This window comes from Phoca vitulina, unplaced genomic scaffold, assembly GCF_004348235.1.
Source record: "Phoca vitulina isolate PV1807 unplaced genomic scaffold, GSC_HSeal_1.0 scaffold32, whole genome shotgun sequence".
Lineage (NCBI taxonomy): Eukaryota > Metazoa > Chordata > Mammalia > Carnivora > Phocidae > Phoca > Phoca vitulina.
Window position 1 is genome coordinate 10,691,788 of NW_022589735.1, and position 72,089 is coordinate 10,763,876.

The following is a 72,089-nucleotide window of genomic DNA, read 5'->3' on the forward strand; positions in this document are numbered from 1 at the left end:
ACTCCATTACCCCTGATGAACTCACTTTTCTGCATCACTTTCTCCTTTAAGAATTCATGAATCAAAAAAAATAACTGTATGAATTATCTCATACAGCAAAAGCCCAAGTAAATATATTTTAGTACTTCGATTTCCTGGCTTCAGAAATTTATCTTCTCATATTCTTGCTTTTTTCATACTATAGAATAAAACCAGTATGCTGTGTACCGATTTTTAGTGTGGTATATCTGGTATACCTGGGTAAGACGCATAATAAGTAAGCAAACAGCATGGATATGTAAGAATTATGTATAATCAACTTCATTCCATTTTAAGTGGATGGAGACAACCTATCTTAAGCTACTGAAACTGATTTTTATGAGAGTGGAAAAAAATGTTTAGGAAGTATATTCCAGCATAAAATATAGAGAATGGAGAAAAAGCAGTAAAAAGGAAAGAATGTGTTTTGAAGCTAACTACATCCAAGGAACTACAAAAACAAATTTGCAAAATGAAAAGGAATACACCAGATCTTTTTCAGTCTTCACAAAATCTTTACTGACTTCTACCCTTTCTTTTAGGTCAGGCTTAATTTCTTTCAAGCCTTGAGTTTATGAGTTCAAACCAATTTTCTGAGTTGTATCTGAGTCCTGTCTATCTATTTTGTCTGCCTATTTGTTTGGTGCATTTATACTTGGAAACCAGGAATTGAATCCACTGAAAATTTCCTAGGATGTGAAAAATATTCCCAAAGACACAGGTAAATATACTGACTCAAAGTCAGATACAAAACCATAGAGCTAAATGATGAGATTTTAAATTTATAAATTTAGGTGCCCTAAAGTATCTTAAATATTTCCAATTTTATTTACTATAAATAAGCAAAAGGATAAATCTATAGTTTAATGACTATGCACATAGGTTATGACATGCAGAAGGTCATAATTCCTCAATAAACTTTAACCAGGCCTTCTATTTTTTTTTTAAAGAAAATATTTTCTTTTGTATTTTGGGGAAGGGGAACCCAATGAATTAAAATCAGCACTCAGGGATCTCTTATTAACTCTGGACCATTTGTTCAAGCTCCTGCCCTCTGTTAGCCTCTATGAGAGCTTTAGGGGCTCTCAGGGAAGTTTATTCAACTGCTTCTCATCACATCCACCCACACAGATTTACATGCAAAGAGCTCAGGATGTCCAGAACGTGGTCTTTGAAAGCAAAAAGGAAGAGAGAAAGACGGGGGTGGGGGGGGGTGGGGAGGAGGAGTGGAAAAAACCATTCTGAAATGTGTGCCTTCCAAGCCATGTGTAATAACTGCAGCCTATTACACAGGCCATTTTACAGAATTATTAGCTGTTAGAAAGAGGCTGTGTCGTCATCATCAGAGTATGCTGAGCTCACCAGGACACCTCACGCTTTTCAAAGCAAAAGAGAGAGAGGCAGGAAATAACTGTATTCTTTTTTTTTTTCTAAATTTCCTGAAATTTGATGATAAATTAAGGTGATTATAGGTAAAAAGGGGTCCCCAGTGAGACGGGTCTCTTGGACTATTCCCCACCGTGGCACTTCTGTGTCACCCACCTCAGAGGGATTCTTGGCACCGTTTGTTCACATCCCCACTCACATCTCAGCCTCATCTTAAATCAACTGTTATTTCCTACTGCAGCCTTTTGAAGTCGGGGGGGGACTTTAATAAAATTTAAGAGAAAATGTATAAAATGAAAAGATGCCAGAGCAGAATTTTTTTATCTTCATGGTGTCCACTTTGCTTGTAGATTTCTTTTGATAGAAACTGTCACCTCCCAGTCCCTTCCTTTATAGAGGAAGCACTTGATAAAATGTCTTCTTTAAAAGTGGTAGTGTTCGGACTATGCACACAGACACTCTGGTGGGAATCACTGGGCCAGGGACAGTACAGGACAGAGAGGAAACCCATCTGTAGACAGACAAGCACAGGGAAGGTAGCCTCGCATCAGAACTTCACTCAGTAGCTGCCACCGTGAGCCCCTCTCAGGAATCAGAGTGGGGAACTCAGAGAAAGAGTCCTTGAGTATGGGAACTCAAGAGTTACACAGGGAACTGAAGAGAAAAGATATACAGAAAGGAGAGACAGAAAGAATAGCCAAATTGTTATTAACTGCTAAAAGAAGGTAATAATAATAATATTGAGAAAGCAGCATGAGGCCTCTGAAGAATCTTTCATTTATTAAAATGTTTTCTGGATGCCAGTCCTCCTCTGAGCAGGAGCAGGCTTGCTTACCATGGCTGAGAAATCTATTTTTCTCTATAAATCTTTATAATAAAGCTCCCTGACTGGAATTACTTTGAGTGGTTGCTGTTATTTGCAACCAAACAATCTAACTAACACCAGGGGTCAGTAAAGATTTTGTAGTTTGAGTGAGTGAGACTTTGTGAATTTATGTACCGTGAAATAGATGATTAGGAATCTTGTCCACTAAACTATGGGACAACAAACAATTTAACAATATACTCATGTATCTACAATTTCAGGTTTCTCCCTTACTTTTGAGGATTAAGGGACTAGTAACTGCCCTTACTAGAAATATAAATGTCATCCTTGATCCTCCTTTCCTCTCATTTTCCAGTCACCAAAACCTGATGATTCTCCTTTCAAATGACAACTTAAGACCTTCTACCATTTCTGCAGTCCTTCAGCCTGACCCTAGTGATGCTGACTTCACATATTAAAACTGCCTTCTAACTGATTACCATGATGTTTCCGACCTGAATTGTTTTCACTCTGCAACATGTTCATTCAAATCAGTCATGTGTTTAGAAGTTTGCTATGTCATTTCACTTCTTTTAGGATAAGGGCAAAATACCCTGGCATAGTCATCCAGACTCAAATAGCTGGCTTTCAGGGCTATCACTCCAGCCTTTGACACCAAACTGCCCTATTTCTATTCCCCAGTTACTAAATTGTTCTCTTTCCAACCTGAAGGTCTTTGGTCCCATCCTCTCCCTTTAGCTGAAACCTTGCCTCCCATCCAACTACCTCTACTCCCACCCCATTTGCCTGGCCTAATTCTTAATTGCAATGGCAGTTTTAGAGTCCTTTGTTCAAAATTCACTTCTTCAGGCAAACATTTCCTGACCCTGCCTTATAGATCAGGTTCTTCTGTTGTGTGATTTGAAAACATCCCGTATTATTCATCCATAGCATTCGCTACATTTGTGATTATGCGGTATTGAGGACCTCAGTCAGTCTTGTAGGCTCACCCTTCCTTTAATATGCATAGATAGAATTAGTTTCTGACTTTTAACATTACATGAAAATTGTTATTAGACATCTTCTCCTCCAAATCTCAAGTAGGTTTGAGGCAGTTGAGTGTAAAATATAGGCTATATAATATCAAAATTGACTTTGTTTGAAATTTGTAAATGTTGTAAAATTTATACTCTTTGAATTTTGTCATAATATCATGCAAGTAAGATCTGGTCAAGAAAGAGACAAGGAGTTGGCAGGTTGGCAGGTTGGCAGGGGGCGGGGGGGAGATTTAAAATGTTCATAAATTTTGGAAGTGTCTGTTATTAATTTTACTTTTCCTGTAAATACATATATATAATATGCCACTGTGATGACTGATAAATCTCACTTCCCCATTAATAAGATCTTAAATAAGAATTTTGAGACAGACTAAAAGGTCACTGGAGAGGGACAACCATTTGATGGTAAGGAAGGAAAGAGGCTCACTCAGAGGCAAACAAACAAAAGCATCACCTAATTAAAAGCATACAGGCATATACTTCTGAAAGGCAAAGTTAAGTCCCCAAAGAGAGGGTACCATTCTCCAGCATAATCAAGTACAAATGAAAGTTGGGTCCATGAGTACCAACTTGGAGAGACATGCCTTTTTATTTTTTTTAAAGATTTCATTTATGTATTTGAGAGAGAGAGCATGAGTGGTGGGGGGCGGGGAGGGTCAGAGGGAGAGGAAGAAGCAGACCCCCCATTAAGCAAGGAGCCCAATGTGGGGCTCTATCCTAGGACCTGGAGATCAAGACCTGAGCCGAAGGCAGACGCTTAACCAAATGAGCCACCCAGCACCCCAAGACATGCCTTTTTAAATGCAGCTGACCAGGGGCGCCTGGGTGGCTCAGTCATTAAGCGTCTGCCTTTGGCTCAGGTCATGATCCCAGGGTCCTGGGATCGAGCCCTGCATCGGGCTCCCTGCTCCGCGGGAAGCCTGCTTCTCCCTCTCCCATTCCCCCTGCTTGTATTCCCTCTCTTGCTGTGTCTCTCTCTGTCAAATAAATAAATAAAATCTTTAAAAATAAATAAATAAATAAAAAATAAATGCAGCTGACCCAAGTGTAGCACAATGATAGGTGACTACCAATTTGGGGACAAATGTCATATGCTATAAAGCAGAAAAATAGTTCAAGTATGTAACCAAAATTGATCATACAAAGATAATCAACATCAGTAGGCGTCTGAAGATTGTGACTATAATTGAGCCCTTATTTGGAAAAGTAAGCCTCATGTTTCTTTTTTTTTTTATTAATTTTATTTTGTTCTGTTAGTCACCATACATTACATCATTAGTTTTTGATGTAGTGTTCCATGATTCACTGTTTGCATATAACACCCAGTGCCCCATTCAATACATGGCCTCCTTAATACCCATCACCGGGCTAACCCATCCCCCCACCCCCTTGCCTCATGTTTCATTAGTAAGATCCTTTTCAATTATTCTGTATACTGTGCTCTAGAATTTCTGACTAGCCAATTTTCCTCTTGAGTATTTCCCAGGCTCTCACCATGTTGTTGGATATCTCTCTCGCTCTGTCTCTTTTTCTCTCTTGGGTTCCTAAGTTGCTGTTTTCCAGTCAGCCTCAGAAAATTCGACTTTTCCAACTTTAATAAATTAAGCAATTTATTTCTAACTTTGGGTATACCTAGTTTATCCCAGCCAACCTCCTATTGACACTCTCTTTGACACCTAGAAAAGCAATCAAGACAATTTCCTAACTAAGAACAGTTATCTCCTACAGAGTAAGAAGCTTTCCATCAACATTTATTTTTTCTTGTTGCTATATCTGTATGATTTTTTGTTGTTGTTGTTTTTAGATGTCTCTTTTCTCCACTAGCTATAAGCTCTGTGAGGGTAGGAGCCATACCTGTTTTCTTCTTTTCTGAATCTCCAGAGCTTAGCAGGGCAAGAATAAAATAAGAGCTCCATATATATTTCTTGGATGGATAAATTAATATGTGTTGATACATATGTCTTCTTAGCACAGTTCGAAGAGGTACTGCTGACAACTTCCTGGAGAATTGCCCCTCCCCTAAGCATATTTTGGGATATGAATACTAGCATGCACTGATAATGCTCCTTTTGAGTGCAGGGTATATGGGGATGATGTTTAGAAGTAGTCACCCACTGCCTAGACTCTGGGGCAGAGTCAGAAGTAGCCAAATGATCATAGCAAAGCTAGATAAGCTGAAAAGCTCACACTAAAGTAGACAAGGCCCACAGTGGTGTAAAGAACACTCCCAAATAATGATACATACAGTCAGGATTGACTGATCTCACTGCACTCCCTCAATGGCCAGCTTGTCCACTGACAAATCCAACCACCCAAATTGTGAAAATTCAGTGCTGTCATCTCCATTTTACATATGAAGATATATGGCTTGGAAGTTAAGAAACTCAGCACAGACCTAGCTGCCAACAGGGGGAACTGGAATCTGAATCCCAGTGGGTTTGACCCTTTTCCTTTCACTTCATGCTCTAGACCATGTTTCCACCATGCTCAGAAATATGGGAAGGGACAAATCAATGCATATAAATGAAGATGCTGATTTTTTTCTAACAACATCTGTTGATCAAGGAAATATCACTAAATATTTCCCTTAAATTAGTCTGGGCAGTTTTACTGTGAAGAGGTTTCTAATCCAAAAGTTTGCTCACAATCAAATGAATGGACAAAATGGTTTGCTAAACAGTCCTGTATGCTTCTGCTTTATTGTGATGTTTTGTAAATTAGAACTTCAGCTCCCCCAAGAAGGTTTCTCATCAAGGATCTTCTGTACACTGAAGATACCATGAGTTTAAAATAAAACATGCATTGTTTCTTAAATTAGAAGACCAAAAATTCGAAAAGAATTTATTTAAGTTTTGGCCTAGACATTTGAAACAGCCAGTTGAAAACATTCCAAAAATCATTTAAATATAACCTTATATATAACTTCTCCTCAATTATATGAATATTTAGGTACAAGGGTTCTTTTTATTACTTGGTGTTTGTTTGTTTTTTACTATATCTAGAAATTTTCCCAGACCCCCATTTTATTCTTTGGAACTGAGATGCTTCTAAAAAGTAAACCTTAATAAACACGCTTTCAAAACAGAACAAGTGATTAAAGTTTAAAAAGCTTTGTGGCCAGGGTATTATTGTATCTGCTCATATCCAGGCTGTCACACGGGTTTCCCCCCCATTAGAAATGATCTCTCAGGTGTGTTGTTGTGGTTTGTTTTCAATTCTGTCCAAGTTTTCTAAGCATGTTATTTACCTTGTTTCAAATGTCACTGGTATAATGACAGAAAATGTTCAATATTGGCAATTACAGGTTAGGTTCAAATATGAATAACACATGACTTCCAACAAGCCAAAGCCTTGTATTTCATTTCACGTGGGCAGCATTTCCTCTCTTCTGTTTTCACTGGACACTTGCCTGTTTTTACAGTACCATACACCACACATCCTGTTTATTAGTTTAAAGGAGTTTAACAAGGGGATTTATTTGATGTTTTTCTCTGTCCACCAAAGTGCAATTTACTACTCTAATAAAAAGTGGTTTTCCCAGTGTGTCCACATCGGACCTCATTATGACTTCTCTGTAACATTGCATTTGATGTTCAAACAGTCACCTTTCTTACCATCATCCATGCTAACTTTCCTTTCATGAATATTACCCAGTAGCAATTTACTTGTCAATTTGATTTAGAGCTTAGAAAATTGTTCTCTCCACTTCTTGAGAATTCACAGTATTTTTTCAATTGCACATTTTGTTTATCATGCTCTTCAAAAGAACCCACTTGTACCCAATCCTATTGCAATGTATTACTTTGCATCCACTGTAAGAACTCTTACTTTAGATTGACGACTCTTAGCAAAATGGAGGGAACACATCTTGCTTTAATGTAATTTCAAACAGTCCCTCACAGGACTGTTTGAACAAACTAAATACCATTACACTGATGTTCTATTTACAGAAAAGGTCTTATTATTTAGCATTTATGTAAACTACTTGCCTAGTTCCCTTAGAGACCCACCAATCCAAACTAAAAATATGCCCTATCATTTCCCCTGATGTTACCACTACCAAGCCTCTCACTAATGGGCCTGACATGCCTTGGTGCACAGGGCACAGAAGTCAAAGTACCAGCTCTGGTGACCGCACACATGGCTAATGCACCTCCCTGAAGCTTGGGGATTTTATTTTTTTTCTCCCAGAGCCAACCACACTCTCTGACATAGTGGCAATGCTGTTAAATTTTTCATCCAAGTGTCTTCATCCTTTCGAACGTTTCACAACTATGATTCCTGGCCCAAGACCATGTCCCCAAGAAGCAAATAATCTCTCTTAATCAAAATTAAAAAGTCCTGTCTTCAAACTCTTCAACTTCCCCACTTCATACTAGAAGAATAGCTTCATTTGGCTTGCCACATGGAATGTTGTTTTCCTGGCTCCAAATACCATGAACACTAAATTCAATTACATAATGAACCATATGATGTGGATAGTGCTGGAACACTATGTGGGTCAGTGGGACTAAGCACAAATAGAATAATGAAAACCACAGTTAGTGTGCAATGCTCATTTGGGCTTGTTAGGAAGGCAGTCATGGGAGCTGTGGATACTATTAGAATAAATCATGCTGATCTATTCTGATCCTATAAACGGGCTCTTGTAGAGTGCAAAGAATGATACACTCACTTTATCTTAGATGCAAAGAATATATAAGGATGGAAGGGAACAGGAAACCTTTAGCAGAGATCTCCCATACCAAGCCTCCTTCTAGATCTCTGGCCTCTCTGGCTCAGGTCCTCATGCCTCCTTGAACCAGCTTTTACCAGGAAGGCAGGGTTAAGAGTAACACTTTATGGTGACTATAGATAGGAGCTTCCTGCAACTGCTTTCTCAAAAGAGGGCATTGTAACACAGAAGCAGCATGTTGTAGTAGCTGAATAATGGAATCAGTTTGCCTGGGTTCAAATCATGCATACCTGTGCGATTTTGGGCAAAATACCTCCCCTGTCTAAACGTGAGGTTCCTCACCTAAAAGACAAACAATCCAGTCAAGAAATGGGCAAAAGATATGGACAGACATTTCTCCAAAGAAGACGTGCAAATGGCCAACAGACACAAGAAAAAATGCTCCATATCACTTGGCATCAGGGAAATACAAATCAAAACCACAATGAGATACCACCTCACACCAGCCAGAATGTCTAAAATTGACCATACAGGAAACAACAAATGTTGGCAAGGATGCCGGGAAAGGGGAACCCTCTTACACTGCTGGTGGGAATGCAAGCTGGTACAGCCACTCTGGAAAACAGTATGGAGGTTCCTCAAGACGTTAAAAATAGAGCTACCCTGTGATCCAGCAATTGCACTACTAGGTATTTACCCCAAATATACAATGTAGTGATCCGAAGGGGCACGTGCACCCCAACATTTATAGCAGCAATGTCCACAATAGCCGAACTGTGGGAAGAGCTGAAATGTCCATCAACAGATGAATAAATAAAGATGTGGTCCATATATACAATGGAATACTACATCAGAAAGGATGAATACTTAGCATTTACATCGATGTGGATGGAACTGGAGGGTACGATGCTGAGTGAAATAAGTCAATCAGAGAAAGACAATTATCATATGGTTTCACTCATATGTGGAATGTAAGAAACAGGGCAGAGGATCATAGGGGAAGGGAGGGAAAACTGAATGGGAAGTTATCAGAGAGGGAGAAAAACCATGAGAGACTCTTAACTATAGGAAACAAACTGAGGGTTGCTGGAGGGGTGGTGGGTGGGGGGATGAGGTAATTGGTGATGGGCATTAAGGAGGGCACATGATCTGATGAGCACTGGGTGTTATATGCAACTGATGAATTACTGAACTCTAACTCTGAAACTAAGGATGTACTATATGTTGGCCAATTGAATTTAAATAAAAAAATAAACACGAGGTTCCTTTTCTGTATAATGGAAGTAAAATTAATAATACTTCCCTCAGTGTTCTTACAGAGACACTGATATAAGGCACTTCAATTGCTGGTTTTTAGTAAGCACTCAGATTTAAACTGTTGTTGTTATTCAAGTTTTCATGAATAGCCTATTTCTACATAGCTAGAGAAACCACCTCAGTTAGGGGGACCAATCATACTGGTTTATCAAGACTGAAAGGTTTCCAGGGCATTGGACTTGGAGACTGAATCTGGGGATGTCCTGGGCAAACTCAAAAGTAATCATGCTACCATGAAATTCACTTTTTTCCAATTAAAGTACTATCTCTATGACTTGTGTTCTTTGCACTTCCTAGCAAAAAAAGGGGTTGGGAATGCAACTGTAATGAATACCACCAGCTGGGAAGTAATAAAAACAAAAGTATTCAAAAAGTAGGTTTAAAAATTCCATGAAGGCAGAGTCCTTTTTCAGTGAAGAAAACTCTTAAAAAAGAGATAGAGACTGATTTTTTGTCTCTACGTCCTAAATTTTTTACAATTGTCCTTTTGTTTCACTGTTAACAGAATGGTTGCTAACATAATCCCTCTGATGGAAGCAGAAATAAGATGCTGATGGGACTGCTATTATTCTCTGCTATTCAACCATATCTGCAGGGAAAACTACTCATGATTATCCTTCTCCTATGGGTGGCCACATGAGTTAAAAAAAAAATATTAACTGCTCTGGAATGGAAGGTGGGAGTGAGAGAAGGAAGTGCTGTGAAAGACATTTGTCTAAGGCTGATCTTTGGGGAAACTGGGGGAATTTGTTCTTTGTTTTGTTTTGTTTTTGTTTCCTACCACTGTATTTTATACATTATTAAAGTGTTTGTTAGGATTGTGACACCTTCAAAAGGCAATTTCATGAAAAGATTTGGGCATACACTATAAAGAATATCCTTTTTCTATGTTTGTCAGAATGAAGGATTTCCTGGTTTCTGTCTCTCTTGTCAGCCCTCCACCGCTGGAAAGGCTCCTGAATCCCCCACATTCATCTCTGATTTAGCTTAAGATATAAACCACAACAGTTACCTCTTAATGGTGTGTGAACAGAACTCGCTTACAAAGCTGGAAAGACATTGAGTTCTTTCTTGCAGATGGCCAAATGCCATTTTACATACCTTAATAATTCTATTTGTCATATCATTATGTCAGACACCGATGTGCTAATGAAATTGAAAATAACTCTTAAACAAAGAATTCTCTTTCTTAATCGGCATGTGACATTTTTCACTTTAAAAATATTTAGCAAGTAACATACAGTAATAATTATAACTATATAGTGATCATGTTGCAGAAAATAGAATTGCTTTTCTTTTTTTAAAAAAGATTTTATTTATTCATTTGACACAGACAGAGAGGAAGCAAGCAAGCAAGAGTGGGGGGCAGAGGGAGAGGGAGAAGCAGGCTCCCTGCTGAGCAGGCGCAATCCCAGGACCCTGGGATCATGACCTGAGCCAAAGGCAGCTGCTTAACCGACTGAGCCACCCAGGCGCCCCTTGCTTTTCATATAGTATCTCATATTATCTCATTTATTCCTCACAGCTATGCAGGAGGTATTCAAAACTTTTCCAGACAGATGAGAAAACAGGGGCCACAAAGAAAAAAGTATTTTGCCCAAGTATCACTGATAGAAATTAGCAGAATCTGGCTTTGAACTCAAATTTGACTGCTTCTAACACCACAGTCTCACCCACACATTACACTTCCTGCTACTTAAAAGCATCTGCGCTAGATACAGTCATAGACAAATAACACAAATAACACAGTGTCCTCTGTAAGAGTAAAGCCTTTTAGTAAGGCAAACACTATCATTGGAAATAGGTGACTTTGGACAAAGAACTTAATATTACTGAGCCTTAGTATACTTGCTTAGATCTTGAGAATAGTAATATCCAATGCACAAGTTTGTTGTTTGAATACAAAGAGGATGTATGCAAATTAAAAGAGAGGGTCAGTGCCTAGAACAATGCTATTTGGGCCCCACTGTCCCATCCTGGGCACTTCTACATGATCAGTTCATGCAGGTATAGAGCTCCTTCCCCTCATCTCAGTAGATAGGAGGGCTCTTCCTCAGGTTTCTGGCTGTGCTGAGGAACATCCAATGGAAACTAACCTTATGGAAAAGCTGGCCTGTGGCAAAGCAAAGACTCTAGGCAATGAGTGAATGTCTATTCCCAGAAAAAGAGAGTAGATAGAGGAGTGGTGGATTGGTGAGGATGTTGATCCAGAAGGATCTCACTCACATGAAGACAAGGCAGGCACTTGACTCCTGAACACTCTGATCCCAAACTCTCTGATAGTGCCCCGTCCCCCACTTTGACCCACTCCCTTCATTCCCTGAGCAAGGACCCTGACTCTAAGCCTCCATTCTCAGTGTGTGGCCCTATGCACATAGGTTACCTTCTCTCTGGTTTCTGTCACCGGTCCCAATCCTATTTACTCTCTGTGCTCCTTTCTCTTTTCCTCTCATCTAACTGCCCTCAGTGCCCATCAGAATGGCCTCCAAAACCCCATAAGACAAGGGTTCAAATTGTGACTATCAGACAATTAGTTCCCTTTTCCTTATATCCTACCATACATTTCAATGCCCTTTCCTTTTATCCAACTCTATTCCATTTATCCAACAGGTATAATCTAAATTATATAAATATAATTTATAAATTATATAATCTAAATTATATAAATCATCTGTCTGAGAATTTCCCAAGTCTACCAAAGCTGAAAAAAATCTCTTGATCCACTGGGATCTACTAGTCTTTTGGGTAAAATTTCTTCACAGCATGTAATACTTTTTATTATAATTATTTGCTTATATGTCTTGGTCCTTAAGAGAATATAAATGCCTTAAGGAATAAACCAGGCCACAGTTAACTCTACCTCAGCAGTGCCTGCCAAGGGAAAAGCTAGGGGATTTCCTTTCTTTTTTATTTTTTTAAGATGTTATTTATGGGATGCCTGGGTGGCTCAGTCAGTTAAGCATCTGCCTCTGGCTCAGGTCATGATCCCAGGGTCCTGGGATCAAGTCCCACATCGGGCTCCTTGCTCAGCAGGAGCCTGCTTCTCCCTCTGCCTGCCGCTCCCCCTGCTTGTGCTCTCTCTCTGACAAATAAATAAAATCTTTAAAAAATATTTTATTTATTTGAGAGAAAGAGTGAGCAAGAGAGAGCACAAGCAGAGGAGGAAAATAACTATAGGATATACGCAAAAGGAAATGAGAAAGGAATTTAAGTGTTTCACTATAAAAAAATCAACTAAACACAAATGAAGATACTAATGTAGGAAATGAAGAACAAAACAGCTATAAGACATGGCAAACAACAGTAAAATGACAGAAATAAAGCCTTATGAGTACTTTTTTTTTTTTCTAAAGATTTATTTATTTATTTTTGAGAGAGAGAAAAAAATAGGTGAAACGGAGAGAGAGATACAGGCTTCCGGTTATGGAATGAGTAAGTCTTGGGAATAAATGGCCCAGCATAAGGCATACGGTCAATGATACTGTAATAGCAATGTAACAGGATGGACGGTAGCCACACTGGTGGTGAACACAGCATAATGTACAAACTTGTCAGATCACTAAGTTGTACACCTGAAACTAATGTAACATCATGGGCCAACTATACTCAAATAAAAAGATAGAGATTGACAGAATAGGTCAAAATTAAAATTAAAAAAAAGACATAATTCAACTGTGTACATCTATCAAAAACTCACCTTAGATCCAAAGACACAGATAAGCTGAAAGCAAAAGGATGGAAAAAGATATTGCATGCAAATAAAAACCAAAAAAAGGGGGTGGATGGTTAAACTACTATCAGACAAAATAAACTTTAAATCAAAAATGCACACAAGAAACATAGAAGGACATCATATATTTTTTAACTTTCAATTCAGCAAGAAGGTATTACAAATGTAAACATTTCCTATAACAGACCATCAAAATACACAAACAAAAATTAACAACACTGAAGGGAGTAACAGTTCTACTATAATATATAGAGATTTCAGTACCCCATTCTCAATAATAGCTAGAACAGCCAAAAAGAAGGTAAGTAATAAAAAAGAGGACTTGACAACACAATAAACCACCTAGATCTAACAGACACATAAAGAACACTCTATCCAGTAACAACAGAATACACATGAGATATTTTCCAGGATAGACCATGTTAGGCTACAAGTTAAATCTGCATAGATTTTAAAAGACAGATATGGTACAAAGAATCTTCTCTGACCATGATGCAGTTAGAAATCAACAACAGCAACAATAACAAAGAAACCGAAAAATTCACAAAATTGTGGAAATTAAACAACATGCTTTCAAACAGCCAATAGATCAAAGAAGAAATCACAAGGGAAATTAGAAAATTCTTAGAGCTGAATGAAAACAAAAACACAACATACCGAAACTATGGAATACAGTGAAAGGGGTGTTAAGGGAAATTTACAGCTATAAATGCTTACATTAAAAAGCAAAAAAAGATCTCAAATCAGTAACTTAATTTTATAACTTAAGGAACTAGAAAAAGGAGAAAAAGTAAACTAAAGCTAATGGAAGGAAGGAAGTAAAAGATTAGAGCAGAAATAAATGAAGTGGAGAGAGAAAACAATAGAGAAAATCCATAAAACCAAAAGCTGGTTCTTTGAAAAGATCAACAAAATTGATGAAACTTTATAGTTAGATGGATAAAGAAAAAAAGAAAAGATTCCGAATATTAAAATCAGAAATGAAAGTGAGGACATTACTACTAATTTTGTGGAAATAAAAAGGATTCTACAAGAGTGTTAGGAGTAACTGCACACCAACTGGATAACTTAGATGAAATGGACAAATTCTTAGAAACACAAAACCTATCAAGACTAAATCACAAATCGAAAACATAAATATCTCTATAACTGATGAGGAGATTTAATCAGTAATTTAAAAAAAGCTCTCTCTCTCTCAAAAATAAATAAATAAGTCTTTAGAAAAAATAAATTAATTACTGGTAAGGAGAGACTCATTCCTGTCATTTTGCTAAAAAAAAAAATCTCACAACAATGAAAAGACTTGGACTTGATGGCTTCAGTGTGAATTCTATAAGACATCTAAAGAACTAATACAGGTTCTCAAGCTTTTCCCAAAAAATGAAGAGGGGGGGACATTCCTAACTCATTCTTTGAGGTTGGTATTTCTCTGATACCAAAGCCAATGATACTACCAGAAAACTAGACTATTATTCCTAATGAACACTGATGCAAAAACTCTGAACAAAATACTAGCAAACCAAATTTAGCAGCATGTTAAAAGGATTATTCACCATGACAAAGTGGAATTTATACCTAGAATACAAGAATGGTTCAATATACAAAATTCAATCAACACCACATTAACAGAATGAAGGAAATAAGTCACACCATCATCTCAACTGATGTAGAAAAACCACTTAGCAAAATTCAACACCATTATATGACAAATACACCCAACTAAGGAGGAATAAAAGGAACCCACCTCAACATAACAAAAGCATTCATAAAATACGTGAAAAACCTACAGGAAATAATTATATTCAATAGCGAAGGACTAAGCTTTTCTTCTGAGATCAGGAACAAGGCAAGGATGCCCGTTTTTGTCACCCCTTTTCCACATAGTCCTGGAAGTTCTAGCCAGGGAAATCAGAGAATAAAAAGAAGTAAAAGGCATCCAATTTGGAAACAAAGAAGTAAAATTATCTGTTTGGAGATGATATAATCTCATATGTAGAAAATCCTAAAGATTCCTTTAAAAAAATGTTGGAACGATAAATGAATTCAGCTAAGTGGCAGGATCCAAAGTCAACACACAAAATCAGGCATTTCTGTACACTAAAGATGAAAAATCTGAAAAGGAAATGAACAAATCAATTCTATTTACAACAGCATCATAAAGAATAAAACACTTAAGAATTAACTAAGGGCAGGGGGACGCCTGGGTGGCTAGTTGGTTAAGTGGCTGCCTTCTGCTCAGGTCATGATCCCAGGACATGTCAGGCTCCCTGCTCAGTGGGGAGCCTGCTTCTCCCTCTCCCTCTGCCTGCTGCTCTGCCTACTTGTGCTATCTCTCTGTCAAATAAATAAATAAAATCTTAAAAAAAAAGAATTAACTAAGGGGTGAAAGCCTTGTACAATGAAAACTACAAAACACTTCTGAAAGAAATTAAACATAATAAATGGAATCATCTCATGTTCATAAACTGGAAAACAGTATGGCAGTTCCTCACAAAGTTAAATGATGCAAAATTAAATATAATACAGCAATTCCCTCCTGAGTACTGACCCCCCAAAATTGAAAGCAGTGTCTTGAAGAGATATTTGTATGCACGTGTTCACAGCAGCATTGTTCACAAGAGCTAAAATGTGGAAGCAAGCCAAATGTCCATCAGTGAATGAATGGGTAAGCAAAATGAGTATATATATTTAAATGGAATGTTATTATTCAGCCTTTAAAAAGAAGGAAATTCTACACATGCTACAACAGGGATGAACTCTGAGGATATTATACAAAGTGAAATAAAGTAGTCACAAAAAGACAAACACTGTATGATTCTATTTATATGAAATACTTGGAGTAGTCAAAATCATAGAGATAGAAAGGAAAACGGTGGTTTCCAGGGGCTAGCAGAAGAGGGGAAGAGGGGGTTTAATGGGATTGAGTTGCAGTCTTGCAAAATGAAGAGTCCTGGAGACAGCTGGGTGGTGATTGTAGCACATCACTAATGTATTTAACACCACTGAACTGCATACTTAAAAATGATTAAAATGGTACATTTTATGTTTTCGTATTTTACCAAAATAGAATATAAGAATTGGAAAACTTAGGACCCACCTTTCTCAAACTATCACAAAAGCTTCCCATTTCATAAGTGAAGGGACTATGCAAATGAAATGAACACATCACATTCTCAACAGTTATCTCTGTACATTGGTAATCACCTGTGTATCATCAGAAACTGGAATTTAAAACTGTGAACGTCATGCTCCTATCAGCCTTGGCCTCAGGAATTTCATGCATTTATCCATTTATTCATCAAATATTTTTGAATGTCTAGTTCACACCAAGCACATACAGGAAGAATAGCAGTGAATGATACACAGCACTGCTTTCATAGACCACTTCTGAGGGGGGCAAGAGAGGTATGAAGTCTTTAAAAATAAACAGATATATAAAATCAGGTGGTAAGTCTTCTTGAGAAAACATATTGCAAGGTAAGGGAATGCAAAGTGGCTGAGAGTGCTATTTGAGATGGAATGGTCAAGAATAACCTCTCTGGTATTTAGAAAGGCACACACATAGGTTGTGGGAAGAGGGTGGTGATTAAGAAGGACATTCCAGGTGGGAGAAATAGCTGTAAGAGTCCCAGAAACAAGAAAGGCACACACATAGGTTGTGGGGAGAGGGTGGTGATTAAGAAGGACATTCCAGGTGGGAGAAATAGCTGTAAGAGTCCCAGAAACAAGAACATGATTGTTATGTTCAAAGAACAGCTGGGAGTTCTGTATGATTGCTGCTGAGAGTAGTTAGAGATGGTATCAGGAAGGCAGTAGAAAGCTGGTTTGTGTGTTTGAAAGGGACACTGTGATGTCCAAGTGAAGGTGTGTAGTCCCAAATTTGAGAGGCAGATAGCAAGGTTAGTCTGTTCTTCTTGAACCATATTCCCCAACTCAGGTCCATGAGTTTTTCCCAGCAGATAAGATGGGCCCAGACAGCAGATTGCTGAGGTTACATGCAAAGGGTGCAATGTAAAATTGGGTTGAGGGTAAATTGAGGACATAATGGGAGGTAGAAGACAGTAAGGTCAATGGATTGGAAGTCCTGGTGAGGTTGAAGAATTGCTGGTTTTCTTGTGAACTAGTGTACATTACTTATTGAAATACAGGAGATACTGTTGAGTAACAGGATGCTTAAAACTGAGTTCTAGAGCGGGAATGATTATTTGCAATAGCAACTTCTAGGATATGATTGAGGAAACCCTGGACTTGGGGGTAAGTTGGTAGTTTGATTTAAGGATCCTGAGGGTATTCTCAGGGGGGTATGTGAAGAATCAGGGCTTGGGGAAATCAAAGAGAGATCTTATAAGTGAAAAAGTATTCATAAAACAGTAATCTGAAGGGTTGAGAGTACAATGGAAGCCATGTGCTCCAGGATTTGGCAGGGTCACCTCAGACTGGGTCAAACTCACTACCAGATCTCGATGGGAAACCTTTTTCACTGTTAGCACCTGAACACTAGGCAAAGGGAAAAATCCAAGATTTGCCATGGCCGTGGTTGTCTCTGTAAGTAGAGAATCTGATACAGGTTTGCAATGGGGACAGCACAAAATAACCAGGAGTACTGGTCCCTGAAAGGAAAGAGGGAAAGCAGCACGCTCAATGTGCCAGAAAGAACTTGAAAACTGTTCAAGGCAAATTCTGGCACCATCAGCAATGTCAGGAACCTTCCTCATGTTGCAGAAAAGTGCTTCTGGTTGGTGCTTTACACATGATTGTCAAAGGTGGCAGCTGGAGGTGGTTTTTTTTTTTTCCCCTGTAGTCCCTTTCAGCAGTGGTGATCCACCAGTGATTAAGTAGACAACATAAAAATTGTTTATATGTGTCATGCATCAAGCACTAAACTAAAAACTTAATATTTGTTATGTTGTTTTATTTTTATGGTAGCCAAAGGAGGTAGAGAATATTGTCACTTCCCATTGTACAGACAGAGAAACTGAGGTTGCAAGATACTAAGTAGTTTTCTCCGTTCATATAACTATTCAGAGGCAGAACTTGAACATGAAATCCAACGTATTTGACTCCAAAGCCTGTGCTCTTAACCTCTGTTTTTTACTGCTAAGCTCTCCAGAAAATAAGGTAAAAGCAACTAAGAATGCAAAAGACTCATGAAGCAAAAATTGGAGTGTTTATGAAGCAACAATTTATTTTATTTTATTTTATTTTATTTTATTTTATTTTATTTTATTTTATTTATTTGACAGAGAGAGACACAGCAAGAGAGGGAACACAAACAGGGGAAGTGGGAGAGGGAGAAATAGGCTTCCCGCGGAGCAGGGAGCCTGATGCAGGGCTTTATCCCAGGACCCTGGGATGATGACCTAAGCCAAAGGCAGACGCTTAATGACTGAGCCACCCAGGCGCCCTGAAGCAACAATTTCTACTTCCTTCATGATTACTCAGAATAAAGACAAGGTATCGAGTAGATAACATGGTCCCTAAAAAATTACAAGGCAACTGGGTCTAAAATAACTCGCCAACATTTAAGTCAGTATTTATAAAAATCAAAATGAACATTCTAATAGGATTATCTTATGAGGCAATTTTGGCTGGTAACGTAAGGTGTTACTCTCATTTCTCCTCAGATAGTGGGAACATGTAACCCTTCATCAAGAGCTACACAGGATATATGGCAAAAAGATTTGGATGATTCATTAAATGCAAAGCTCTGGCAGCACATATGGGGAAGTGTTTATAAAGCAGTTTGGGAAACAAGACTGCAACAAATTCAGGTTAATATTCTTCCCAGAACCTGCTGGTCCCCATCCAGATAGGGTTATAGACAGATACTTTATTTTGGAAATGCTGAAAACGCAGAGCCGTTACTCTTTGTTACTTCAGTTTGGGTCTGATCTTTACTTAAAGCACTAAGCCTAATTCCTTTGTATCAACACTATGTCTTTGGATCGGTAATTCTAGAACATAGCACATTATCAACAAAACAATAATACGTACTTTATTTTAAGCTATGCAACCAATATTTTGAATAGGGGATAAATAGTGCCCACCCTCAGGCCATGAAGAAAATTGCCAAGACAGAATTACTGAGTGAAGGGGTAGAAGGTAGAATTGTTTTTACAAGGCAGAGCCTGGACTCCTCACTGGTTCTTGACCAATAGCTTTTGCCAAAGAATCAACTTTACTTCTCATTTTACCTCCAAATTTTACCTCATGTTATATGGGAGATTGTTATTTAAATTATACAAGCTACTCCAGATTTGTCAGGAGTTCTTTGTCACTCTCTTTATAGAAGAACTAGCTGAATGTTGGTCAAATTTTAATGGGGAAAAAAGAAAGGGAGGAAAACATTGCTGTCTCTCTAGGTCATTGGGGTGAAGAGAATTTGGGGACGATGGGGAATCACTGGACCTTAACACTAGCAGGCAGACCAGTTCTGCTTAGGTTCGAACCTCGTTAACGCCTCTTGGTTTGCCCCCTGACCCAGGTTGGCCCAAGTGAGTTCCAACAAAATCTAAGGAATGTCAGGTGATGCCTCCTTCAGTCAGCAACTAGCAGGAGCACTGGCGGCCAGCCACACCAGCCTACTTTGGCATTGGTGAAGGGTCTGATCATGGGACTAAACGTCACTCACAAAGTTCTTGGAAGAAAGAGAAGTTTCTTCTGGCCGCCCAAGGTGGCTGCCACGGGAGGCAGAGGGCATTTCTGGGGAAGCCGTTTGCCCCCCTGCCCTTCTAGAATTGGCGGCTACTCTGGTTCCAGTCTCATAGGGATTGTGGTAAGAAACCACCATCACTGCTGTCAAGTAAACGATGCATGTGCAGAGGGCTCCATACCTACCACTATGCTGTCATGTTCCCTCGACTCCCTGCGAGGGAATCTGTCCCTGTGTGTCGCACACAATCACGAACCAAGAAGAAGAGATGGATTGGAAGGTGAGGGAGGCACCCCGGGCATGGGATCTCACAAAGGGAACTTTAAAATCACCACCACCACAACCCAGGTATTGAGTTCTTAGCTTGGGCCAAGCTTTGCGCTAAGTGCTCTGTACCAATTATTTAACTGAAGCCTCATGATAACCTTAAAAGGCAGGTATCGTGAGCCACATTTGACAGCCCCGCTGGTCACGTGTTAAAGTTAACAGGCTTTTGAAAAACAGCTTGACTCAAATCTGGCTGGTGAGACTGCTCCTCTGTTAACCAAAACTCTACTTGCTGGAGTCCTGCACAGACATTTCAGGATTTCCAGGAGCACAGTCCCTGTGTGAGCCAGCTGGCCCCAGAGGCAGCCAACATTCTTTGGGCTGCACACCCGTGATGGGAAGCTGGAGTCCAGCCCTCTGCACAGCTGGCTGATGAGCAAGCCTCGATTTTCCCCCTGGAACTCCTTCTGTCTGCAGGTTTATGATGCTCAGGCCTTTTGTTAAATCAGGCTGGACTGTAAATGAGAGTAATACTTTGCACATCTACCAGGCCTGTTATCTAAAGTTTTAAAGGACTTTACAAATTATGGCAGTAAACCGCCACTTCCCCCTAGTCGAGATACTTCCACCATTCTAGAAATGAGTAATAAGCAATGCAGATTTACTCACTGTTTGAGGGTTTTCCTCATCACTTAATCAATTAACAAATGAACCACTGATGGCCTTTGCCGATTGATGGCACAACCATTCATTTGTAGACAGTACACAAACCTTAACAAAGCAATGTTTCCTCTGTCTACCACATCAAAATCTGTGGCTCTTATGTGGTAAGACAGCAATCGCTGTCACCTGATGCCTGCAACCTGAAAAGTTTCCTCCCGTTATTTGCTTTGCATGAAAATGTCTGTATTACTTTCATTTTTCTGCTCACACATGGGTCAGATACCTCTACATGAAAACTTTGTCTTTACCATCAACCCCCAGAATGTTAGGAAACGGACCATAGAGCAGAACTACCTGGGTTTAAATCTCAACTCTATCATTTACCATCTTTGTGTCTTAGACAAGTTACTCAACCTCTCTGTGCCTCAGTTTCCCCATCTGTAAGTGGGGGTAATAAAACAGTTCCTATCTCATAGGTTTGTTGGTGACGATTGAATGAATTAATGCACCAAAATTTCTTAGAGCAGTACCTGGCATAAAGCAAGCTCTACATAAGAGTTGGCTACCATTGTAATAATGAATATTAATGTCACAAATGTGTATAAGAAGTAAACCATACTGTAGCTTTAGTACTGTTTGTTCTCTTTCCACAGGATTCCAAGGAAGCATTTGATTTCCATGTGGATATTCTCATTTACAACTGAACCAGGGAGAAAATCACTCACCCAAGTGAGCAGATGCACACTCTTCAGTTATTTGTATAGATTATCTTCTCAAAATCAAGTTGTGAATTTACCTTCTGTAGAAAATGTGATTTACCATGGTTTCTTATACAACTTAAATGTGTTTATTAATCTTCATTTGTTTGCCTCTTTCTTAGCTTGATTAATCTATCTATCCTCATTTCCCTTACATCTTTTTCTCATTAAAATACCTTTTCAATTTTCCAGACATCTCTTTCTTAAGTTTGAACAGTTTATTTTAAACCAGAATTTCATTTTCTCTGCTTCTCTTCGCAAAGCACACCACTTTCTGTTACCATCAGCACTGCATCTTCTCCTGATTCATCACAGCCCCATAGTCACTAATCTTCCCCCCCCCCGCCCCTACTTTCCAAACTTTGGTTCCCCTATCTGGGCTCACAACCCCACTTTCTCTCTCTTTCCCCTTCTGTGCTCATATTATCTGGCTCCTTTCCACTGGATTTCAGTCCTACTTTGTTTCTCCACCAGGAACATTTTCCCCCGAGAACTCTGACATAAATCCCTAAAACTTTAATTTCTATTAGTGGTCATTCCACACATCCCCGCCCCCATCCTATAAGCCTCTGGAAAAAAAAAAAATGGTCTTCATCTTGGCTTCTATTGGATGTGTAACACTCCAAGACCATCTCAGGGAAAAATCCACATTTTAAGGACAATTCAACCAATAGCATAGCTCTTCCAACTATCCTAAATACAGCACTGGGAATACTCCCATTTGGGCCATATAAATCCCAGTCTTTAATGAGGAGTTTCCTTATTCATTTCAAATAGACACCGACAAGTACAGTAAATTCCTCAGAATGAAATGTGACTGACAGATAAATAGTACCCAGGAGGATGAGCAAAAAAACCCCTATGGCCTCTACATATTCTGGCCAACCCATACAGCATTTTCTGAACAGTTCTAGAGCCATCAATGGGTCAGCACAGTTAGTAGAGCAGGCTGCCAGAGAGCCAGATGTTACTGTTGGAAATGCATCAGCAACACCTCGTGCACACAGCCATGGGTCTACAGAGGAGAGACTAGATGGCACATAAACTTTTATCCCTTTATAACAGCCATTCAAATGACAATTGCTAGAAAACATCAGACCTTTGAGATTTTTTTTCTCCTTGGAGAATCTGCATTAGACAATGGAGATTAGAAATAAAGAGATGTTAAATTCTTGATAAAATGAGAGAGAAAGAGACCAACTTTCTGCAAGGAACACGCTTTTTGTTCCCTCTGAGAATGAAATACATCGTGTTCCATATTTGAGCTCAATAATGATTCGGAGCCAATGCAACTCCAGTCTCCATTGGGAACATTTTCCTTGGCATCAGTCTGCACATTTTGGATTAAACACTGTTCTCTCTGAACTGACAAAGAACTTAGGTAATGTCTTTTTTTGTAAGAATTTTACAAATATATTGGCAATGAAGCTAATCACACTTCGAAAGCTCCCTTTTTCTAGTAATCACAAAACAATTGACATTATACACAACTGGAAAGGACACCTTTGTGTTAAGGTTTGCTTTACCCACTGTTAAGATATATCCATCTGTTGAAACCATTTACTGGTACTTGGAAATACAAACTAGCGTTTTAGAACATTTACTGAAGAAACATGATGTGTCTGACTCATAACACAAGGAGATTTGTCTCAAAGAGGGACTATGCATGAAATTAGGTACTGGAACAGCATAAACAGCAGTGAATTTCCCTTAGGGATGGCAGTTGTCTCTGTCCACCTTCCTCCCCTGCTACCACATTGGGCCTCTTCTCTGTCATTTGGTAGAAAATCTCTACAGATAATTGGAAATGTCATTGAAAAGGAACATTCCCCTCAGCACTGTCCCTGCTGCCCTCGTGATGTTTACTACCATTACCACTACCTGCAGCAACCTCACTACAACTGTCTACACCATTCTCACTACTAGGCAACAGCCACCCTCACCACCCCCACTCCTACCACCATCCCCTTCACTGCCATCACTATCACCATCACCCCCATCACCCCCATCACTACCACCACCACCTCCATCACCATCACCCCCATCACCCCCGTCACTATCACCATCACCCCCATCACCCCCATCACTATCACCACCCCCACCACCCCTGTCACTATCACCACCACCCCATCACTATCACCCCCATTACCCTGTCACTATCACCATCACCCCCATCACTATCACCACCACCCCATCACTATCACCCCCATCACCCCATCACTATCACCACCCCATCACTATCACCATCACCCCATCACCTCCATCACTATCACCCCAACCACCCCCATCACTATCACCCCATCACCCCCGTCACTATCCCATCACCCCATCACTATCACCACCACCCCCATCACTATCACCCCCATCACCCCAACACTATCACCCCCATCACTATCACCAGCACCCCATCACTATCACTATCACCCCCATCACCCCATCACTATCACCCCCACCACCCCCATCACTATCACCCCCATCACCCCCATCACTATCACCATCACTCCCATCACCCCCATCACTATCACCACCATCCCCATCACTATCACCCCCATTACCCCGTCACTATCACCACCGTCTCCATCACTATCACCATCACCCCATCACTATCACCACCACCCCCATCACCATCACCCCGTCACCCCATCACTATCACCCCCATCACCCCCATCACTATAACCATCACCCCCATCGCCATCACCGCCATCACACACCACTATCATTATCAGCACCTCTGCCCTCACCACTCCATTACCATCAACACTACCATCACGACTACCACCATCATCATTCCTGCCACCATCAACACCCTCTATACCACCACTGCCTCCAGTATCCCCACATCAACATCGTCATTACCACCCTCATCACCACAATTTCCACCCTTCCCACCACCATCACCATCAAATATTTTTCAGGACCTTTTTTCTCCTTTTTATTTTATTTTGCAGGCATACAATGTTCCTCTCATGCCCAGTTCCAGATCTATTTTCTGTAATAATCCAGCTAGCCAGAAATGGCTATGACTATCTATAGTCCCCTTAGCTGCCTTGTGTTAATGTAATAATAGTACAAGCTCTTGGATATTTTCTCTTAACATATTTTTTTCCCCTCTCATCATCCCCTTTAGAACATAATGACTTCTTTGCCCATAATCGGCACTCTACAAGAAGGTGATAAAAATTAAATGAGTAAAATAGAAAAAAAGATCACCTTATGCTTCTCTTCATTTCTCTACCCCCTGTGAGAATGCCTAAAATCTATCAAATGGCGAGACACTGAGCAATGGAAGAGAAACAAGGGATATGATTATATAAGCACCAGGACATTAGCCATCAAATAAGCAAAACTTGGTTGTGTTTATTTATATAACTTGTGGATCTTTCCTTATTATTAAATTCTGTGGACCTCTAGCTGAAAAAAAATCTGAAAAAAACGACATCCACCCTCCAATAAAAACCACTGCTAACAGATGGGACAGTAGGAGTAGGTGCAAACTGATAGCAACAAATTCTTGCTTAGACTTTCACCACTTGCCCTAGCACCGACTCCCTCAGCAGAAAGGACCAGAACAGAATTACAATTGCGCATGTGTACTCATATAGCATATCCCCACAGCAAATTAAAAGGAGATTAGGAAAGTTACAGAGTTGTTTTTCTCAGGGAATCTCTGGCTTTATTTTTTTATTTATTTAGTCTGTCTTTTTTTTTTTTTTTAAGATTTTATTTATTTGACAGAGAGAGACACAGCGAGAGAGGGAACACACGCAGGGGGAGTGGGAGAGGGAGAAGCAGGCTTCCTGCCGAGCAGGGAGCCCGATGCGGGGCTCGATCCCAGGACCCCGGGATCATGACCTGAGCCGAAGGCAGATGCTTAACGACTGAGCCACCCAGGCACCCCTAGTTAGTCTATCTATTTTCATAAAACCTTTTCTTTGCATACAATTTATATGGAAGGGGCAAGAATTTGGTAACTTCTGAAGTCCCTTTCTACCCTGCTGCAATGCTAGAATTTTCTACCATTTGTGGACAGGATCTGTTTTTACAAATCCCTTGAAATATGAATCACAATTCTAGCTGCAGAAAAGAAACATTCCTGAAAGTACTTTATCTCAGCCATGGCCTCAAGGCTTCCTTTGCAAAGTTTGCGAAATCTAATGGGATTACGGGGGCAAGATGGAGAGAGACTGTCAGCATCTCTCACATGAGATAATAGCAATAATTCTAAAAATGCTTTTGTCTTCTTGCAACAACTGTCATCAGAGCGGCTCACATTTTCCTCACAGCAGCAGCATCTTTACAGACGTGAATCACTCCAGAGAGCAAGAGGATAAGGCAGAGAAAAAGGTTTATATGTTGCAGCCCGAATAGCTTTATCACCAAGGACATATAGTTTGATGGTCGCCTGGTTTTGGGGATTAAGGAGGAGGTTATTTGTACCACTGCCAACTCTTTCCTAATAAACTTCTCCAACTGGGGTCCATCCACTCATTATCTGTTCAAAATGTTAAGATTAATTTCTTTGTCTACGCAGAAAAAGAAGTCTAATCAGAAAAGAAGTCTTGAGATGTGCTTCTTGGTTAATGTTGTGCCAGAAATATCAGGATCTAATGAATGGAGTTCTGGCCCGAAATCTAAACTGATCTGATTCTTTTCCCAGGTCCATCCCTGACTGACTCAATCACCATTCTTGATGAAATGGGCTCAGCAGTGAGTGCCTTAGATCCTCGTATAAGTAATTAAACTGCCCTGACCTGAAATTCCTTATCTGTAAAATGAAAGGATTTCTTATGTTATTGTGAACCTGTAAGCTCCCCACAGACCAATCCTGCCCTGGTCGGAATGGAAGAAACCTGTGAGTTAAATCACCTTGTCCACACCACATACGGTGAAGGGACAATCAGCCTTTTGCCTTGATACACCTTTCATTTATTCAACAAGTATTGATTGTGTTAAGTACTGGGATACTGTGATGATCAATTACAGATATATCTACTTGCCTTGTGAAATCTATAATCTAAGGTGGGAGCCATATATTAATAAAGTGACCACATAAATATACTGTTACAACTTTGATAAATATAAGGAAGAAAAAAAAAAACATGATGCCACGTGGAATGTAGGTACCTCTCCTCCCTCACATACACTCAGGCCAAATGTGAGAGTGAGGCTGCTTGAGGTGGAAGGGAACGGGAGAAAGTTTGCCACAACTCATAGAGAGTTTATGGCAGTCAAGCCTGTGGTCAATGCTGTGGACACACAGAGGCACAAAATCGAAATGACAGCATCATAGGAACTACTGAGTTCATGAACACAGTCTAGTGAACAGATCTCTCAGAAAAAAAGTGGCCACTGTGTCACCATGTATCAAACAGCCACTAAAAGTTGTCTCTCTGGGTGTCTAGCGTGCCACTAGGTAGGACTAAAGCCCCGAGAATCAAGAACTGAGCGAGAACACCAAGGAGAGTTGCTGTTTGTCCTACTTTCTGTGTGACTTGTGGTGGTTAGAATGTATGACAAGTAGAATTGCCTTTACTAGAATTACCTTTATTCAGGATCGAATTTCTGGTTTCCCTTTGCAGTTTCATACCATCTGAATATGGTAAAACGTGATTTTGTATGAAATTACGTTTTTTTCACTTTTATCAACACCTGTGATATGTACAACAAACAGTCATTGCACTGAAATGCCGAAGTCAGAGTCCCTTATACCATCAGTTTGCTTGCCTCTCTGACATGCCCGTGGAGGTTACCACTGGCTCCAGATCATGCCTATCGCTGAAAATTTGCTCCCCACAAAGTTTCAGAGAAGCTTAATTTGGTTTATAATCTCACACGTATTACTTTGTCTGGACTTTACATGCCTATTCCTTGCTCCTTCCCATCCCCTCTACCCTGCAAAGGACCAAACCTGTCCATCAATGCAGAGGGACAGAAATGCAAAAAGAGAACACTAAGTATCTTTTCTGCCCTCATTTCTGAGGATCTGGAGTAATATTGTATCAGGAGGAGAAAGTTCTATCTACCGCTCTGACCCTCATTGCACTGCCTCTTTGTTCTTTCCCCATTTAACGTGTGGCTTGACACCCATCCACTCCCAACTGCCTCCACTAATGCTTTCGTCCACGTCTTCCTGGATCGGTTTCTGGCTGCATCTGTCAAAGCTAGCCCTGCGCCGTTGGTGAAGGCTGGCTCTGCTTCCTTGGTGCCTGTCTGCAGCTCCTGGACCTCATCAGGCCCGTGCCTTCCTTCTCTCTCTGCCCAGTGCCACGACATCATCCAATAGCAGTTCAACTTTTTTACACTTGGCAGAGATTCAAAAGATGTCTCCATTCTCTTGCTTCATCCTTTTTTGGCCTTTTAAAAGAGTTACATTGTTTATGGAAGAAGTATATTATTAAAACATTAAAACAACTGAAAAAAGATACAAAACAGAACTGTAAAAGTAACCCCAAATCATACCACTCAGGGTAAAGCAAGGTTTAACATATTGATGAACATTCTTCAGACCTCTCTCTCTCTTTTCTGCAGAAGCGCTCCCATGATTTATGACAACAGTTTTACTTGCATAAGAGCATGTAGACCAGGATGCTTGGTAATCTACATGTTTCACTGTCTGCATGCTAGTAAGTCAAGATCTAAAGCCACCTGATAAATGGCTGCATAAGACTTCCATTCCCACCTGCCCCGTGTGTGTGTGTGTGTGTGTGTAATTCTTTATTGGGCATTTGGATTATTTGGAACTCCTGAATGTAGCCATCTAGGAAATTGTGGAGGGCAGGGCTGCTGTTTGGTGAATCATTTTGGGGTTCCCTTTTCTTCAGTAACCCCTTTGTATTCTAACGCTGCACATCAGCTCTCTGTCTTTCCACTGGAACGGAGCATTTGGAAGGGAGAATCATGATCCCACAGCTTGTCCATGTCCTCATCCCCAAACCCAGGCATATGTTACCTTACATGGCAAAAGGGACTTTGCAGATATGATTAAGGTAAGGATCCTGAGATGTGCCCAGCTCAAGATATTCCTATGTCATATGCTGGATTATCTGTGTGGGCCCAATGTAATTACAAAATTGCCTATAAGGCAAAGAGGGAGGCAGGGGACTCAGAGTCAGAGAAGTAGACATGATGATAGAAGCACAGGTCAGAGAGACAAAGAGATTTGGAGATGCACCTTGCTGGCTTTGAAGATGGAGGAGGGATCATGAAACAAGTAATGCAGACAGCCTCTAGAAGCTGCAGAAGGCAATGGAACAGATTCTACCCTAGAACCTCCAGAAAAAAACATTCTGCTGGCACCCTAATTTTAGACCTCACCATCTCCTAAACTATAAGATAGTAACTTCGTGTTGTTTTAAGTGCTTAGTGTCTGGTAATTTGTTACAGCAGCAATAAGAAACAAATACAGAGTCAGTCTCCAATTTTTCCCTTAATACTCTCCAGGGAGAATCAGTGAAACCATCATCACTGATTCTGGAGACTCTGGCCCAAAAATAAAGAACTAGATCATGAGCCTGAAGTTCTCCTTCACAGATAGTCTCTTGGAGTTCTGTAGATCATTAACCTAAATCACCTTAACTTCGGGAAAATGTTCTCTGAGAGGTTGGTGAGGAAAAAAGAGTGCACCAGGCTCTCTGTTATACCAGACAAAGTTACCAGGTGAGCCTGTGGCAGATGGAACATCCCAGCTATACTCATATGTAGGGAGTCTCAGTGGGGCTCTCAGTTCTGCCTGACTCCTACCTTCCCCGTGGACAGCAGGAAAAACAGACCCTGAACAGTGGCTGTGTTTGAACATTACAGTTCTCTTCAAAATCTTGGTACAAATTAAAAACCTTCCAGTGCTGGGCTGCACAGATGTCTTTTTTTACAAGGTAATGTAAGAGTCAAAGGTTCAAACATTTGAAAGAGTAAAAGGAATTAGCAAGCCTGGGGTGCATGCTGGAGTATATCAACTACAACTGTTTGGTTATATAATCTGCTCCTTAAATTTAAGAAGATGAGGCAAAACGATCACTCAGCCTATGAGGAGGAGTGCAATCCACTGCACAGATGAGGACCACAATGAGCCATTGTATTATTATCAGCTTCTGGGTTCTTTGGCTGCAAGCAACTGATACAGATGCTGGGTAACTTATGAAAACAGAGATTTTATTGCAAAGGCTATGAACTAGCTCTTGAAATCCATGGGAAGCTGAAGATCGAGGCTTGGAAAGGTCAGCAAGCAGGGCAGCTCTGGAGACCTGAGTAGCAGGAACTAACAGACAGACGCATTAGGGCACTGCCCTTGGGATGGAAAAGCTAAAAGATTTAAAGTCCTGGGGAAGAGTCATGTGTCCAGTCCTTAGAAAGTTGGGGAGTGGAGACTGATTGACAATCTCTAAAATACAGCTCCCAAAGGAGGGAAATTATATTATATTAATATTATTATTATATTAATTATATTAATATTATATAATATAATAATAATAATAGCAAACAGTTCTGTAGTGTTTCACTATGGTCAGATACCACCATAAGCACTTGATAGATGTCAACTCACTTAATGCTCAGAGACCCTATAAGGCTGCTTGGTTTCATTACTACCACCACTTTACTTGGGGGGAAACCGAGTTACTGAGAAGTGAGGTATCTTGACCAAGGTCGAAGAGTTGGTAAATAGCCACAGACAGGACTTCAGTGCAGGCAGTCTTGACTATAGAGACTAATACTTCACTGCTATGCCACGAGGTCTCTCTGGGCATCTCCCAAGAGAAATTTGGCATACTGATATCAGGATAATGTGGAAGGGCTATGAGTGGAGAAAAACCACAGTGGGAGCCAAACTACCATTAGCATTTATTGGACATTCATTGACTACATGTCATAATGTAAAACAGAAGGAGCCCTTTCCCTTATACAGAAAACAGTATTATAATATTATTATAATATAAAGCAAAATAATGAGATACAAGCTTCATGAGGACAAAAATTTTGATGTCTTGTTCAACACTATGTCCTGGGCATCTAGAACATGGTCTAAGGTCTGGCACATAGTTTGGTACACAGTAAATATTTGTTGAAAGAAGAATACAACAAATACAACTAAAATGTATCTAAATATTTTTTAAAAACATATTCAGGGGCACCTGGGTGGCTCAGATGGTTAAGCATCTGCCTTTGGCTCAGGTCATGATCCTAGGGTCCTGGGATCGAGCCCCACGTTGGGCTCCCAGCTCAGCGGGGAGTCTGCTTCTCCCTCTCCCTCTGTCTCTCCCCCTGCTCATGCTCTCTCTCTCTATCTCTCTGGCTCAAATGAATAAATAAAATCTTTAAAAAAATATTCAAATATAACAATCATATAGTATATCTGTGAGAGAGAGGCCAAGTCAAGACATGAAGAGACCAGAGAAATCATGGGAAACTTCCCAGAGTAGGAGGCTTTGGCCATTGGACATTAGAGTTTGTGATGACTATCAGTATTCAAGTGGTAGGGAGAACAATATAGCAATCTTCACTACTAGTTCATTTGGGAGACTTTTTTAGTACTAATAAAAAGATTATTACTTTCATAATGCTTTAAAGTAAGCTGGAAGTGATTTGAAAATAAATGTTTGGTCGTGTTTTGCATGTGGTTATAGAATGTGAAGAGATTCCCAATCTGAGCATGTTGAGGGGGCAGGAGGATGATGAAAGGGAAGGAGAGAGAGAACATAAAAGGTATATTTTAATATCTGATTTTTTTTTTTGGCCATGAAATGGGTTAAAGTACAGGGAGAGGGTTACAATTTTTCCCTTTTATAAAACTGGAGACAGAACTGAATATTTCTGATTTTTCAATGAGCTGAAAATCAGACTCTACATAAAACCTCCTACAGAAATCATTTCCCCTTATTTCTTCCTGGGGTTCGTCAGTGTACATGCCAGACACATTTAGGCCATCCCAGCTATCCAAGGCCAGTGTCTATCCCCAGTGGTAGGTGCCCACATTGCACCAACTGTCAAATATTTTTGAAGAAAGTTCCCTGGTGGGTGTTCAATCTAGAGAAGGGGATGGGGCTGAAATCACAGTAGAGATGCTTCTCGTGAAGAGGATATTGATTTATGAACAGAAAGCAAAGGATTGAAATAAACAGATGCTTCCTTGGGTGACTGTTGTCTTCAAGGCAAGTACTGAAACTCATTTCATTTAATTTTTTTTTCATTTCATTTAATTTTTATAGATGACTGAGAAGAGGCATTCCTTAGGATAATGTCTATAATAATGAACTGCACCTACATTTTATAAGTAGCCAGTGACTTAAGACCAAAGGGAGTCCTAGGAACCTCTATGAACAAAGTCCAACAAGAAATATTCTCTATCCATCACAACCCAGAAAAGGGATCTGAAGCCACCACGGGAACACTCTGAGATGTGTATTCTACATAATCAAAAATAGAAGAGAGAGGACAATTTCCCTAGGCAGACTAGAACAGTTGGGATGCGTAAATCCAAAAAAGCAGAAGCTGAGAGAGAACATGATAAAAATCTACAAAATCACCAGAGAACTGATAAAACAGGGGATTGTTTACTATACGATGACTAAAAGAAGGAGGCATTTTTGGCGTGAATTAAATAAATACAAAACTAATCTTTAAAGTTTTTCTTTCTACAGCTTTAACTTAAGGGGTCTCTTGAGGATAAGGATTGGTCTTATTCTTTGCTATGTACTCATTTCCCACTATGCAAGCTAGAAATAATAAATGCTCATTAAATGCTTCTTAGATAGATAGATAAATGGTAGAATAAATTAAAGAACTGTAGGAGTCCATTATTTTGAGGTCCAAGAGACTTCAAAACTGTGTGTGTGTGAAAGATAGATAGATAGAGAGAGATTTCATGGATAGAGGAAAAGTCACTTGAAGATGATAACAAATAAAAATATCATATGGTCTCTAATCATGACCTTCTTGCTTCCCCAATCAATTCACCTCTTATATCCCCAGCCGTTCATACTCTAATGTCTGATTTCTGAAATAACGGCTAGGAATGTGATCCACTAAGCCAGGTTTAGTGACCACTGAGTGTTCATGGAAAGAGAACGGTCTTTCCTTACCTCCTCAGCATTTTCATGACAGAGACCATCTGGCTCCCCCAAAACCTAAGGTATTCACTACCTGGTCCTTTCCAGAAAGAGTGCCACCCCATTAGTAATCACTCAGCTCTGCCATTGTAGCATGAAAACAGCCATGGGCAATGAATGGGCACAGCGGTGTGTGTGTGTGACCTGCAGGGCATTGTTTGGAGAGCCCTGGTATAGAGGAAGAAGTCCTGACTCTACCTCAGGAATTCAAGGACGTGAACAAGTTATCACCGCATGAAGTGAGGGGTACCAGAGTCTGGAAGGAAGAGTAGGACCTGGCAAAGCTGAGAGGCACACGGGAGTGCATCCTGGCAGGGGCGACAGCACGGACACTGAGGTGACAGGAGACTGGGGTCGTCAGCCACCTGGAGCCGTGCAGCGTGTCCGGACCATGTGCTGCACGTGGACAGTGCTCACAGATGGGCTGGAAAGAGGAGTTCCACTCAGGCTGGATGTGTCTACACCGTCTACCTCCCTCTCCGCACCTGCCACAAAGCCTGTCAGGTATCAGAGGCTCTACAGATGTTCGTTCACGCTCAGTGAAAGACAGGGAGGGTCTAGAGCAGAAAGTGACTCGCGTTTTTGTTCTTGTAAGTACAAGAACAAGAGAAAGCCAAGAGCGATATGGCACCGAGACATCAGGACATGGCCACGTCCGACCTGCCACTGTGGGCAGTGTCCGCACCCTCTCTGGGTCTCTAAAGCTCCATTTTCCCGAATGCCAAGCTGCAAGGGTGTGGCTTACCTGCGAGCACTGTTACGAGTATTAAATACGGCGTGGTTTGAGTAAACTGCCTGGTACACGGCCTGGCACCTCGAGGCAGCAGTTACCGTGAGTCTGTGTTACTGCTGAGTTTGGCAGCAGCTCAGTGTTTGATATTGTATCTCATCTGGCAGGGAAAACTGAAACGGAGCTGAAGACCGTGATGGTGAAAGCAGTGTGCTGCGATTCTGTTCTGGTTTCGGCTGGGATTGTTTGTTCAGTCCTAACAGCTAGCGCGAGTCCTCCTCTGGGACCTTGAGAAATCACCAGCCACACCGTAACCAAAAGGCAGGCAGAAACCCGAGCAGCCAGGAGGGAGGCAGAGATGGCCTTTGCGGAGAAAACATTTGTTCCCCTTAAAGAAATAGGATGTTTGAAAAGAAAACATGCAGCGCTGGAGACGCAGACTCCAGCACATACATACGTTTCAGCTACCTCTCCCTCCAGATGGGCTCAAGGATCAAGCCAGCTACATGCTAGATTCCTTTGCCCGGAATAAAACTCATTACGGAGAACGCTGTGTTCTCACACAGAATCATTTTTGTGTTATGTTGACCTAGAGTGGTTTGCAATTGCCATTTTCCAGAAAGGAGGCAACCCCTCTAATTCCTCAAGTTCATGATGCACCTAAAAGTCATGAAATCCACAATCAATTTGTGGTCCGGGGGGCGGGGGGGAAGGGGGTTGTTGACTCTGCCTAAAAGAGTGCCCTGGAGTTGTTCCAGACTTTAGAAATGCAGAAGAAAATGAGTCAAAGGCACCTCCTTGTGTTTTGCACTTCTTAAAGTGGTCTAGACTGGAATTGGTAAAAGTGTCTTGGCATGGGAATAATCTACATCCAAACTTAACCTGACGGGCCTCACTCTGCAGGGAGCCCGGAATAACACAGCTCTGAAGAGGAGACAAGTAACAATGTAGGCGAAGGTAAAAATCCCAAAAGCAGAGTTCAGGAAGCCCAAGCGAAGCCACAGAAGACTTCCGTGGATATTCCTGTCCACACTCTTGCAAACTTTTTCCCCTGCAAAGTAACTTCTGGAACAATCCACTCATGCTCTGATGATCATCTTGCTCCCCACTCAATGAACATCTCTTTCCCTCCTTGCTTGCCTTATTGACATCAGTGACATTCAACCAAATTAACCAGCTTCCTATATAAAATATAATTCCTGTTTAGGATTGGCTTTAAGGGCACCCATTGCAAGTACTGGGAAATAATACTTTGTATTTATCTTATTTTTTTTTATAAATCTTTTCTTATAAATTTTTGGGTCTTTCACTCAAATTCCTGAAATGATTATTTACTTTGCATTATTATTTAAACCAACTTTTTTTCATCAATAATAATAAATTTTAGGGACTCACTGGATTTAGGAAATATTTAATATTCTTAAAATATAAACCTTTATGTGCATACACATGTATATATTTACAAAACTGTTACATGTTTTAAAGATCACAAGTTCTATGAGATTTAATTTTTGTGTACTCACAGGAGATTAAGTTTTATACACCTTTGGTGTTTATTTTTGCCTCTTCTCCTGAACATCTTCTCTAGCTCTACTATGGAAAGCTATGTGCAATTACATATCTGGAAGCAACTCTCCATCACTGAACAGGAGTTCCCAATGCAATGTTCTGGAATACAGCAACGGGAGGAAAACATAAAAGTGATACGTTTCTACTATTTCTAAGTTAAATCTGCTTGGTAATAAATTGGCTATCTGCAAGCCAGAACATCCGCACAAGTTCCTTTCAGAGAATGGTCATGTGTGTGAAGCATGAACGGCTCTCTGGCCCATCGCCTTTATGAGTTATTCTTCCCCTGTTTGGTCTCATCATAAAGATTGTTCCCATTTGTGAGACAGGATAGCAACATAAGTAAACATACAGACTCTAGAACCAGACAGGGTTCTAATTCCTGCTCTGCGCCTCACCGCTGTGTGTCAGCAGGCGCATCTTGAAACTATCTGTGGTGCAGCTACTTCATTTGTACAAAGAAGTGGTAGCTGTAATTACCTCACACTTCACGAAACCCTTTAAGATTTCCATGGTCCATAGTAAGTGTTCTCTGAATGTTAGATAGGACTGACTTTCCCTTTATCTTCTTCTGCTACTTCCTGTTCCATGAAATCCTTCTTCACCAAGTCTGCAGTAATTGGCTTACGGATAATCTCAATATGATTACAATCTAGAAATCCTATTACCCTATGGGCCAACACTTACGGAGCCATTATCCTCGTGTTTGGTGACAGTTTGGAAACTAGCACAATCACAACCACGTGAAGCTGCCATCATTTCCCTGATGCAATAACCAAGGACAGGCTGTCATAGAATGACAACTACCTTTTGTGAAACTTCAGCATTTATTTGGTGAGATCACTGAGGCAGGTCCAGCTTGAAATATAACACCAAAATTTCCTGTTGGATCTACATTTTATAGTGCTCAATTCCCTCCCTCCCTCTCTCTCTCAATCTTTCTCTCTCACACAAACACATACACACACATTACACTGACATAAATATGTGAACATTCTTATTTCAACAACTGAAATAATCTTGCAGTCAGTTCACAAACACAGGCTCTAAGAGCACTTGCAGACTCCTCCCCACATTACTCAGCATTTTCTAGAATTTTCTCTAAACAGGATAGGCTCAATTCATAAATCAGGCATTACTAGAGGTCATTGCCTTAGTTGGCACATTACAGATAAACTTATCTATTAAAAGCTTATATTCACATACATACTAGGGTTTTGTATATAAAACACAGCTTTCAGTTTCAGCATAAAATTTTTGGTTTTTTTAAAAGATTTTTTTTTTTTAAGTAATCTCTACACTCAAAGTGGAACTTGAACTCACAACATGGAGATTGAGAGTCGCATGCTCCACTGACAGCCAGCCAGGCACCGCTCAGCATAAAATTAGTAAATGCTCGTAAGACGGGGATATCCTTTACTACTTGTTTTTCTATGTTACTTCCTCACATAAGGGTCTTTTTGGTTCTTGGTGATCTCCTCAAATTTGAAACAAGTCCTGATATTTAATATCTCTGTATATGTGTCCCTTTCCTCCCCTTATTCTGGGTCACCCCTTGTCTCGCAGTCTCTGTATTTTTTATCACCTGTTCATCCATCACCTTCCATTTTTAGTGCCATCTTGGTCACATTGTACCGTTCTTTCCTAAATAATCACTGTATGAAGTCATAATTTTATATTATTTCTTAAACATGTTGAATTAAAATGCATTTCTTAATGGAACATGTTACGCTTTTTTAAAAAAATCCTTCAATTTAGTTAATTTAGCTTTTTGAATTAAGATACAATTGACATATTATATTAGTTTCAGGTGTACAACATAATGATTCAACGTTTTTATATATTGCAAGATGAACCCCACAGTAAGCCTACTCAATATCTATCACCACACACAGTCATGACTTCTTTTCTTTTGATAGAACTTTTAAGATCTTAGTTAACTTAGTTTTTAAAACTAAAATTGAATTTTTATTTACAGGACACCAATACTTACCTTGTTCCCTTAGAATCACTGGCTGTAAAAGTCCCTTAGGATACTTGAGTATCCTTTAAAATTTGTATCTAATTAAACAAATAATGCATGATGATATATTTTGGAAATCTTTATCTCATACCTTTAAATGACTTTTTATTATTCTGAAGTATAATAATAAACCGTAATTATTTCCTCATTGATGAATATTTAGTTCTTTCCATTTTTAAATCTGTGAACAAAAATGCCTCAATAACTATAACTATCATCTATCTATCTATCTACCATCTATCCTTTTTCAAATATGAAAGTTTCTTTTTAAGGTAGATCTATTAAGTAATGTTTCTGGCTTAAGAATTTTATGCATTTTCAATATTGACGTGAGAAGTGCCTTTCTAAGATGGACCTGCTTACATAAATACTAAACTTTTCTAAATGAAAAAATACCATAAGATATTTAAAGAAAGGCCTGTTTTCCTATTTAATAAAAGTTTTATCAGGAATGGGTGTTGGATTTTATTAGATATTTTTTCACTCACCATCTGGGGAAATGATCATTTTCTTTCCTTCATCATGATTATAATATTTTGTATTAACTTTATCTTATTTGTTGGTGATATATTGGTGGTAGATATTATTTGCTGATATTTTATTTAGGATTTTTGCACAAATATTCATGAAAAAGCTGAATCTTCAATTTTCCTTTTTTTGTATCCCCTTGGTCAGATTTTAGTATCATTGTTATTCTGGCATTCTTCATAAAAATAATTTCGATCTCTCTGTGTTTTAGAATAGTTTAAACGAGGTTGGAGTTGTCCATTCCATTGTGCATTCACCTATTCAACAGTTTTGTTCTGATGCTTTGGGGGAAGGACTATACTCTAAAGGACTAGATTCTATAGTCTATAGAGTATAGACTATACTCTATACTTTAGATTTTAGACTAAAATCTAAAAATATTCTCTACTTCCTCTAGGTAATTTTTATCACTAAATATTTCTACCTTTCTTGGTTTCTTAGAAAATCAACCATTTCATCCAAGGTTTCTTTTTTTTTCTTTTATGAATTTACTTATTTTTTTGAAAGAGAGAGAGAGCATGAGCAGGGGGAGAGGCAGAGGGAGAGGGAGAAGCAGACTTCTTGCTGAGCAGGGAGCCCGATGCGGGCTCAATCCCAGGACCCTGGAATCATGACCTGAGCTGAAGGCAGACGCTTAACTGACTGAGCCACCCAGGCACCCCTCATCTAAGTTTTCAAATTTATTTGCATAGAGTTTGAATAAAAAGTTTTCTAAATCTTACATTATTTCTCTATTTCCTCAGTTTATTTTTAAATTTTTTATACGTGCCTTCTTTTCCTTCTGATTAATTTTTGGCATGTGTATTGATTTCTGTTTCATCTTTATTTCTAATCTTGATTATTTTGTATTTTTGTCAAACTTCAGAAATGTAATGCTTTATTAATGTATTTACAAATCTTTTCTTCACAATTGATTTATTTTTTAGCTCTACAAGTTTTCCTTTGAGCACTATACTATGTAGTGTCTTATTTTTGTTATTTTAAAGATACTAGGAAATTTTCTTCTTAGCTAAATAAAACTCAATGTGGCTTAAGGCAGAATTTTTACATTTATAAGTGATAAGACTTTGGTATTTTATTATTTATTTCTGGTTTTATTCTTTCAAGGGAAGAGAATATATTTGAATATATTGTATACCACTTCTACTATTTTAGAGTATATTGGTTATCTATTAAAGTTTAATATATGATAACATTTATAAGTATTTCATGGGTACTGCCATAGATGATGTGTGTTGTGTGTGTGTGTGTGTCTGTGTGTGCGTGTGTGTAGATGCACACACACACGTTTGAAAAAATGAAAGAGATCTTCCATATTAATTATTTAGTTCCTAAGGTATCCTTAATTATTTTGTCTTTCTAGTCTGCTGGGAGATTTCAGTCCATAATACTAATGTGCTTTATGAATCTCTCGTTGAAGAAGGAGTCCTTCATTTTTACTTTGCATTTGGATCTGCAATAATGTAGCTGACCTCATACCTTACAATGGATCTTATGAAAATATCTGTATACCTCAGAGTGGAATTATTAGACCGTCGGGTAAGCATATATATTCAGCTCTCTGTAGTAGGGAAACCAAAGTATTCAACACAGTTGTACCAACTGGCAATCTCTCTTGCAGTGTGTGAGAATTCCAGTTGTCAAATCTTACCAACTCTTTAAATTTCTGCCTTTTAATTTTGTCTATTCTGCTTTGTTAATTGCCTTTCTCTGATGACTAAGAAAGTTGAGCATCTTTTCATATTTTTTAGCAATTTGGATATCTTCTTTGATGAAGTGCCAGATAAAGTCATTGTGCCCATTTGTCTATTGGGTTGCTTTTCTTCTGCCTCTTATTATTTATAGAAGTTCTTTATTTGGACTGCAGTCTAATTTTTTTTTTTTTTTTTTTAGTTTTACAATTTTCTTGCTATTTCTAGAAACTTAAAACACCTTAACCACATTTTTCTCTTTGCATTATTGTGACAGCATTTTCACTGTAGATATTTTAGACCCCCCTAAAATTCACTATTGCTATCACGGTTTTGTATGGTCAATAGGCAAACAATACTCGTTTCTCCTATAAATTTATTTATTCTTTCCATTTTTCTTTATTCTTATTTTCATTTTTTAATTTCCCTCTGTGATTATATTCCTACTGCCTGAAGAACTCCCTATAATATATGTAATCTAGAAACAAATTCTTTCTCTTTTTTTTTTTTTTTTTTTGAGAATATCTTTGTTCATCTTCATTTTTTGAAAGATATTTTTGCTGGGTATATAAATAACAGCTGGAAGTTAATTTATTTTAGTACTTTAAGAATGTCATTTTGTTGGGGTCCTGGGTAGCTCACTTGGTTAAGCATCTGACTCTTGGTTTTGGCTCATGTCATGATCTCAGGGTCATGGGATTGAGCCTCTGCATCAGGCTCTGGAGTTGGGGTCTGTGCTGAGTGGGGTGTCTGCTTCTCTGCCTCTCTCTCCCTTTGACCCTCCCCTTGCTTGCTCACTCTCTTTTTCTAAAAGTAAATAAATAAATCTTTTTTTTTTTAATTAAAAAAGAATGCCATTTTGTTCCATTCCGGCTCCCATCATTTTTGTTATAAACTCAGTGGGAAGTCTTAATATTGTTTCTTCTTCTTCCTTCCTCCTAGATGCCTTTTACAAGAAGAGCCAATTCCTCCCCAACAACCCAGAGCATCTTGAACCCTGATGCTGCGTCATGCTTAGAATCCTATTCCTATTAAACTTCTTCCAGAAAAGGCAAATCTCTCTCAAAAGGAACTACCTGCTGCTTAAGAGACTGATTTTTTTTCCATATCACTGCATATGTTTCATCCTCTTTGAAATTAGTATTTTTTTTACTCTCCCTTTGCAAAGTTGAGGCACTCTCCTTTTCCTTGAATGGTATTTTGGAGTTGGTTAATTCTTATTTTATGTGGGACAAGGTAAGTGCCTTAATTTCCCAGTATCATTGATTTTTATATATTTAAGAACATTTTAACTACATTATTGAATACTAATTCTGTTCTATTTTGTATTCTTTAATATGAAACATTAGTCTTTAATATGTGAGTGACCTCGAAAGTCTCAAATGTCATAACTTCTCCCACATTCTGTTTCTAATGTCTATTTTAAATTGTTCATTAGCAGAATTTCATCTCTTTTGTCCTTTTTTATAGCTGTTTTTCACATTCCCTCTCTAAATGGCCAACAATTCTTACCTAAAAACTTATTACGTACAGTCCATTTTAGAAACTGGTTATACTATTTCTGAAATTTTCTTTATGTTCTACAACTTTCTCAAGAGATTGATACAACTTAATGTGTGTATAGTTTTCTTCACACTTTCTGACATTTCCTTGTAATTTGCTAAACATTAGAGACCTAGTCTCATGACAGCCAATGTTTTTTTTTTAAGCTGGGGTATAAATATACATTTTAAAGTCACAGTTTAGACAAGCCTATACATTCATGTAACCAACACCCACTTGAGAAACAAAAAACTGTCCTGCCTCTAGAAAGTGCCCTTGCACCCCCTTTTCAGTCAATCTCTTCCCTCTAAGAAGCAACCACTATTCTGATTTCTTTTCTCACAGACACATTTCTGCATGTTTTTGAACTTAATGTAAATGGAATCATATTGAATGTACATTTTTGTGTTTGGCTTCTTTCACTCAAAATGTTTTTGAGTGCAACTAATGTTGATTTATTTGTCAGTAGTTCATTTCTCTTTGTTGCTGACAAGGATTCAACTAGGAAATGACTATGTCACAATTTGTCTTTCCAGTTTCTTGCTGATGGATGTTTGGGTTGCTTTGGAGTTCAAGCTAGATTTAACGGCTCTTGTGTAATGTTTCTCCATCACTTTGGAGGAAGGGGAGATCTGTAAAAACATGTACTGAATTTTGGAATATTTTTTAATCCTGCCATTTGCTCAAGAAAGGTTTGTGGGTTTTCTTCTTTTGATAATTTCAACAAAATTTAATTAATTAATTTGTTTATTTATTTTTAAGATGTTATTATTTATTTGAAAGAGAGAGCACAAGAAGGGGGGCAAGGGCAGAGGGAGAGGGAGAAGCAGGCTCTCCACTGAGCAGAGAGCCCAACACAGGGCTCAATCCCAGGACCTGAGATCATGATCTGAGCCGAAGGCCAACACTTAACCAACTGAGCCACCCAGGCGACTGTAAAATTTAATTGTAAAAAGTGATAGAGAAACTTCAGAAAATTCCCTTACTCTGTCATCTTATCTGAACCATCAGGGTCCTATGAATCAAATATACCTTAAGTAAGCATTAAGGGCTTTAGAACTTAGAACTTTTAAATGTAGTCTTAGCTAAGCATAATTGAAATAAAACTGTAGAGGGGTGCCTAGCTGGTTCAGTCGGTTGAGTGTTCAACTCTTGGTTTGGCTCAGGTCATGATCTCATGGTTGTGAGATCAAGCCCCAGTCCCCATGTAGAGCTCCACACTCAGTGCTGAGTCTACCTTGGATTCGCTCTCCCTCTCCCTCCCCTTCTGCTCCTCTCCCCACTCGCACGCTTTCTCTCTCTCTCTAAAATAAATGAAATAAGTAAATAAATAAAGCCTTAAAAAAGAAATAAAATTGCAGAATTAGCTACATACAGGTATTATTTGGGCTATTTTTCAATTTTATTGAGATATAATTTAGAGTCAATAAAACTCACTGATCTGAGTGCACAGTCTAGTGAATTTTGGTAAGTGTATAGAGGTATATAACCCTTGCCCAAATCAAAATATAAAATAGATCCCTCACCCTAAAAAGTTTCCCTTTGCTTCTTTGTAGTCCACCTCATTCCTCGACCTCCAGCCTCAGGCATCCCCTGATATGCCTTCTGTAACTATAGTTCAGCTTTTTCTAGACTTCATATAAACGGAATCACATAGTATGCAGTTATATTGTGTTTGTTATTAATTCAGCATAAAGTTTTTAAAAACTTTATAGTGGCGTATTTTATACATCATAAAACTCACCTATTTCAAGTGTACAATTCAATGATTTTTAATATATTTACCAACTTGTGCAACCATCACCATAAATCAGTTGTAGAATATCTTCACCACCCCAGTGAAATCCTTCATGCCCATTTACTGTTCATCCAATTCCCACTGTCTGCCCAAGCAACCAACCTACTGCTGACTATGCATTTGTCTTTTGTGGACATTTCATATAAATGAAATCATACAATATGTGGTTTCATGTGTCTAACTCCTTTCACTTTGCACACTATTTTTGAGATTCATCCATGTTGTTGATTGTATTAATATTTTGCTCCTTTTTCTCACTCATTTTTGTCAAAATGCACAGTATTACTTAATTTGCTTATCCGTTCAACTTTTGATAGTCATTTCCAAGTTTGAGGCTATTATGAATAATGTTTTCTTAAACATTTTAACCCTGCATGTGAAATATGTTTTCGTATTTGGGGGTAAATACATAGGACTGAGATTGCTGGGTCCTATGGTAAGTATATGCATAACTTCATAATACACTGTTCTACTGGTTTCAAAAGTGGCTATACAATTTACACATTCCTCAAGCAATGTGTAATAGCTACAGTTGCCCCATATCTTTACCACCACTTAGTGTTGTCAGTCAGTCTTTTAAATTTTAGCAGTGGATCTCTCTCTCTCTCTCTCTCCATATATATATATATGTCAATACAATCTCAATCAAAATCCTAGATGGCCTTTTAAGGAAATTAACAAGCTGATTATAAAATTTATATATAAAGGCAATGGAACTAGAAAAGCCAAAACAATCTTGGAAAAGAAGGACAAAATTGAAGGACTTACAGTATCTGATTTCAACACTTACTATACAGATTTACCACAAGACATTGTGCTGTTGGCCTAAGGATACACACAGATCAATGAAGCCAAACAGAAAGCCAGGAAATAGACCCACACTTATGTGGTCATTGACTTTCAACATTAAAGGTATTTGAATATTCATTCATTCATTCAGTAAATACTTACTGGGTATCTTCTTTATACCAGGCACTGTAATAGGCACTGGGGCTATGACCATTAACAAAGCCCTCAAAAATCTCTATTTTCATGTAGCTTATATTTTGGTAGGGGAAGAAAAAAATAATCAAAGTAATTAATATGTTAAATAATCAGAAGTCCTTTGGGGAAAATAAAGCAGGCAAGAGGGAGAGGGAGTGATAGGGATATGTTTGAAATGCTGCAGCCAGGAGAGAAAGCTACCTACGTAACATTCTAGGGAGAGGAAGCAGCATGTGTAGAGTCCCCTACATGACATTTTAAGGAGGGAAAGCAGCTTGTGTGAATTCTCTGAGATAGGCTCTGCACAGGGTCAGGAGCCTCGGCTCAGGGAAATAGTCTGGCCCAGCTCACAAGGAGTTTAGTTTTGACTGCCTGAGACAGGAAGCTACTGAGTGTGGGGACTGGAGAGGTGGCATACGATTAAATGCTTTCAATGAGTCTGGCTGATGATACAGTGAGAATGGAAGTCCGAGAGAGAAGAAGGGAGGGCCAGGGGGAAGTGAGAAGGATAGCCTAATCAAAGATTAATCCGGCAGTCACAGGACGTACCACAGAGAGAGTGTAGAGTGTTAGAAAAAAAGAAGATAAAAGATACAGATAAAAAGGTGCTAAAGTGAGAGGCGGTCAACTGATCACAGCATAAAAGGAAAGAAAGAAGCTAAAAGAGGTTAAGGGAGGATTGAGTTTCAAAAAGCTGAGTGGGATCGTGTCAAATGCTTCGGAGAGGACAAGCAGTATGAGACTGGGGAAAGATCTGTGAATTTTCAGCATATTGGGTTATGTGATGAAATTCCATAGCATAGTCTCAGTACCATGGTGGGACTTCAGTGGCTTTGAACAGAGGCAGGGGTACAAACCACTTGCTTAAGAAATTTGCCAGTGGGAAAAAGGGACAATAGCGCAAGCTAGAAGACAGTGGGGAAAAATGAATGTTGGTTTCAGATAGGCTAGACCACAAGGGTTTATGGGCTGAGAAGAAAGATCCAGTGAGCTGGGGTAACTGAGGACGACATAGAGAAAGCAGAAGATTGGAAGAGGGCTGGAAGGGGTGGAGAGTGGAGGAATGGCTAGGGAGTAAGCTTCCCAGAATCTCCTAGCCAATTTCAGAAATTGCCTTGAAGGTGCTGTTTCTTTTTATATTTTGCACTGTTTGTTTTATCCTCCTAAAGTACTGCATTCAAAAATGCACCATTCCCACCCACATTTCTCCCAGGGCACTCAACTAGGTTATCCCCATCTGATTTACTCTTAGCTGAGCTCTCCTTCTGCTTGGAAATCTAAACAGGATGCAAACATGCCAGGAAGACACCCATCAGTCTTGTAGAACGTGTCAGCTAGGTGCTGCCCGGCTGAGATGTGCTCTGTAGTGGGCACTGTACCGTAGGGCTGTGAGTAGTCAGCCTGGCGCTGTGCGAACACCTCATCTGAGAGCCAAGGGAGGTGCTGTTCTGCTCCCTGATACACAACATCTGGGCCTTGCCTCACAGGGCAGCCTCGTTTCTAAGTAGGAGGTAGGCAGGAACATCTGAGAAAGACGTGGGGATTTCACCCCCCACGTACACATCCTTCTTTAATTTTTCCTTAAAAGGCTCACACCCAGTTTCATTTTCACACACAAAGAGGTCCTTTGTATTTCATTACGACCAAGTCACAAAAGTAAATGTTTTCCTTTGAAAAGAAAGTGGGTGTGGATGATGGTCGCTTGGGTGGAATGAACAAGGACTTTTCCCCCAGCAAGCTGAACTCCAAAGGAAAATGGAATATTGAGCTCCCAATTTGGTGACAATGCTTTCATTTTAATTTTCTATTATTTTGTTTCTTCCCGATCTGTAAGGAATTTTGGAAATATTTTAAATTTAACCATGTTGGCTACAAGGAATTCTTAAGCCTCTGAAATGAGTTACACTGCTGAATAGAAGCAAAGTATTTTCCATTCTCCTTTCTTTCACAAGTGGACGCTCAACTGAAATTTTCAAATATGTCTGAATATCACTGTAATATGTGGAATGCATTTTCTACATGGCAACTCAAAGCAAGTGACCAAACAATGAAAAAATAAAATAAAATAAAAGTGACCTAACCAGATACAGCTCAATGGGACTAGAGTAGATCGGTTCCTATAACTAAAACACACACTTTGGTTTCCTTCTACCACTACCCTTTTCTGGCTGACCACACGAAGCATGAAGACCCTGCTTTTGCAGACTGTAGACAAATACTTGGAGTAAGCTAACTCCATGTGTGCTTTTACATTCTTCAAGTCTGCTGACGATATGCCCCCATTCCCTTGTTCCTGTGTTCCCTAAAGCCCGCATGCCCTCTCCTCAATCTTTCCTTCCATCTAAACCTCCTTTTGAGAAAGGATCTTAAGAATATGAACTTATACGTAATCAGTAAGTCCTTAATGTTGCATGTCACAGCAACTTTTATACTGAACATGGAAACAACACGGCAAGGGAGGCCAAGGAGCAAAGATTTAAGCAATTTCGGATGGAACCAGCATAAGCTTTCATTTCTTGAGGACAGAGACTTTCTAGGACCTTTGAAAAGACACATCAGCATCTTCCTACTCTGAACAGTCTGCTGCCTGGGAAGACTTGTAGACAGGCATTTCCATTCGAAAAATCAAAGTCATTAATTCAACAAATGTTTTTTGAACATACCTTCTTATGGCTTTGACTTTTTTCCCTGAGCCTCACATTTTATATCATGATGCAGCACACACATACACACACACACACACACACACACACACATTCTGATTTCAGAAATTGTATTTTCATTAAAAAGTACTTATCTCACCCTGTGCAAGGCACTCTGATATTTTCTATTCTACTGAATTTTTTTCACGCTCATCACATCTCACAACATGGATATCATGACCTAATTCTAGAAAGCAGCATCAGACTCTTGGGACCCTGCATCAGGCACTGAGGACACACGCCTACTTTCAATCTTCAGTGTGGCTGCAGTCCAGAGTGGGAGCTATTCTAGAAGTAAATAATTATAATTTGTGATACATTCTCTGGAAGTTACCAAGATGGAACTCTGATAAAATTAAGAGACATAACTTAGAAAGAGTGGTCAGAGAAGTCCTCTTTGAAGAGGAAAGTAAGCTGAGACCCAAAGGACAAAAAAAGAGACAGACATACCAACGGCAGGGGGAACGGCATTCCAGGGAGAGGCGACCACATTCCAGGAGGCTGGAAGGAGCCTTTGGAAGGACTGGCAGGAGGCCAGTGTGTCTCCCTGTAGTGAGAGAGGAGAGGGGGTTAGGAAATGAGGTTGGAAAGAGGCAGGGGCAGTCACAGCACAGAAGAATTTGGAGGCAACAGTGAAGAGTTTGGATTTAATTCTAAGTGGAGTGGGTAGCTCCTGAAAGATTTTTGAACTGAATTAGGTTATGCAGCTGAAGTTATTGTAAATCATTCTGTGTTTTGACCTCCATTGTTGAAAATTCCATACTGCATTTTCAGACGCCTGCCAAGTTGCAGAAGAACTTATTGGCTCTCTAGTGATTTTGGAGGCAGCATGTATGAGTTGAGCTCATGTAGCCAATGAATAAATGGAAGCATTCCTTTTGGGAATGGAAATGTCAATAGTGGCAAAATACATATATTGTCTCCACTCAAATTCACGGGCACTTGAGACACTCCCATTCAAAGGCACAGTTTTTTTTAATAGCTGCATAAAACTGTTCATATTGAATCTTTCCAAAGTGGCACACAGTTTACAACTCACAAATTTCCATCTCCCCAACCTGTATCTGGACAGCTGTGCCTAGAAAAATAGGTGAAAGATTACATTTGCCAGTTCTCTTGGTATTCCCATTTTATGGCTTTTGTGGGAATGCAGTTCAAGCTTGCCTGCTATTTTATTTAATACGCCTCCTTGTAAATTCCAGCTCTTGACCATGTAATTAATCCCTGTATGGAAAAATTTTGGCATTTGTTCCTGCAATACCTGAGCTGCATCCCAACAGAATTACATTCATCACAGCCCTTGCCATTACTCTATAGTTGTTCCTTAGAACTGTTTTACGTACCACACAATTACTAAACACCAGGACCCTGCTCCCAAGTTTGATGTAGTTACTCAACCATGACTTTTTTATTCTTCTTGGTCTCTAGTCACTGAAATACAAGATCTTAAATAACAAGCATCTTTTATGTAACTCCTAATAAAGGTTACTCTTTAACTTTTTAACTTATAACAGAGAGCGGCCACTAGAGTAAATACTATGGTTAGATTCTGACAGCTATAACTCATAAAAGACCTAGTCGCTGACATTTACCCTTGGCCACCAGACTTTCTTGCTAAGTTCTTTGTAGCTTCCCATTCTACACTTCATCTGGTTTAGTCATTTCATCTTAGTGGTTACTTCTTTTCCATAGATGTATGGAAACTTGTTTTCCTTTATTACACCGAAATCACAACGGCTGAGAATTTTAAGTACCACCTTCACAGGAGTATTTGCCTCTTCAGAAGGAGACATTTTTAAGATAAAAAGAACATTCACCTGCTTTTTGTCCAAAAGGTGACTGGACAAAGCTCTATAAAGTCTGCCTGTCCCTGACAAGTCCTCTTGTAATTAGATCTTTACTACACATATAGGGCCAACTCTGCTCATTATAACATGATATCTGGAATGAGGATAACACCCCCACTGTTGGTATTGATTTGATGGCAAAATAAATCATCAAACGTTTTCAAAATTTCACATTTGTGTACGGAAATTGATGAAAGATCATCAGCTTTGCAATAATGTCTGGAAATCAGGTGGGGGTTTTTTTGTTTGTTTGTTTGTTTTTTTAATAAAAGCCCAAAGAAGAAAGGACTTTTTTTAATTATTACTATCTGGAAATTTACCCTAGGATCTGGCAAATACATACACTAATGAAGAACAGCTGTATTTGGGGCAAAATTATGAAAGTAAATCACACATTTGACTGGTTATGTTTTCTTTAGGATAGAGATCAAGAAGATACATTGCCAACCCAAATGTGGATGGATTTTAATATGTTTTTGTAATATATAAAGTTAAAGGCTGCTTTGTAAAAGCTTACAATTATTTATCAAATTAAATCTATTTGTCAAATGGGAAAGAATTTGGAGTGAATATATTTTCTTGATTGAAAGAGAGAGTAGAAAATTCTATGAAGTACACCTGAGTGCAAAATTTTAAGAAGAAAAATGGTGATGAAAATTTCTTAAGGATTTTCTAGTTTGTCATTTCCTGTAGGGTATTTTAAGGTCTGCAGAATGGTTCTGTTAGCCATAACACAAACACTTAAAAGGAAGCAGGTATCAGTGTAAGGATACTTTTACTTCTTCAACTAATATTATTTGATAATTTACTATATTTAAAGTCACGGGAGGTATAAAGTAAATTTGACACAGAACGTGTCTTAAAAGAGTCTGTTTTTGTAGGGAAGAAAATATAAATAAATATGAAAGATTTAATCAATGATGATGGTTAATTACATCTATACACTGCAGTGCATTTATTATGGAGAAAAGAAAATTATCAACATCATCAAAAGATTCCCTTATTAGTTTTAGAGAATTATCAGAAATATACATGTTAAGGTTGATATATGTTAAAAAACTATTTTTCTGGACACTATTACAGGATCTTTGCATTTGTATTGTGAATTGTTTTACATTTTTCAGATTGGAATAGGACTAAATTTTTACAAATGTTTTCCTTCAAAATATAAGAATATAAAATTATAATCATTTTAATATATTTTAAACCTTGAAAACAAGTTAGAGCAGGTTTAAAAATTGGACATCTGGAGGACAGCTTTAGAACAAAGTCTATCCCAAATGTTATCTCATCTATATAGAAACCCATCAACATTCTTGCCATAGTGAAGGCATGGCCCATGGGGCAGACAGCCAGCTTAAGCAAGGCTTTGGTATATAAGATTTTTCAAAGCTTATCCTACCAAGATGTATGTGCATGTGTATATGAAATTATTAATGTTAAATATGGCTACTGCACACTGCTGCTGATTCAATAAAGGTTCCTATTCTCCCTAAATCTCTTCCTAAGTGTTCCATAAACCTGCATTCTCCCCTTCCGTGAACAAACAGTAGGAAGGGAATCCACTTTTGCAGGCTGACTCTTATTCCACAATATTCCTCATTTTATAGCATCTGGGTTGAGAATTACTTTATAGAAGTTTATTTACCTTTATGTAATACAGGGGAAAAAATCTATTACTAAAAAAAAAAAAAAAAAACTAAAAAAAGGGGGTGCCTGGATGGCTCAGTCGTTAAGCGTCTGCCTTCTGCTCAGGTCATGGATCAAGCCCCACATCGGGCTCGCTGCTCGGCAGGAAGCCTGCTTCTCCCTCTCCCACTCCCCCTGCTTGTGTTCCCTCTCTTGCTGTGTCTCTCTCTGTCAAATAAATAAATAAAAATCTTTAAAAAAACTAGAAATTAATTTCCTCACTGGAAATTAATAAATTGCTAGTATGAGGGGTTGTCTACCTTGCTCTGGACCCTCACCTTCTTACTGGGCCAGTTCAATCCTTTACTGACCCACCCACAAGCATCAGCTCCAGGACTAACGTTCCCAAGTATTGGGCAGAAGAGCACCTGGATGACCTCTAGAGCATGACCATCTGCTCGCCTTCTCTACACCAGTCATTGTTCTCTTTGCTGGTAAGCAATCTGCCAGGAAAGGGAAGATATGTTCCTCTTCTTCCAAATTAGAATGCTTTGCCATGAAAAGAATGTTTCACTGGGTGGTTCGTAGAAGATGAAACCCTTTTTTCAAAAGTGGAACTCTAATTACATCCATTAAATTGCATTATGGTTTGTGGTAAATGCTTTCTGCGTAACAAACAGCTAATTCACAGTGGAATTTCTGGAATACAATTCAAAATAATAGCCATGAAAATGCTTTTCTTCACCCATCAAAGAGCCTGTGTTAGATTGCTTATGATCTGATTATCCTCAAGTGAGATGACAGCTACGGGGTTTTGTAGTTTGGTCCCCTTCAATGCCACGGCAATCACCAAGAACACGTCTTCCAATGAGGCACACCAAGGGCGACCTGACCCCCCAGACCCAACATGCACCTCCCCCTTCTGGGAAGGGGGTGCTGTAGAGGCAAGACATTTCACCACTTTACATTCTTCCTTTTATTTCAATCTGCTTCTCTAAGACCAATTGCCTCTGTTGAGGGTAAAATCTTCCAATATTATATTATTAGAAGTGGGTTGGGCCTGAAGCAGTTACATATTGACGAAATCTTAGTCATCACTCACATGTGTACATACTATCTGTCTCCGTTCAAATTTCTGCTGTCAAGAACATGGAGAAATAATGTTAAAATTTTCATTTTCCTGAAAGTAAAGCAGATATACACCTCTTCCGCTTTCTCTGCAGTGGAATTTTGATCTGATGAAACCATAAAAGCCAAAAACTTGTGGGGACAGTACTGGCATAATCATGCTCTGACTTTAATACCATTATTTTCTTGATTCTATGTCCACCTCCAGAAATCCCTGCGGGTGCTTTGTGACTCACATTTATTTTTCTTGCTGTAGCTGAACCTATGTCATTCCAACCTCATAGCCCTTTGACTGTCTGTTAAGAGACATTTCTCGGGCGCCTGGGTGGCTCAGTTGGTTAAGCGACTGCCTTCGGCTCAGGTCATGATCCTGGAGTCCTGGGATCGAGTCCCGCATCGGGCTCCCTGCTCAGCAGGGAGTCTGCTTCTCCCTCTGACCCTCCCCCCTCTCATGTGCTCTCTCTCTCTCTCTCTCAAATAAATAAATAAAATCTTAAAAAAAAAAAAGAGACTTTCTCAATTATCATTAAAATTTTTCCATGTATGATTGAGTTCTTGGGCCCCAAAATACAGTAAAAAAAAAATCTTTCAAAATGAGAAACACTTAATGAAATTGGTTAAATACAAATAACCAAAAGAAAGCATTCACAAGTGGGAAGAGAAATAACGATGGAAGGCACAGGACATGAACCCAGGGTTTGGACAATGCATTTTTAGAAGACGGTTGTTCAAAAGATGCAAACAGGCAGATTTAGTAAGGGAAAAAAGAAGGCAAAGATAGCAAAATTCTTTCTCACTTGGGAATTCTAAAGAAATAACAGGAAAAGCATTAGAAATTCTGGAAATTTGGAGGAATTCTTCATTTACACAGTGGAGGGATGAGGTCGGGAGACAGAAAGGGAACTGAGAAGTGAGAGTCCTCAGGGGTTCAGGCTTTCCAGTCTCTCTGTGTTTTCATCTGGAATACATTATTCCAAGATCATTCCACACTAAATCCAGAATCTCCTTTCTGAGCTTTAAACTATATCTGCTTTATACCAAGAAAACTACTGTAAAGTTTTCAATTAATTTTAAAGAACTGTAGTTTTATGTTACTTGGAGAAGTTGTTTTTTATTGAAGACAGACTAGTAGAAAGTCTAGAATATATCTAAAATACACATATGCAGAAATCATGTATGAACACTGAAAGGAAGGTGAACAAACTGGATGGAACGCCAAGATCAGGGAAGACATTTTCAGTTCTATTAGTGTTATCCCACAGATTTTAGGCAATAAATCGGAATTTTAAAAAGGAATTCTCTAACACATTATTTCCATGCCACTATGGTTGCTTTGTTAATTCAAGTCTTTAAAAATATCTTCTTAATCTGTCTATTTTTTTTTCTCCACAGGCTACCTGGGGTTTAGCCACCTTCCTTGCTTTCTTGGGGAACTCACCACCATCCATCCTAATTCCTTTCAATTCTTGTCCATGCTTGAACCAGAATGAATTTTTCAAAAACAAAACAAAACAAGAACAACAAAAATGTTATCATGTTGTCAATAATACCCTACTGATCTTAAAATAGAGCCGAATTCTTCAGGAGGCCTCACACATCATCCCACTCTGGCCTCATCTCCTATGCCTCACTCCCTCCTTCCATATACCGCTGGAACTACTCTGGCCAACTGACCTCTGCTTCCTTCCTCCCTGGTCAGACCTCCCCAACAGTCTGAGGCACACACTTCACCGATGCCCCTTCTCATCACATTAACTCTGACTCATTTGTCAGGTCTCAATTCAAATATCACTTTCCCTCAGGCAAACACTTTCTCAGCGCCTCTCAAACCAGATCAGAAACCCTTGTAGTACCTCATACCTCCCTGTTTTCTCCTTCATATTAATGCCAGTTGATCCTTGTGAGTGACATAAGAAGAAGGTGAGTTCTTACACTGTTGGTGCTACAGAGACTTGAGGAGCCTCTTTAAAGCCTTCTCCAACTTTGCCTCTTTTCATTGCCTTAGCCCTACCTTGAGTCTAGGTATTCTTTAAGGATATTTTTATACTTTGATTGAAATAAAGTATTTTAAAGCATTCTAATGTCTTTTCTTATAAACAAAGAAAATGCACAATGAAAAAGCAAAATATTTATAGAAGAATTATAAATCATAAATTAGAAAAACCCAAAACTATAATTTAGATACGCAAACTCTCTTCTCCTTGTACCCATTTCACCTTCTATAGTTATCATTTCCATTGATCACTTCATCCTACCAATTATCTAAGCAAGAAACAGAGAAATATCCTACTTACTCTTGGCTCAACCATATCCAGTCCATCAACATGTGATATTTAGCTTGTACTTTCCATATTGTTCTGCCTATTGCCTTCTGGCTACCATATTACCTAGCATAGATCCCATCAGATTGCTTACTAAAATTTCTTCTCACAAAGACTCATCTGATCGCCACGCCCCACTTCTCCAAACTCCCCACTACTCTCTGTTCTCCTAATGTTTTGAACATATCTCCACTATCTCTGACTTTCCCAAATCCCTCATAGTCTTCATCTATAAAATGGTGGTTATAAAGGATTTCAGTCATTGGGTTGTTATAAATATTAAGTGAGAGTGCTTGAAAAGTTGTCATCACTTTGTCTTGTAATTATTTCTTATAAATGCAAGTCCCCCCCAACACTTCGGCTTTTATTTTGTTGATGGTGGGAATTGTATTACCGTCATCTTTGCATCCCGAGTGCCTGCCTCACTGACTGACGCAGAGGAAGCTCTCAACAAAGGTGCTGAATAAATGAATTAATAATAATGGTGTGAAATCTCATCACACACATAAGTATTAAAAGTTCCATAAGCCTCTTACACATAAACATAATTAGACATTGGACACTTTTTAAAATTTCTGTTTTTTTCTTTCCTTTAAAAAAATACCAAAAGGAAACCAACATTCACCATAACTACATAGAATAGCACAGATGTCAGGAAATGTATAAATTAGAATTGTTATAATAAACTCAAATTCACCCACATTGCACATAATGTCTATTGAGGTACCCTATTTAATAATGTAACCAGTAATTATAAAAATTATATATATGCAATGTGGGTGAAGTATAGTTATTATGAGAACTTTACCTCATGTATTTCTGGGCATTTTTTTTCTTTTGGATGACACTATTTCTGCCCATTAATAAAGTATTTAATATATTTTCAAGGAATTTTTCTAAGAAAATGAAATTTAAATTTCAGGATGGAGTCTTTTGTAGAGAAACAAATGTATTCTTCCACTTCTATTCACAGGTGTAGATCTCTCAGAAATATTCAAACCAGTACCGAGGACTCCTTGGCTGAAGAGCTCAAAGTCTGTTCAATATGCAAAACCTCAAGACTATTGTTAAAATTCCAGGCAAACTAGAAATCATTTGAGCCAGAAATTACAGAATTGTATACAGACCTCCAAACCAGTGGTTCTTCCCTAGAGCACTTTTAATCATTTTAGGAGAAAATAGTTTTATTTTAAAAAGCTTAAAACTTGGAAGTATATAGTGTTGGGGCAAAAGGCAGACAAAGTGATCTTGTAAAGTAACCACCCCCCTACAAGTGATCACCACAAACAAAGCTTCCAGAAAGCTTTTAAGTCTATAAATTGAAAAATCTGGAATCATCAGTCCCAGAAACATGCAGTACCTTCAGTAAAGATCAGTTTTATATAATTATTATTTTTGGATTTGAACCAGAAAAGCCTCTGTTTTTAAGCAGTTAGGAACTTCAGGAGCTGAGATGTGAACACTCAATCTGACCATCTAATTTCAAATATCTTATTAAAAAAAAAGTTCATGAAAACAACAAAAATGCTGAAAGAATTTTTTTCTGGGACTTGAAATTTTTATTCTAAAGTTTATACGGAAAATAAACACTAATATCCAGGAAAAGTCTGAAAAGGAACACGGACAGAGGACTAGCCCAAATAGGTACTAAGACATACTATAAAATGTCAACAATTAAAACGGCACTGTATTGGGGTGCCTGGTTGACTCAGTTAGTGGAGGTTGTGACTCTTGATCTCAGGATCGTGAGTTTGAGCCCCATGTTGGGGGGCAAAGTTTACTTAAAGATAAATAAATACAATCTTTTAAAAAAATGGTATTGTATTCAGTAGGAATAAGCAGGTAGACCGATGGAACAGAACAGAAATTCTATAAATAGACAAAAATACATATGGGAAATAAGAATATGATAAATCTGGCTGTTCATATCAATAGGCTGCTGACAAACTTTTTAATAACTGGCATTGACTGGAACAATGAATAAACACTTGGAGAAAGATAAAGTTGGACTGATATTTCATTACATAGTCCAGGAAAAACTAAAAAAAAAAAAAAAAATGAACATACAGATTTTTAAAAGAAAACCACATAAAATATGGTATGAAAATGTGAGTGAATTTCCGTATTACCTCCAACTAGGGAAGGCTTTCCTAAATGTGATATAAAATCCAAAAAAAAGACAAAAGACTGACAAACGAAAACACATAGAATTAAACTTCTACATGCCAAGAGTGTGAGGAGAAACATCATAAGAAAATTTTAAGACAATACACTTAGAAAAAACCTGTAACAACAGCTATCACAGACAAAGGTCAATTTTTCTAAATGTGAAAAACCACCAGAAATTGAGAAAAGAGCAACAATCCTAATAGACCTATAAGAGGAAGGTATGAGAATTCATGGGGGAAATAAATGCCCCTTTAACACATGAAATGATACTTCATCTGACTCATATTAAATGTGAAATAAAACTATACACCAAGGTACCATTTCTTACTTACCAACTTCGTAAAAATCCAAAAGTTCCTATTGCTGGTAGGGAAAAAAATGGCCCCACTGCTATGCAGGATAATTTGGCCATCTCTAACAAAATTTCAGATATATCTGTGACCCAGAAGCCCCAGAATTTATCCTACTGATACACCCACGCAAGTATGTAATCACATATGCACAATGGTATTTGTTGCAACAATGTTAGTAAGAGCAAAAGATTGGAAAAAGCCCAAGTGTCCAGCAATAAATAATTAGTTGAATAAACTAAGACACAGCCACTCAACGCAATATTATGTGGTTTTTAAAAAGGGAGACCTCTGGGGCGCCTGGGTGGCTCAGTCGTTAAGCATCTGCCTTCGGCTCAGGTCATGATCCCAGGGTCCTGGGATTGAGCCCCGCATTGGGTTCCCTGCTCTGTGGGAGGCCTGCTTCTCCCTCTCCCACTCTACTTGCTTGTGTTCCTGCTCTCACTCTCTCTCTCTCTGTCAAATAAATAAATAAAATCTTTAAAAAAAAAAAAAAAGGGAGACCTCTGTGTACCAATGCAGAGATTGCCTACATACACTTTTAAGAAAATATATCCAAGTGCAGAGGAGTGTCCATCTTATGTACATTTTTTTTTTTTTTTTTAAAGATTTTATTTATTTATTTGACAGAGAGAGACACAGTGAGAGCAGGATCACAAGCAGGGGGAGTGGGAGAGGGAGAAGCAGGCTTCCTGCTGAGCAGGGAGCCCGATGCGGGGCTCGATCCCAGGACCCTGGGATCATGACCTCAGCCGAAGGCAGACGCTTAACGACTGAGCCACCCAGGCGCCCCATCTTATGTACATTTTGTGTAAGGAAGAGGGAAAATGTGTACATATGTACGCCTGCAAAATGAAACAACGGAAGGATAAATAGGAAATTAATAAGACTGTTTACCTATAGGGATAGAGTTACAGAGTAATATAGAAAAGGGGTAAGTATGACATAAAGAAATTAATCAATACCTGTAGTTATCTATGGAGGGCAGGGGAATAGGCTGGCGGGAATAGGAATGGAAGCATGTGTATATATTTCTATATAATTTTAACTTTTGAATCAGGAAAATTCATTATTTCCTGAAAACTTAAATAGTTCCCTAAAATTGAAATTATCTACTGATAGCCTAAAAGCAATGTTAACTCAGTAGCAATGAGTATCCATAGCATCCAGATTTTAATCTCTTATTTCCATCCTGTAAAAGACCAGGCTCTTTGGAGAAATATTAATTTCAAAACTGAGATAAAGAAGTCATAATGTGAGCCTGGGACACATTTTTGTGCCAGTAACAAGAAGCTTTCCAGAATCAGTGGGGTCCCATCAAAAGCACACATGAGCCAGTCTGAAGGTGTTGCACTAGCTAAAATTGTGGATAAGAGTCATAAAACGATGATTTGATGGACTGGTAGTAGATTGACTATGGAAGGCCCGCAGAAAAAGCTGACTTTTGAGTAAAGAACTGCAAGAGGGACACATGAATATCTGGGAGAAGAGCACTCCAAACCCAGAGAGATAATAGCAAATGCAAAGGATCTAAATTCAGAGTATCTGGGGGCGCTGAGAGCCACAAGGTGGCCATAGCGGCTGGAGTACAATAGTTATGGGGAACATAATGAATGAAAGATGATGTTGGAACCACAATGGGTCCAGATCACAATAGAAACATACAGCATCCATTTAATGGCCAAGTGACAATGACACGTTAGGATACTAGAAAGTTATAGCCCCTTGCTATGCAGAGACAAAGCATCTCAATAACTTAACCTCTTCTAGTACTTGTAAAGCCAGATGACTACCTCTGAACCTTTGGCTCTGGATGAGAAGGTCAGAAAAATGTTAGAAGCGTGTGTTGACTTTTACTAGATGTGTGAGGCGATAGTCCAAAAGGAAGAAATAAGCTTAGGCAAGAACTGGTTTAGAAGCAGTAACAAAAGGGAATAGAGATTTGAGGCCTTAAAATGCTTATAAAGCTCACTGCTACCCACTCCAAACTCAAGAAGTAAGAGCAAAAAACCCCTGAACAACAAAGCCCCATTAAGACTCAGCCCTTTGGCAAGGATCAGGTCAGGGTGTGGCCTTCCCCCTAAAACTCACAGCTTCATAGTTGGTGCCATTCTGTTGAGAGAGAGGCCTGGAGGCACAGAAGCAAAGACACGAGGCTTTAGCATTCTTTCCAGGAAAGGATACGGGTGTGTTTACTGACACATAAAACTAATGAAAGCAAATCAATCCAAAGCCTACTAAATTTTCAAGGGAATTATATTGACAAAGAAATGACAAACCGCAATTGAAAAAGGCTTTGAATGTCTGGGCCACAAAACAATCCTTGGGGTCCCAAATTTGTGCCAGAATGGAGTGGCTACAAAAGCTTTACAGCCCCAGAAGTCAGACTCCCTTAAACCCACTTCAGTTGTGGCCATGGAAGATAATAGGCAAGGACAAACCTCCCAGAAAGTGGAACTAGAGGTCACAAAGAACTATGAACAAAAGCATTCTCGCCACAGAGCAGAAGCAGGTCTGATCAAGGAACTCCATTCACCCAGGGCAGGAGGCTTTGAGAGTCCCCTCAGGCTTTTATCATTGTTATGAATTTCCCTTTTCAAAAGTGGAAATGTGAATTGTAATTATCTTGTCCCTGCTCCACTATTGGGTAGTGTGTGTGTGTGTGTGTGTGTGTGTGTGTGTGTGTGTGTGTGTTGGGGGATGGACTGGAAGGGTCAGCGGCCATCAATCTGTCTTTGGTTTATAGGTCTCAGGAGCCATGTTTAAACCTGATGAATAGTGCTATGCAGAACAGCAGCGAGAGATCCTGACCTTTGTAATGGATGCAGTAAATGAACAGGACTTCGGGTTACCAGACAGCTGGTGCCAGAAGAAGAGACTAGTTAGCTGGTCACTAACTCTTTTCCTTCCTCCTGGGCACTCTCATCCAGACCACCTTGCCCAGCCCCCCTTGTCTGCATAAGGAAAACCTTTCCCATGATCCTATTTGTAGAGACTGCTTTTAGGCAAACAGGCTTGAGGGATGGAAGACAGACAGGCCCATCAGGGGATCCACCTCAAAATATCCACAGGCCCCAGGTGACCAGTGGGCTACTTACAACTAGGCACAGTTACCAAGAAAGGGAAGATTCCATAGGTCACCATATGTCCCCCCTTTAAAAACAGCCCCACACACTACCTCCTGGCAGACAACCTCCCCTCTGCTGTCCTGCCTGACGCTCCCTTGCTGTGTAGTCAGTAAACTCCTCTCTCCTTTGTCCTGCCTCAGGTGAATCCTTTCACTTCCCATGCCACTGGCTTCTACCCAATCATCACCCCACATTTGGAGGCCCCCATCTGGTCAGACAGACACCCCATTTAGACACCACACTATTCTCTTTTCCACTAAGATTCTGACCATGAGGATAACGTTGGAAATCAGGTAGTGAAGATGGCAGAGCCTTCATCAGCCTGAATACTTGAAGGATCACATGGAACAGGGCCTCGCTCTTCTCCACCATCTCACAATGAATTCTGAATAAAAACTAAGCCTCTGAGATTTCCTTTACATTGATAGGAACTGTAGACAGTGAGCCAGGAACTAACATTTTTCAAGGAATGAACAGATACGTCCCTACGAAAGAAACAGTAGATAACTGCACTTAGTTCAAGCAGTAAATGATTTCAAATGATGACTGTGATTCAAAAATAGAGGGGTCTGTGGATGAGGAAGAAAGAATGGTCTGGAAGTATCAGCGATGATGCAAAAAGACACCTACCAAGCGGTGATATGAAGAGTATGGAAATGAAAATTTTGCCTACCCTTGAAGAGGACTGAAAAAGAAGCAAGATCATGTGGAACAGGTTTTAATTAAAGCAAGAATGTGAGGGGAATGGTCCCAGAAGAGGTGGAAGGCTTCAGAAAATAAGAAGCAATCAGAAAAGGCAACATACAAAGTCATAGGGGAATTAGAATCTGGCGGATGAGGATGGCCTTTCCAATTCTTGCTTTTTGTGGCGGCTGACATGACCAGAAATGAAAAGCTAAGTACCATTAAGCCCAAGGATCCCAAGGCAGACAGGCTGTGATACAGAAGCTGCAAGCGTTGAGGGTCTGCAGGGAGTCAGCTCTTGCTGGTGGCAAACTTGCCCCAGGTGACGTCATTTGAAAGTGCGAGCAGCCTCCTGCCTTTTGCAATGATGACTTGTAGAAGCATGGTCTGTCTGCAGATTCTGCAGAGTGTTGATTCTACTCCAAGCAAACAAGTACTCTTGTCTCTACCTATTCCACACTTTATTTCTATTCTGAATACAGTGTTCTCTAGGATCCCCTAGAAATTTTATCTTGTATATTTAACTTGCATACTTATCTTTTGCATATTGTACTGTTAGGCGATGTTTTACCCTCTTGTCAAAGAGGAAGAGGATATCAGAATGCTTTAACTCCTATCCCCTCATTTGTAATTATATGCCATTGTTATCCAGTATTTTATCCCATAATGATTAAGAAATTGTGTACATCTTCTTAAACAAACCACATTTGTTTACATTTACTCTTTTTTGTACCATTTGCTTTGCTCAGCCTTGCTTACTGCATCTCAGACCTTTCTTCTGGGATCACTTTTATTCTCCCTTGAGTACATCCATTAGAAGAACTTTTAGCAAGAGTCCATTGGGCTGTCAGAATTATTTATTTTTTTATTCTTTGTTTTGTTAAAAATGCTTTTATTTGACACATTTCTCAAAATATTTTTCTGGGTGCACAATTTTGATGGATGGTTATTTTCTTTTATAATTTTGAATGTATTATTGTTAGATTCCTTTGCTGCTATCGAAAAGTCAGCCAATTGTTATTCTGTTGTATTTTAAAATTTTATTTCTTACTTAAATAATATTCATCTAGCATTTGCTACATGCTGGACACTGTTCTAAGCATTTAACAAGTATTAACTTATTTAATCCTCAAAACAACCCAGTGAGTATAAGGTAGGTACTATAATTGTGATTCCTATTTTACAAATTAATTATTTAAAGCATAGACAGTTTACCCTTTTGCCTAATGTCACCCAGTTAGAGAGGGTCTGACCCAGTATTTGAATACCAGCTGTGGGGCTCAAGAGTCCATGCTCTGAGGTGTTACTCAAATAATGCCTTTCTCTCTTTTCTTCCCTCCTGCTTTAAAAAAACTCTTTGTCATGTTTAACAAGACTTGTAATACAGATGTTTCTAACAATCTAAAAAATAATAATAAAAAAGTAAGAAAAACATTTTTGAGAAAAAAAATCTCTTTGTCTTTGGTATTCTGTATTTTGATGAGAGTAAGTATACATTTTTCCTTGCTTTAATCATTTTTATTTAAGACTTGTTGGGCTCCTGGAATCCATGGGTTAATATTTTTCATCAATTCTGTTAGTTTTTTCCAGCTATTTAAAAAAAAAAAAAAAAAACAGTCTCTCAGTCACTCTTTCTCCTTGTTCTTTCAAGAACTGTGATAGATGTATAGTGAATTTTCTTGCTTTGTCTATCGTGTCTCTCAATCATTCTTTTGTAGAATTTCTTTGGTTTCCCTCTCTGTCCTATATTCTGGATACTTTCATCAGGTAGGTCTTCCAGTTGATGATTTATCTTTAGCTGTGCCAAATCTGCCCTTCAGGCATTCCAATAAGTTTCTAGTTTAAATTATTTCCTTTTTAAATCTGATTCCTTTCTAAACACGACTACCTAAATTTTATATTCTTTTGTTCCTTAATTATACTTTTAATTTTTTCCTTTACTCATTTAAACATAGTGAGCACACTGTGTATCCTGTAGTCTTTATCTCTAATATCTCAATTCTTGCAAATCTGATTCTATGCTTTATTGTTTCCACGACTCTCACTCTTAATAATTTGTGGGGTTTTTTTTTTTGTGAATTAGTGACTTTTTAAATGATGAGATAATGTACTTTTGAACCATAATCTGGGAGAATTCTTTTAAGCCTTTAAAATTTATTTTCTTCAAAGAGGGTCAACATTTGCTTCTGGCAGACATCGGAGAGTATTATCAATCTAGAATCACTTTAGATAATGTTTTCAAGTTCTGGGTTTTTTTGTTTTGTTTTGTTTTGTTTTGTTTTATAATTACAAAGGCAGCATGAATTCTGACCTGCCCAAATAAGCAAGAGAACTGGAATTACGAATTCTCAGGGGAACTTGTTTTCCTCATTCTGCCCTATGCCGAGCTAAGGAGTAGGTCATCACTTTTTGTCTCCGTGGATCTAGGTTTGTTTGTTTGTTTCTTTGTGGTGAGGCAGGTAAATCAATTAGTGTAGATGGTGCCCTTTGGAGTATTTGATTAACCTCTGGTCTTGCTTTGACACCAGGCTTTATCTTGTGTCCATTTCTCACCTATAACTCAGACTCTGGGCTTTCATCTGAGGAGAAACCCCTTATAGATGCTTTTAATTTTCTTCCAGCTCAGTCATGCATTAATGATCTTCTTTAATAATCCACCAGTGTTCTTATTTGTGTTATGCATAGGAATCTCAATAAACATTCACCATTCTTTGATGTTATTTGAGTATCAGCATATACCAACATTCACCAACAAGAATTCAATGAGTTCTTATTATGTACTAAACACTTTCCTAGACACTGGGGGATATGGGAGTAAATCAAGACCAAACAAAACAAAACAGCATCTGACCTAAGGGAGCTTGTAGTATTGCTAGTCAAACAGCCTTTGAAAAAAAGATAATTAAACAAAATGTGATCAGTGTGCTGAGTTATGACATTTGCATATGGCTTGTTATGACCAGTCCATATCACTGATCTAGAAGCCTTTATATTAGGTATATATGTACATTTAAGTGTCCTAGAAGCCATCTGAAACCATATGCAGATGGTGACTCCAGCAAATGTCAGTGAATCTAGAATGGTTGACCACATACCATCTAAGAAATCCTAATATATAGCTTTTAAAAAAATGTCTTATTTAAGAAGAATTATGCTAAGAATTCTTAATACATAACCTAAAAAAAAAAAAAAAACAAAACATGAGGGGCACCTGGCTGACTCAGTCAGCCAGAGCACGTGACTTGTGATCATGAGTTTGAGCCCCACATTGGGTATAGAGATCACTTATATAAACTTTAAAAAAAATGTTGCATGTAAGGGGAACTGAAGCAATTAAATGAAGAGAAAGGCAGAATGTTTTCTTTATTGGTTCTATCTGAGATGGTCCAATGTGACAAATGTACGGTGGGGAGAAGAGGCAGCACTCCAGAGGGCACCAGAAAAGGGGAAGAAAAGCAGAGGCCCTAAGCCAGATGCCATTCAGCTTCAGTGTGGACTCTAGGTCACCCGCGTAGTGCAAGGAAAGAAGCAAGACCATAAAAAGCCTGTAAAGGAATCCTGTGGAATTGTAGTTAAAACGCCCCTGGCAACTGCTTCCAGCCAAAAGCTGCAGTCACCAGATGTCCACTTTCTAAAGGGAGAATGTATATGAGTTGGGTCCCAGGGACTCTCCACCACTGATATTTGAACTTAGTTGATATAATTCTATCCAAGGACTCTCAAACATCCATTTTTAACTTTCCCCTCACTATTCTTAGTATACAGTATCAAAAATCTTAATAAGCACCTAAATCCATGACAGGGTTTTTAGAAATGTAGTTTGTTTGTTGCAAAAAGAAATCTAAAGGGCTTTAACTCCTTTCTTCTTCCGGTCCTCTTTTGTGGTGATCCTGGGGCTTTGCAGATTATTTTGGGACTTAAAAGTGAAAGGGAATGTGCAGCATATTTAATAAACTGAAAAATAATTCTGTATGGCTGAATGGAGAACAGATACGGTGTGAAAGAAGAGGTACTCATATTTTAAAAATTGTTACTAAACATTCCTTGAATTCCAGAAACATTCCAAGTACAATGTATACTTTCTGATAACACAGTTTACAATACCACGGAAAGAAAAAAAATGGCAAATCTGTGAAGGTCAGTAATATATGAGTTGCTTAGGGCAACTCCTATACGTGTAAGTAACTCTGTAGCTGCAATGAGATCATTATTTTACAAAAAATCATTTACATCGAGCGGATAATACTAACAGACAATATCTTCTAGAATAAACATAATACAATTGGGATAAATTTTTGAATCATGCACTGTATTTAAAAGTTTTCAATTTATAAGTTTTCAGAATTGGAAACCATCTTAGAAATGATCTATTTCTATTCTATTCCCTTTATTTTATCAGTGAAAACATTCTCATTAAGTGATTTTCTAGAGGTTGCATTGAAATTCCATGAAAAAAAAGATGTTTAAATATACAAACAACTCACTCAAACATGTAGTGGCTAGAATTTGGGGGTATGTGGCTGCTCTACAGAAAATAAAAAGTTCTCTTCTTGATCAGGAGTTTTGTACTGACACTGAAACATGGCCCGGAAACAGGTATTGGCTTGGAGAACGGAAGGTGAGAGAATGTTAGCACCAAAAAGGAACTCAAGACAACAGTTTCAAACCCATGTTGAAGCATTCATCGATCCAAATGCAAGTACTTGAGGCCACAGGGACTGAATTCCAACTGGATATGTAGCTAGGTATAATGCAACAGAAAAAAAAAATGATCTCAGAAAAAAAGAAGGAAAAAGGAGGACACGCTTCTAGACTTCACAGATGTGGGCTTTTCTTGCCAAGAAAATGCCTTCCAACAATAGGATAAGGCCTGGGATGCTTTTCTTCATGGTAATCACTTGAAATTAACTTATCAGCTGAGCCAACAAGAGGAATTAGATCAAACAAATTTTGATATAGCATTCATCAGATAGCTTAATTGCATCCAAAATGACAGTATTATCTTTGTTTGCCAAACCAGCATTGGAGAAATTAAAATAAGATTAAGAGCGTGCATTTTGTAATCATCTTCTTAATGAAAGATATAACAAAACTATAAATATTATATCTGTGATCCATGGTGGGAATTTAAATTGTGGGTCCTACCAAAAACCTAGGCAAAAATCAAAAATCTTTCCAATTTCTATCATTGAACCCTTTCTTTCTCAGGCCACCTGAAAGGAATAATATGCATTTTTAAAAAAAACTTCTAATTTTCCTCTTCTTTCCATTTATCTTTGACATATTGAAAAAGCTGAGAGCTCTATTATTTAAAAACCAGTAAGTTTTTAAAGACATGGTTCATGGTTCATAGGATCTTGATTTGTGATTGACTGATTACTGGATAAATTTCCTGAGTTTTTAAGAATAATTACAAAGAAACAAATCTGAAATAGTCACTGTGGAGTCATTTCAATCTTGAATGATTTACCAAAATGTTTTCTTTTTTCTTTATAACCTAAAGACAGCAAATACCTGTTATAGTAACAGAAAAAGTATTTATTTGAGGATTATGCTTCATTATTCTTAATAATGGGGAAGGCAGCCAAACACAAATAAAAGAAACAAAATCAAAACCTCATGTTTGGTCATTCATCTCTAAAATCTTCCTCTACTATTATGCCAAAATCTAAAATTATTCTGCTCCCCTCCTTTTGCCCTCCTACTAGCCATTCCTAGAAGTCATGATATGCCTAGCCATGTTAAAGTGGTGCAGGAACAGCTTGTTATATGACTCATGATAGCACAGGCTCAGTGACACTGAAGAGGAATGATAGCCTAAGGGGTGCTTTGAAGTTCAATGAGTGCACAGCTGGTTTAAAATATGGAAAAGCTGGGCGCCTGGGTGGCTTAGTTGGTTAAGCTTCCAACTCTTGGTTTCGGCTCAGGTCATGATCTCTGGTCATGGGATCGAGCCCTGCTTTGGGCTCTGTGCTCACAGCTTTGGATTCTCTCTCTCCCTCTCCTTCTGCCCTTCTACCCCGCTCAAGTGTTTGCCTTCTCTCAAATAAATAAATAAAATCCTTAAAAAAATATGGAAAAGCAACGGTTGCAGAGCCCCTGATGTGCTCCTATGTCACATCTCTCCTACACCAAATCTTAACCAGACAGTAAATACATCCACAACCCCTGAGGGCCACCCTAGCTTTGCCCCAAGGAAATCTTACAGGAGATAGTCTCAGACTCTTTCCTAGACAATGTTTATTTCCTGAATTTGTTTTGCTCTCCCCTACGTGAAAGTTCTAAAGTCACACTCCACCCGGTACTGCAGTTTCCCTCTGTTCTTGCTTTTGTCCATAGTTTGATCCTGAACTGAATGAACCCTGACAAAACTTTCTAGGAGGCTTACACTGTGTTTCTTTAAAATGCACATTAGTTGTCAGTTTTTGAAATCAGATGATTTTGCATCGTGTCAAAGTATTGTCCCCATATCCCCCCAAGCAATTATTATTTATTACAAAGTGAAAACAAAACAAAACAAAACCCTAAAAAACCTTGATAGTGGAAAAATCTAGGAAATGCCACCTTATCCATGTAATGAAGATTGACATCACCAGGAAAAAGACCTATCAACATCCTATCAGAGGTTATAGTCTAGGAGCTAGCAGAAGGCCAGTCCTGAAGACAGGCCTTTCTTTGGAATGTGCAAGGTTTGAGCAACTCAGACCTGGTGAGATAATGCTTTCTTGCCTAATGGAAAAACTAATGATATCTAAATAAATCTGTAGCTTATAGACCAATGTTATTGGTCTTATTGTACCAATGTTAATTTTTGAATTGTGGATTATACCATGGTTGTATAAAACATTAAAATTAGGGGAATTTGGATGCAATGAGTTGAATAGTGACCCTCAAAAGAGATAGGTCCAAGTTCTAACTCTCAATAGTTATAAATGTGACCCTATTTAGGAAATAGGGTCTTTGCATAGAGTTGGCCACACTGCTCTCTGGGCATAGGACAAATTCCAAAAAACATCTCAGCAACCTCCCACCCCCAATTTCTCTAGCATCTGTCCTCCTAGTGGGAGGTTGCATTACCAGGCCCCACTCCTACCTCCTGCTATGCTGCCTTCAGCTTCTGAGAATTGACTGACATATCTCCAACATGAGACTTGGAATATGTCAGTTGCACATGCCCACCTCAAATATCCTACCTGTGGAAGACAATGAGCATCGTGAGAAGCAGCATCTTTGTTTATGTACTGGAGAAAGTTGGGTTTCTGTAAACAATTCACTAAGAAACAGAAAGATCTCCCCATATATATATTTTTTTCATACTCCGCTTAAACTTTTAAAAAAGTATGGTTTTTTTACTCTGTTCTTCAGACTAATGTAACCACTGTATATTCTTCTATATACTAATCTTTTAAGAAACGAAACATGTACTTTACAGTAACCATGAATGTGTAATATGTATTAATATACTAGTGGTCTGCATTTATTAAAATAATCTTGTAAAATTTTGTAAGAAAGGGAATTAAAAGAATAGAAAAAATATTCTCAGCCATAGTAGGATATAAATATCTCCCCTAAATACACGCTTTTCAAAAAGGCCTTTCCTGGAGATCTGTTGATTTTGTGCTTTCAGAAATTTCAATAGGAATTAACATAACTTAAACCATTGCTGCTTGCTAAAAGAAAGGAAAACATTTCCAGGAAAACTTATGAATGTGTGTTTGAGGAATAAGCTAAACAGGAAAAGAGAGACAGAAAGATGTGTAAAAATCAAACATGCAGGTTGTCACCTTCAGTAAATATATATCTGGATGACTTTGTTTTGATCATAGTTACCAAGTCATCACAAAGGGGGGAAAAGGGCATTCTTCCATTTCTCTTTCTTTCAGGTGGTCCCTTTTATCATCTGTCTTTGGCCACAGGTGCAATGGAAATGTTTCTGGAGAATGTAGTTTGATAAAAGTTGAATACTTGCTCAAAAACCCCATAGGTTAAAAAAAAATCCCATAGGTAGATACAACTTCTCACGGATATTTGTATTAATGAGAATAATTCATTCATCTATTAAACAAATATTTATTGAGTTCTACCATATACCAGGCACCATTCTAAAAGTTAATACCACAATCAAAGTTCCTTGCTTGCTAATTAGGGAGAATACTTTAAATAAAGAGAAGAGTGCAGTGGGAAGATGGGCAAAATGGGTCAAGGGGAGTGAGACAGGGGCACCTGGGTGGCTCGGTCAGTTGACCATCTGCCTTCGTCTTAGGTCATGGTCTTGGGATCCTGGAATAAAGCCCCTGCCTTTGGGCTCCCTTCCTGCTCAGCGTGGAGTCTGCTTCTCCCTCTCCCTCTGCCCCTCCCCTGCCCTGCTTGTGTTCTCTCTCAAATAAATAAATAAAATCTTAAAAAAAAAAGGGGGGGGGGAGTGGGACATATAGTCTTCTAGTTATAGAACGAGTAAGTCACGGTAATAAAAAATACAGCATAGAAAATATAGTCACTGGTATTGTAATAGCATCATGTGGTGACAGGTGGGAGCTACACTTATGGGGAACATGGCATAACATATAGAGTTGCTGAATCACTATGCTATACCCTTGAAACCAATGTAACATTGTGTGTGAACTATACTCAAATAAGAAAACAACACAAAGAAAGAAAGAAAGAAAGAAAGAAAGAAAGAAAGAAAGAAAGAAAGAAAGAAACAGAAGGAAGGAAGGAAAGAAAGGAAGGAAGAAAGAAAGAAAGAAAAAAAGAGAAGGAAGGAAGGAAAGAGAGAAAAGGAAAGAAAGAAAGAGGGAGAGAGGGGGGAAGGAAGAAATGGAAGAAGGAAAGATTCAGGATAGAGAATGGGGAGAGAGCTTATTATTTACTGTATGTAATCATGAAAGTTTCACTGAGGAGAAAACATTCAAGCAAAGTCCTGAAGGATGAGGAGAAATTAATCAACTAAAAACAAAAAACAAAACAAACAAAAAACAGGAGAGATAAGAAAGAATTTAGCAGGGAAGAGATGATACTAATAATGTTAACAGGAATAGCTAATATTTAGTAAATACCAAGCATTCTGTTATGGACATTACACATATTAACTCTTTTAATCTTCCAATAAGGAAGGAGAAGTACCATCCCAGTTTTAAGTAAATTTATTCCACTTAAGTAAATCATCCAAGATCACAGAGGATGTAATTGGTGGGGCCGGAATTTGAATCCAGATCTGTGCAGTTGTAAACACTGTCCAGAATCTGCCTGACTCCAGTTTGAAAATAAAATCTCACTGACCACTGAATACACTGTATACATTTCCACCGCCTAGAATTCTCTCTTCTCCATATTTATCTAATCCTACCCACCCTCCAAACTCAGCTCAAGTACAACCTTCTCTGCACTTCAAATAATAATAACAACAACAACAACAACAACAACAACAATAAATTAGTTGCCATTTCCAGACCTCATCATTATATAACATTCAGTCTTCATAATAACACATAAGCAGAATCCTTAGACCTGGGTTACATGGTAGTTCTCAAACTTCAATGTGCACGAGTATCCCTTGAACAGTGTGTTTCTGACTAGGTGGGTGTAAAGGAGAATTTGCATCTCTAACAAGTTCAAAGAGATGCTGCTGGTCTGCTGATTCTTTGAGAATCCCTGTGTTAAGTAACTTGGGCCAAATCTACTCAGCCAATAAATGGCAGAGTCAGCTGGGATTTGTATTCAGGTAAATGAGCATCCAAAACTTACATTCTTCACTAGTACACCGGTACTAACATGTTCTGTTCCAATATGGTTTTTGGTAAACACCAAGTATTTGGCACTTAGCAGACTTCATACTGTTTACTCTCTTATTTTCCATCCCACAAATCAGAGCACATTATAATAAGCTCCCCCTTGGTACCCCTGCACCTAGCGGCATTCTACATAACCAAGATGCTCTGTAAACGTTGCCCTGTTGTCCTCTCCCTTTCTGCTTGGTTTAGGTTACTTTGACTGTGGATACTCACAGCTTGCTCAGGCTAGCTTTTACAGTGGAGGTTTGTTATAAGGATATGTGACAATTAGTGAATTTTGGCAGGAATCTAAGCCTGGACTCATTGATACTGGATCTGATGGTGTTCTGGACCCCAGGCAGCTTTGGGTATGTCAGCCACATTATCATTTCAAAGTTATTCTGAATATGTCTGTTTCCCTTTATGTCAATCTACTTTCATTCTTATTGCCGTCTAGTGGATTCTTTTCATTTTCTCAGGCTGATTCCTGAGAGAAAAGCACCTGATAGGTAGAGATGATTACTACTGTCCCTGGCTGAATAGTGCCTTTCATGCTTGACCAAGTAACAGGCTTCCGCACCATCTACAGGTTGGCAGCCCTTGGGTCAGATGCCCGGCCCTGGTCCAGTCAGCTGTGGTCATCTGGGAAGGGTCTCGGGGCCAGAACGTAGTTAGCCCGGGCTGCACTCAGCAAGGGCTGTGGGCACAACCCATGTGATTGACACGTCTGGTACAAAAATTACTTTCTACCAGGTCTCCTCCTTTTATTATTTCTAATCATATAAAGTATTCAAGTAAATGACATGAAGACTTTATAAATATATTCTGTGGTTCACAGAGTTTTCTTTTCTTACGTCTTTTTGTTCATTAATTCTTTGATGCGATTTCTCCTGTAGTTTTACATGTAATATTATATTCTCAATGGAGCATTGTAATAGAGCTATAAAGAATGAGAAATAACAGTGGAGAACTATTAATCTCTTACCCCAGAATGTGAGAATAGCATCTTAATCCCCTATCTCCAAGGGTGAGAATAGATATGGGAGGGGAGTTCTGTTTTAGGTAAAATGACACTGACAGTCTCATAAATTCAACTGTCTGCCTGTGTTTGCTCTCTTGGCAGACCCAGAGTATAGTAATTGAAACCTTTATTCTTCAAACAAAACCTGTATTTTCAGGGAAACTTGGAGAGAGATTTTGTTTTACCTTGGATAGTTTATACATTCTTTTAATTTTTTTCTTTTTTTCCTTCAAATAGAATACCATATATTAAGTTTCCAGAATCAGTTAGGCAAACATATAAAATTTAAATCAACCTTACATTTCTAAAAGATTTTTATCTTAAGAATTGCTACCATTATTAACCCACTAAAACAATCCAGACTTTTTTTAAAGCAAGGGTCCCAGCTGTGATTTTATTTGCTAGTTGCTGCCCTGAAATTCATGAAGACCTATCTCAAATTTCAGAATTTCATTCATCCATAAAACAGGGGTTCAGAATGACTTGTCTCCTGAAATCAGTTACTAAACTAATATACTTTATTGACTTTCCTGTTCAAATTCCTCTTCCAACATAGGCATGTCCTGTTTTGGGGATTATCTTTATCCTACCCTCTCTATTTTCAGGGATGTCTTAGAGCTTACTCACTCTTCTCCTTTTATTTATTGGGCTTGAATATCTACAGGTTAGAGTCTGGGTACTTTACCTTGGAAATGATATCAGAATTTCATTTTTAAAACTTCCTGTGTCTGTATGTTTTTTAAGGTTATAAGATATGGGGCAAGATCCACTTTTTCATTCAGTTATTTCCCTGCAGGGGCAGGGTCATATGAAGAAACAGTTCATGATGCTGGAGAATTGTTAAATGTATATGGATTTAATGAATGCTCTTATTAATTGCCACCGGCATATTTCATAAGTGAATTTTTAAAATACCTGTTTTAAAGTTGGAAAACTTTAGAAGAAGTAGCCTCTTTCAACTCTGAGACATAATTTTCTGAAATCAGTCAAGAAAAAAAGTGATTTCTGTAGTGTTAAATTAAGTCACATCAAATGAAATTGCATCCTTCCATCTCTTGTCTGATGCTGGTGATCGACCTCGCATCTACCTTCCTCTCAAAGGCCAGCAGAACAGATCAATGTGTCCGCATGACTAGTCAGAGGCACAAAGAGGATAGCCTTGAAAAGAAATGAATTGTCTCAAATACAAGTCATTCTTAAATGACATCATATGGAGAAAGTGCCTCTATGAGAACATACAGTGTCCAATCAGCACTGAAAGCTAGGCTTTTCATCTGCTATTTGAAACAAAACATAAAAACTTAATTTAATGTTACCTGTAAAAGTTTCCTCTCTTTTAGGAGATATATTATGACCAGCAACAAATTCCATGAAACCCTTTATAGGAGATGGGGGCCAGGGTGAACATCTGGATTCCCTCTGTATCATCAAAAGGCCCTGGGCTCAGCCTCTTAGGAACTTATTTATTCATTTTTCCAGTCAACCATGGGATGAGAGAGAGAGAAAGAGGTGAAAAAGGGTGAGAAAAAAATGACTTTGATATGATTAAAATTTCTTCCTGTAAGAATGAATAATTATGATTAAGTAAAAATAAAGAAGAGAACAAAGGAGCGATATTGGGATGCCATAGTAAGATAATTAACAAGATCGATTTTTTCAATTATATGATGAAGTTGCTTCTTGGCCTTTATTTCTTGGGGCACATACATGAGTCAGGACAGTGTATAAAAATCATTCTGTTTACAAAGATTTGGATGTTTGGTGGACCACCCCCCACCCCATCCGTTCCTAGCTCTTCCTCATTGGGATGGAACAAGAACTTGAAGGAAAGGTGACCTGTTTTAAATTGCAGAGAATTAATTATATCATGTCACCTTCCTTATGACCCAGATGAACTTTAATTACTCAACTCTGCAATTCTCAAAGCTGGCGTGTAGAATAATACATTATAGAGAGCGGGGAACATTTCCTGGGAGTCTCCACGTCTAACTTTGCACTATGTAATTTAGCTTCAATTAACTTCAGGGGGCTAACGGAACAGAAGAGG